Source organism: Brassica napus, chromosome C8, assembly GCF_020379485.1.
Source record: "Brassica napus cultivar Da-Ae chromosome C8, Da-Ae, whole genome shotgun sequence".
In the NCBI taxonomy this organism is placed as follows: domain Eukaryota; kingdom Viridiplantae; phylum Streptophyta; class Magnoliopsida; order Brassicales; family Brassicaceae; genus Brassica; species Brassica napus.
Window position 1 is genome coordinate 45165518 of NC_063451.1, and position 68387 is coordinate 45233904.

A 68387-nucleotide genomic window follows, 5' to 3' on the forward strand; every position below is an offset into this window, starting at 1 on the left:
CTTTACTTTAAAATTGTAAAAAGAGATTAGAATCATTAAAAAGTATAACAAAATATTAAATAAGATATAAATAACATATAAATATGAAATAAATAATATATATAACAAAGAAATATGTGATGTGGAGATTAATAATATATTTACTTAATAACCTAAATATGTAAGAAAAGATACTTTGGATAATAACTACAGAGTAACAAATTCTTTATTAATTTTGCATTTGTTTACCATCCCATACATATTCTAGATAGTACAAAAATAAATTGTAAGTTTTACTCATTTCTAATTCAATTTCTATGACGAAAAAATAATTCAATTTCTATTTATATTCTTATAACATAGAAGTTATATAGATATTAAATACAACATTATTTGAATAAACCCGGGCTACGCCCGGGCAAAGTATCTAGTTTATATAAGGTCAACTGAGGAAGCTATTCCTGAGTTTTTAATGAGATAATTTATTATTATTTTATTATCAATAATGGCATAATCCTATTCGAAATAAGGTAATTTAGCATTTATCATTGTTTTGTGTTATTTTAAGTTTTTAATGAGATGATTTATTATTATTTTAAAACATTCAAATTTACTTTGCTTTAATTTAGTAATTAATGACCAAACATTCAGAGAAGAAAATGGAAACTTTCTATTAGAAATAAGGTAATTTAGCATTTATCATTGTTTTGTGTTATTTTAAGTTTTTAATGAGATGATTTATTATTATAATAAAACATTCAAATTTACTTTGTTTTAATTTAGTAATTAATAACCAAACATTCCCAGAAGAAAATGGAAAATTTCGTAAGTTATAGGGATTCATGATTTTTTTTATAAAAAATCTCCTTATTAATGAACTAGAATGTTAATCAACCATATATTATTTAGTTTATCTATAGTAATTACTTAAAGTTAGATTTTAATAATCATGTAGATTTAAGAATACTCATATGAGATATTCAATTGACAATTGATCACACGGTCTCTGAGCTCTCCACTAACCGGAACTATTGAGTTTAAAATCTATATGTTTGATGTCAAATAACCCACATGGTGAATTTTTAGTGATTTAATTTAGAAATTATTATTATTATGTACATAACTTTTTAGAAAATATTATATGTGTTATTATGTACATATCATTTTTAACAAATATTATTGAGATATGTAAATACTATGTAATATTACTAAACTGACATTTGGAAATTAAAATTTTCAACACTACATAACATATAATTTTAAACATACCGTAAGTGATTAAAATGAAGCATATGTTAACTATTTTACTTTGGTTGTTTATAAAAACAAATAAAATACTACAAAATTCATATTTATATGTCTAAAAGTAATAAAAACGAAATACAAAAATAAATAATTTATTCAATTATAAAATATATAGCAAATAAATTTTACATTCAGTTTAAAAAAATAAAAAAATATTGTAGTCTACCAAAAACACATAACATATTAATTTATATTTAAAATTTTTAAAACTATTTATACCCGGACAATCACCTAGTAGTATATTAAATTATTTGTGAAGAATTATGGAATATATAAGAATTCCCCATCAAATAATAAACATATTTTAGAAAAGATTAATGTCTATCAAATCCATAATTCGATTATCTTTTTTAAGAGAATCCCAATCCTCCAAAACCTGCTGACTGTCGTCAAAAGGAAAACTTATATTCCCAAATAAAAAGTCGAAAATTTATCTCATAAAATAACAAAGAGAAGCTGACGAAAAATAACAAAGAAAAAGAAAAGCTTATCTACAAACATTCTAGACAAACAAAATAAGAAGAAATTCTTAGTCGAACCTAGGAATGGTCGGTCAATTTTTCCGGCCTTGGAGATTAATTTATCAAGACTCCTAATTAGGCAGATTCCATAACGATTTAGCATTACACAAACAAAAGTGGTCCCAAAAAGCTAAAAATGTTTCCTCAAGAATACTAGTTAGACAAAAAAAAAGCTAATGGCTGGAAACAAACCATGATTTCCCAATAGATCCTTAGATATAAGACTGGATTTATCAAAGACTAGACAACCTCGGTTAACTAAGCCATGACAATTTGACACCTCGTAGAGCTTCTTGGGAACAATTTTATTTCGTTGATGATGTTGCAGAAAGTCGCACTCAATGTCAGTTTCTTGAGACATGCACAATTCGCTATGAAGTATTTTGCCAACTTCATCTTACTTGATGTTTTCGGGAGTTCCTTTTGTGCGTTTGCAAAGTACCGTGTCTTTAGGTGAACAAACTCAGTACCGTGTCTTTAGGTGAAAAAAACAACTCAAGAGATAAATGGAAACACTGTGGCACTAATGGAAGATCAACCTGCTCCGTCTTTGGAAGACATTCAAATTCATGATAAGAATATAACCGAGAGAGGTTTGAGTTTTCTTTATCACAGATCTCAGTGTGATTTGAATGAGAGCATGATGAAATGAGACGAACAAGGACGACACAGTGTAGATTTGGACAGCTCTCAAGGAAGGTTGGCAACATTTCACACAAAGTGTCTTGGAAGTAAGCATGCAAGCAAGCCAAGTTAGTAAACTGAGGTAGCTGTTCCATCTTGCAGTAAACACAAATAACCTGAGCAGCGAGAAATAAAGTAATTCACTTAGAAATGTGACAAAAGAAACTATACAAGCTTAATGCTATTGAATCAACCATGTGTCATTACACCTCAACAGTCTTTGCAGAGATTGTCATGTCGCTGACTATAGATGCTGACTGTAGATACCCCGGTGAAAAATTTACCAAGCATTGTTATCTTGAACGAATCATCTGGTTCCAGTGATTCATCATATTCACATTTAGGTTAACATCACTAACCTTGGGACCAATATTGTGTATTATGAAGTTGTCAGATCGGTGATCAATGAGAGTCATGCACTTAAGTTTTGGAGCATCGATGGCCAAAGCATAATCTATACCATCATTGATACAACCTTCGCAAGGGCCGGCCTCTATTTTGAACTTTTTCAATGACTTGGAAAGCACACACACAGCTATTAGACATTCATTGGGCTCACGGACTATGTTTTAACTCTTTAAGAACATGACAATTTGATATTAAAGTTTACACAGTTGGATCACCATCGAACTTGACCATCTCAAGATGCATAATTTTGACACAAGGCAGCGGAACAGATTCAGGATGATCCAATAACATGCGGTACAGAGTTAAGTCCACCAATATCTCACATGAATACAAAGATAGAGGCATATCAACTAAGTAGTCCTGACAGTCCTCATTCGCTTTGTTAGAAATATTAAGAGGACAAACTTTACGTCTAACCACATCATCTATCAAGACTTTAAACACGGTACATCCAGCTCGTATACCTCATGGATAAACTTGAATCTATTCGAATGCAGCTCATTTTCACTTCCTATAAACATATCTACGAAACTCACAAAGTTATCCTCTGCCTCTAGGAAATCGTGGGAATCTAAATCCACTGCAGGGACTTGTAACCAAAGGTTTATCCATCATTGCGTTAAAAGGATTGTGCAAACCGATTCCTTCAGAGAGATCAGAGAGTATCTGACCCAACAATGAATCAGGTAAGTCGCTTATCAAATCGGAGCTCCTTCGATTCTTTTTGACAGAGGTTTCTTCATCCATGTCTACAATCCTGAAATTTAAAAGAATAAGCATGAAGAATACAATTTCAATTGAAGACATAAATAATAGACTTTGAAGTATTTTAAATGATTTGATGATGATTTTAATGCATTTTTCTAATTCTTTCATTTTAGATTTTAAAAGAAAAAAAAATATTTGATAGACACTAAGCTTTATCAACTTTTTGAATTTTATATAAAAATGCACAAAGAAAGAACATTTTTACTGATAAAACTAATAAAACCATAATAATTTCAATGCCATATAGACATATAATCATTTTAAGAAGTGGAATAAAATTCTACTAACAAAAAATAATAAAAAGAAAATTATTTTTATATAATACAACTATATCAGAATATAAAAAGTTTGTTTCTCTATTATAATATGAATTACAACAAATGATATACTTTGTCATTTTGTCAAAACGATAATATAAATTGATGACGAGTATTACCTTTCCAAATCTATCCTACCAATAAGTTTGATGTACATATCTAATAAAGAAATGCTGTAAAATTATTTTTAAATCCTAACTTAAACCTTACGAATTGTTTTTTTTATACTTTATAATTATTTTTTCCATTAAATTCTTTTCAAATACAATTACCATGAAATACACCAAAATTGAATAACACAAATATTTAATAGAATTCGAAATTAGTGAACTGAATAACACTAGAACATAAAGTATTTTAGAAGAATGATTTCAAATACATAATCATATATTCCATATGGAAGCGGAGCTACAAGTTTGGTTTGTAAAATCTATAGGAGTTTGTTTAAGTTGCTGACAAAAAAAAAACCTATAACACAAAAATTTTAAAGAATTTATGAAATACATAATTAAATAACATAATAATTTAATTTAAACTTCAAAATTCTCTCAAATTAAGTTAACTTATAAATTGAATATCTCATCTAAGACCATTTACAACCTTTCTATTATAGAAGGGAATTTGCTCCATTGTATGTCTATATAATAGAGTTTTTCTATTTATAGGAGAAAATATAGAAAATACTATTTTCATCCTCAAATGTAGCGGCAAAATAGTACTTTGTTTTTTTACATTTTCCACTAGAGAACTCTATTATAGAGTCATACATTGGAGCAAAACCAACTATACAATAGAGATTTCTATTTTAGAATAAAACTAGTGTTACTCATGTGCTACACACAGGTCAAAGTTATTGTGTTTTAAATTATTTTATCATAACGTTTAATCAACAAAAATTAGTATTTTAATCAAATATTGTAACATGAGGGTTGTTGCATTGAAACAAAGCGGTTAGAAACTGTAAAACAAAATTTTTGTGTTGTTTTTAAAATAAATGATGGTTATTTATCTATCTTATTCTACTCATTTGAAGATCGTCTCGGTTAACTTATGCCAAGAATAACGGGTGAAATTCTAATATCGGAGAGGTACTGGGTGTATAGATGGAAAACATGAAGCCATTAAGGTACAATTATTTTTCTGAATTAATCAAGTTTTGTTACAGAAGCATGTGATCAGTAGATAAATTATAAACATAGTATATGATCTTTTGTTTTACAGAGGAAGTAGTATGAAATCTACAGCATGTATCCATTAATTAAAACCTCTATTAACAATACATTTTATCCTCTAACAATTCAACTTATGTTTTGCTTCATTGATATCCCGAGTCACACATGTTTTGTGTTAAATGTAGTGGTAATTGTCCATAAGTTTTTGACTTTATAATGTGGTGTTATACACCATTCCTGATGATGCTTTATATTTTTTTGTAAAGAATATATTATTATGTGCAGCAATTTATATGGTTGGAATCAGATATTTGTATTTTTCATGTTTTCAAATACTCTAGTTTTCTCTACTTAAATGGAAATATAAAAAGTTAACATTTATATCAACACAGAAAAACATAGTTCAAAGAAAAAGTATAATAAGCATTTTGAAAGATAGGAAACAAAATATCACTAACCTAGTATATTTTCGTAGTTGATTAAACCTTGTCCACTCTAAAAAAATATGAAGTTTGATTTGCCTTTTTTCTAAAACATTGTGAAAATTATCATCCTCATGTGTAGTTTCCTATATTCATATAAAAAACTGAATGGATTCGTGACAATATGATTATAGTATAAGAAAAGTTTTTATTGTTACCTTAATTTTGGATATAAATTGCTGCAACTTTTTCTCTGGTGCTTACTGAAAATGAATTGATGGTTTGTTTCTTCAGATTTTCTTCGTTGTTAGCAACTTCCCCTTCTGTCATATTTGATGTTGCTTCAAGTTTGTTGATGATTCATGAAATATATTTACTGGCAAACATAGCAGAAATCCCTTGTCATCTTCTTTCAAATATGTGTTCTCCATCTATAAGAAATAGGTAACATAATTTTTAAAATATAATTGACAAAAACAGACATGAAACTTAACTTAGGAGACTTGGAGTTGCAAGAACACGTGGGATTGATTGCTCATATTTTTCCATCGCTATATAATAACAAAGAAGCACTTACTGTATCCTTTTTGATAACGTGAACTGGCTCCTGCTTTTGATAAATCAATTACAAATTACGCAATCTTTGGTGATAGATAAAGCGTAAAGAAGAAAACAGTGAGTTTTTAAATTTTATAGAGAAGAAAATAGTTGAAGAACGAAGAAGTTAACTAAAACGTGAGATGAAAATTTTGAGAAAAATCAGGAATTTAGGTAGTTAAAGATTTGGATTGCACAAAAATACAAGATGAAGAAAATACAATTTTAATTGTTTTTTTTTAAGCTTTGCCATGTGTCAAAATTTTAGTGGCCATGTGAGTTGTGCGTTAATATATAAGTTTCTTTCGCTAATGCTCAACCAGACGTGGGGATGTGTTTTGTCACTCTTGTTATAGATCTGGAAGCTGATGTTTCCTGCTGGCTTGCAACTTAGATAAGTAAGAAGAGGGGTGTAAGGTGGCGCGTGAAGCAGTCTTGCCGTGTGGGTGACTCAGCGTCACTTCTTACTCGTGTGAACTTTAGAGACTCTCCTTCGAAGGCGCCCTAGAGATAATAAGGCGGACGCGTGTTCGTCGGATGAAATTATGCGTGTGCTGTTACTTTTTGACTTCTGAAGGATCGTCTATGGTTTGGATGGAGAAGGAAAGGGTGGTGCTTCACCCACACCAGATGAAGCCTCAGCATTAGAGTAAAGACGTTCTATAGAAGAAGCTGCTCTTACGGTTCTTGTAAGTGGAGTGTGGTGAGTTTTAGTTTTCCAAGTGGTCCTCAGGAGAAGTTCAAAGACCTGGTGGCAAACACGCTTAGGACTTGGCATTCGAAGTACCGAGTGTGGCCCTTCTCCGATTTACAGATTTCCTGGCTTTGTTGTGAATGATGTCACTGCCTCGACCCGTCTTTCCAGATACAAAACCTCTGTCCCAAGCTCTCGTTTGATTCTAAGTAAAAAAAACGCGTCTCTTTCGGGTGTCGAAGCAAATGGCCAAGCCTAACAGTCCAATCATTTGTCCCATTTGCTATGCTCTAATTTGGATTTATCATTATAGGATTGTCGATTAGCTAAGGATATGTTTTCTTATCTGTTGTAGTGGTAGAATTAGAAGATGGTCTAAAAGACAATTTATTCCGGGATGAATTTGTTCTCACAGTGATGTAATATACAATGATGCTTTGATTAGATAGCGTAAGGACCATGACAAGTGTTCCTAGGTATTACTAGATTTGGGTTTTGTATGTTAACATCTATAAACAGTGATAATTTTGTATCCACATTTGGTAAATAAAAAATTGATGATTAAGTTAAAAAAGAAATTGATTTTCTCGGTGGAGAAGAAGAAGAAGAAGAAGAAGAAAAACTACAGTGATCAGATACACGTCGCTCACGTGACACTACACGTGGAGGATAAAACTGACAGTCACCGACGCGAGCGAGAGATCAACGGACGAGATCTCAGCTTATGATCACAACACTATCACCGCCAGTCACGTTAACTGTTACACCATCCATCTTCTCGAGTTATTTCAAATCTCAGTTTGTTTACACTGCGTCTCTTTCTCACTCTCTCAATCAATCAAGCAAGCAAGGAAGCAAATACGGGAGACGGGGGGAGATGGCAGGGTACAAAGTGGAAGACGACTACGATTACCTCTTCAAAGTTGTTCTTATAGGCGATTCCGGAGTAGGCAAATCCAATCTCCTCTCCAGATTCACCAAAAACGAGTTCAACCTCGAGTCTAAATCCACCATCGGAGTCGAGTTCGCCACTCGGACCTTGAAGGTTGATGATAAGGTCATCAAAGCTCAGATTTGGGACACTGCTGGTCAAGAGAGGTTCGCTTTTCTTTCGTCAAGCTAGATCTTGCTCGAGTAGTGTATTCCGCTTTGAGTTTCGATTTGCGTCATAGCTCCTTTGCATAGATCTATCTTTTTGGTAACTTGGATTGTGGAAGCTTGCTTTTGATCGCTGAGTATATGACAAAATTTGAGCTCATGAGACTACATTGGAATTGAATCTGTAGGTCTCTTTAGATGGTGATTATTCAATGTATCATTCATTCACTTGCTTCTATGCTTGAGCCTTAGGACTAGTGAATGTGTTCACCTATTCTGATTCTAGAGAGTCTGTCCGTTGACTCTTTGTACTCAATGGTTGACTGCATTTGACCACCATTGAAGGATACATTATGGATTTAGCTAATAATGTAACTGTAGATAAAATAATAGACTCTCTTCTGAGAATAAGTCTTGTTTTTGACTCATACAACAGTGATTTGCTTGAGGTGGATGATTCTTAATTGAATGGATGAACAAGAGCATGTGAACTTTTCTGGTTAATGAACTTGCTCTCTTTACTAGTAGAGTTGCATCCATTTAAACGATTGTTTTCACTGCCTTGAGCCTTCTTTGACCTAGCAATTTAGTTTATATCCCTATTTTGGCAAAAAAAAAAAAAAAAATGGAAACGGGATCAGTATGCACGTCCTTGTGTCCTTGATCTAGATTTGGGATTGGCCCGAGATTAGGATGATGAAAGTTAAAACCTTTATTATCACATTTGCTCACTTTATCACTGATTCTCGGCACCATCTTAAGACTTGGTTTGGTTCTGGTGACAGGTACCGTGCCATCACTAGTGCATACTACCGTGGAGCAGTTGGCGCACTCCTAGTATACGATACCACCCGCCGTGCAACATTTGAGAACGTAGACCGGTGGTTGAAAGAGCTCAAGAACCACACAGACCCAAACATTGTGGTGATGCTGGTTGGTAACAAATCTGACCTGCGCCATCTACTAGCTGTTCCGACAGAAGATGGTAAATCCTATGCTGAGCAGGAATCGCTGTGCTTCATGGAAACATCTGCCCTTGAAGCCACCAACGTGGAGGACGCGTTCGCAGAGGTTTTGACGCAGATTTACCGCATCACTAGCAAGAAGCAAGTCGAAGCTGGTGAAGATGCGAACGGGTCTGTCCCGAAAGGGGAGAAAATCGAAGTTAAGAACGATGTCTCTGCTCTGAAGAAACTCGGTTGCTGCTCAAATTGAAGGCTTTTTGGTTTATATATGTTGAGAGAGAGAGAGAGAGAGAGAGAGAGAGAGAGAGTTGTAATACCCGAAGGTCCATTGTTTGGTTATGTTATTGTTTTGTAATAAATATAGACATCTATATGAGTTTTACACTATACATAATTACATATGATAACAATGTTTTAACTTTATTCCAAAGTATTGTTGGTCAACCAATTTGTAACTTGAAAAATCAGCAGCAAAAGAACCAGAGCCGGGTTAAACCGGGTCGGGTTGCGTTATGTTTTGGTCGTCGGGTTAGGTCTCATTTCGTTTCCTACAGAACATAGAAGCGACAACGTTTGAAAAACAAACTCCTGAGAGAGAAGAGAGAAGAGAGAAGAGAGAAGAGAGAAGGAGATAGCGATTAGAAGGAAGAATGATAGAGGAAGGTCCACCGGCTCCGAAGGTTCTCCGTATGGTCTACTTCGTCGGCGCCGGATGTAAGTTAGATCGAAACTCTTATAGGCTTGTATTTTGATCGACTAGATCGATGATTTTGACTATGTTCGATTTTGGCAGTTTTATGTACTTTCGCGATCAACAAATGGCGTGAGATGGAGAAAAAATCAAATCTGAAAGAGCAGGAGAAGAATCAGCAAGCAAATGGAGGAGGTTTATTGCATCAAATTCCTGCAGATTCGGTTCAGAAAGCAATGAAATGATGATTTTTTTTTTCTCTTTTGTCTATTGCTATGTTCCAGATGCAAAAGATAACGCAACTCCAGTTGTATCTTTGACCTCAAAGTTTGCATTTTCTTTTATATTTTCCCTGAATTTTTGTTTTCCTCTGATGAACCTCTCTGCCTTTCCTTTAATCATCTACAACTGTGATATCCGGACGCTAAGTGAGAATCAAGTTTCGATATTGATTTTGTATACGACTTATCTACCTGTTTAGTGTTGGGATTTTTAGTTTCCGAACTTCAAAATAAAGTTTCGTCGCTTTCAGTATCGAACAAAATAGCTTTACTAATATTTGATGTTTACCAGTGGAAGTCTTAACATCTTTTAGTAACCCTCTAGACCGATAAAACTCAGTTCAGTGTCCAGTTTGGAGCTGAACGTAACAACTAATAACTGCTCAGTCCCCGTTCACGGTTCATAGTGGTTGGTTTGTAGTGAATCTCCACAAGGCAAAAAGAAGATCATGTTATTGATGTTGACACACTAATGCTGCCAATAATGTCCAACTTTCTTAATCCTTCTTTATATTTTGCGTTAGACCAACGCGTCGTTAAAAGGAAAAATAAAGAAAATTAAAAGGAAAAAGAATAAAAAACAATCAAGAGGGGTCACAAGACGAGACACGACGTAGCATCCGTTGCTAGCTAGCTTCGTTCTCTCTAAAATAAACCCTAAATTATCCGCGAGATCGATCGAATCCGATAATGGCGAATAGTAATCTACCGCGAAGAATCATCAAGGTGCGTTTCCCGATCTCTTAAAGTTGCCAGCTCATCGGAACTTATGATCTGACTTTTTCTTGTCTTCTCGGATCTGGTAGGAAACTCAACGGCTGCTTAGTGAACCGGGTAAGCTCTCATCGCTTCGTTATATCCCTGTTGATTTTGATATAGCTGCTATTATGAAATTGAATTTAGGAATATTGGTTGTGTGTGTTGGTGCAGCTCCGGGGATAAGTGCGTCTCCGTCAGAGGAGAATATGCGATATTTCAATGTTATGATTCTTGGTCCTACCCAGTCTCCTTATGAAGGTACTCAAGATTAAGTCTGCTGTGATGATATCTGCTGTGTTCATTTACCAGAACTAATTCTTGTGTATTAACGTTCATTAAAATGTTTATTAATTGGTATTTTTTTTTAAAAAAAAATTATCCTCAATTTGTAGGAGGAGTTTTCAAGTTGGAGCTCTTTTTGCCTGAAGAGTATCCTATGGCAGCTCCCAAAGTAAGTTGCTTCAACTTTTGTGAGTTTTACTCATTTTCATTTCATGTTTCTGATGTTTTGGCTGCATTCATTACATTCCATTGTAACTTTGAGTAGAATTAGTGTAACCCAACAATATTGTATGAACGCATTGTAAATGACTATCAAGTTGATTGTCTTTTACACATTATAATTTTTTTTTTGTTTTATACCGAATGCGGTTTATGAGATTGGTTACTGTGGTTCGTCATGACTACTTCAAATGCTTTTTCACTTGTAAGATTAGACAGCGTATCCAAATTTCAATATTGATATAGAGTTTGGCGGTCTTATCATTATGTAACACAGGTTAGGTTTCTCACCAAGATTTACCATCCTAACATTGACAAGGTTTGTTGCAAAATTTATACTATTTTATTTTCTCTTACTATCTTTATATATCCTTATGAAACATGTTTTGTATGCTTTCATTTATGTATATATAGCTTGGAAGAATTTGCCTTGACATATTGAAAGACAAGTGGAGTCCTGCGCTACAAATAAGAACTGTGCTCTTGAGGTATAGTTGATATTCCATAGATTTACTCTCTCTAGTCTCTAATGCATAATAATAACAGTTGTTAATATCAATTATTGAAACTTTATGGTTCTCCAATGGTGGTTTAAAAATCAAGTATTCAAGCTCTTCTAAGTGCACCAAACCCAGATGATCCACTCTCTGAGAACATAGCTAAGCATTGGAAGAGTAATGAAGCTGAAGCTGTGGAGACAGGTGATAAACATGATCTTAAAACTGTCAACAAATCTTTGTTCCTCTATAATCTGGTGAATCTCATATCGTTGTGAACATATATGCAGCTAAGGAGTGGACTCGTCTGTATGCAAGTGGCGCTTGATGGGGGGAGTGCAACAGGAGAAAGATCATTGTCATTTAAATAAGATTATATATGGTGAAACACTCTATCTCAAGGTTTTATCCAAATCCTTCTTTTCTAAAACATGGAAAAAAAAAGATTTGTACTCTCTGGATATGTATAACTACTAGGGAGGATTTAAGACTAGTTTACCCATATTTGCAAACTAACTTTCTTCAAATGTGCTTGCGCTTGCTGTGTTTAGAAATATTCTCTAATTATTAAAGCACTGCTAGATGATAAAGTTTGACAGGTTGTGAATGAAGGCCAGTTTGGTGAATGGTTAAAGTAGAGAGAAATGTTACTATTACAGATGTATGAGCAGGCTACCAAAATGAAGCAGATTATTTTGGTCAAACGTAGAAAAAGGTGTAAAAAATCGTCATGATGTGGGATGAGATTTCAATTTGTTTGTTTCTTTTAAATGGCTTTATATAAACTGGCCTCGTTAGTTGATGGACGCCTCAAGTAGTAACTGAGGCTATTGGCAAGAACCTACAATCAAAATGAGATTTTGCTCAATAAGCGGCAAAAATAAGATCTGAAAGAAAATACTCACCAGCTCAACTAACACTTGCTAAGATGGTAAACAAAGGTTAAATACGAGTCTCGCGACTTTGGAAATTGAAAAGATAAAATATGGTTCTATCATACGGATTAGAATGGTTACGATGGTCGTAACTCGTAAGTACCGAACCAATTCTACAGTAAGTGGCAAGTCATACATGTCAATAATACGGTCGGGTATAAACCGGATTTGGGTATAAAACGTAATAGTAAAGTCTTACATGAGCCCACCTCCTTTACGTTCGACCTTTCACGTCGTTTTGTGGTTCACGCGTCAGACACGTGTGGTGTCCCCACCACGTCTCACTTGCCGACTTGCCTTGGCAAACAGTAACCTTTGTAACACATTTTGTCAACCACAAGTTTTGTTCCTTAAGTTCAACTCACCTGCATTATTTAAACACACAGAGAGAAAGAAACATAGAGAACCTTAACAACGAAAATAAACACATGGCCGGAAAATTAATGACATTACAGGTTTCTCATCTGCTATGCATATCTTTAGTCATCTTCTTTGTATTCTCTGTGAATGTTGTCAGTGAGGAGGATTACCAGAGAGTGGTGCCTCCGGAAGATAAAACGACTACGGTTTGGTTCTCTACGATCAAACAATCTGGTAATGATTACTGGGCGAAACTCAAAGAGAGTTTAGGTCGTGGTCACGCCCGCTTTTTTCCTCCGAACATAGAGTAAGTAGATACTCGGTTCAAATAGTCAGTCTTAGAGATCATATAATATTATACTCCATTTGTTTCCTATTTTTCTACCGTCTACTTTTCTTCAAAAGTGTCACTAAAACATAATTTAAATTTTATTTATTTAATTATTAATAAAATAATAAAAATATATAACTTTGATTATATGCATAAAGTTAAAGTATATTGTGAAACAATGAAAATTCTCTAAAACATCATTAAAAAAATAATAAAACGGAGGAAGTGAATCGTAACTGAGAAATACGTGGTTTCTAGTCCAAGTAGCTTCTTTTTTTCAAGGCGGGTTATTTTCTTTGCATTTGTGTAGTTTTAGAGGAAAGGATGATGCATCAATGGGAGCAGGAGGAAAGATGAAAGAGGCGGTCACAAGGAGCTTCGAGCACAGTAAAGATACGGTGGAGGAAGCTGCCAGGTCAGCAGCGGAGGTGGCGTGTGATGCGACGGAAGCAGTTAAAGAAAAGGTGAAGAGGAGCTTTTCCGGCAGCGAGACGACTCAGCAGCAGTCGGATGAGCTCTAAATACGTCGTCTTTCTAGCTCATGTGTTGGTTGTTCAGTTTCGGAAGAGAATCGCAACATCTCATACTTGTTTGATTTCTACGTCGACTCGCGTGTTTTTTCTCTCGAAATACTGGAATATGTACACGTCACATGAGGGATTTCAGATCTCATATTCAAATAAGTTCTGTCCTAAACCATTGACTCACAAATATCTTCTTTTTTCTTTTGTCAACAAGAGCAAAATATCTATTAAGACCCAAAATATCCATCTATAAAAAAGTGTGAATATCATTATACAAATGAGAATTACAGTGGCCATTGATCGATGTTATTTTTCAATTATCTTGATCTTGTTGAGATGCGAAACAGCTATACAAATTAGCCTCGGGACGGATCGGGTATCCGGACAACTTTAAGGTATCCGGATCTTTATCCGGTTGATCCATAATTTTACTATCCTTATCCGGATCCGGGGTTCTCGGATATCCACTGGCGGATATCTTTCTAAAAATTGTAATATCCGGCGGATATCCGGATCCAGATTTGGATCCTTAAAATAAATAAATAAATAATATTTATATTTATATTAAAAATAATTTAAAAATAAAAAAATATATAATGTTTTTAATTATTTTGATGTATAATATTAAAAAATTTAAATAAAATTTACGTATACTATTATAAAAATGAAAATATATTAAAAAGTTAATTTTTATATATAGATATTACTATTTCTAAAATAGTTATTAATAAAACTTACTGATCCGGATATCCGGACTAAAAATCAAGATATCCGGATCCGGATCCGGCTTTGACGGATCCAACATTTTACTATCCGGATCCGGATTCGGCCCCTCCGGATATCCGGATTTTCGGATCGAATCTCAGATCGAATCCGGATCTCGGATAAAACTCTGAAGCCTAATACAAATTATATAAACAAAATAAACTTAATATAATTATCCTTTTATAATTCCTAAAAAAAAGGATTACGATAAAAGGGGAAAATGCTCTTCTTATCCTTTTATCCACAAAACCAAACCAAAACTCGTGTCTTTATCTTTTAATTACAGCTTTGTTCCCGAAAGTCAGAAACCGTTCGTCTCCCCCCCCTCTCTATCTCTCTCTAGATGGCTCGTTCCCTCTCCCTTCCACTTTCTCTCTCTAAAAACCGACTCACAGCAGCTGCAGCCTCCTTCCTCCCTTCATCGCACCTCTTATCCATCCGATCTCAATCCTCCGACCGTCGCGGCGATCTGTACGAATTCGACATCGCCGCGTCGCAATCGCCCTCGGATCCGTTAATTCAGAAGCTAGAGGACGCCGTTCACCGGATAGTCGTCCGAAGATCGGCACCCGATTGGCTCCCGTTTGTTCCCGGTGCGTCGTACTGGGTCCCTCCTCCTGGATCTGGATCTCAGACTCACGGGATCGCTCAGCTCGTCGCGAAGCTGGCTAATCCGTTAACGGACGAAGAATCTCTCTCCACCAATTCGTCTCGCGGATGGCCTTCCTCTGATTATTTCCTTAAAGGTTCGTACTTTGGGTTTTGATCGTGTTAGTGCTACATGTTAATGTTATGTTAATTAACATTTATTTAATCTTATAGGTAAAAAGGCCTAGCTTTGTGGTGGTGTAACAGGTTCATACTTTGGGTTTTGATCGTGTTAGTGCTACATGTTAAATGTTATTAACATTTATTGAAATCTTATATGTAAAAATCGTAACTTTATGGTGTAATTGGTTCATTTGTAATTTTGTGGTTATTCTCATTAACGTATTGTTTTTTTGGTCGGTTAGTTTAGGTGTGCAGCCTCTATTGATGGAGACTAAGACCGAGGCGACTTCAAATACAGAGTCTCACTCCGAGGATGAGGAAGGGTAAAGAGAATGCTACTTTGAAGAATCAACCGGCGCGTTTGGGTGGGTTGTTACTTAAACTAAAGGTCTGACCTTTTTTATTGAATGATCATGTATAAAGAGTCAGACGTCTGATGACTTTTTGGTTGGGTTTCATTAGATAGAAGAAATAATGAAGCTAGATCTATTGGATCTGTAGATTGTTATGAATATGAGCCGGGGTGATTCTGATGACGACTGAACCAAGTCAAGTGCAAAGACTCGCCATATAGACTGCTTTACTAATCCTGAAATGTAAAAAAAAAAGAATAATAGTAGTTAGTTGTAGCCATTTTACCTCTGTTTAGTGTAATCTTTTCCTTTTTTAAAAAGCTGTTGTATATATTTCTGTTTCATTGCTCTTTCAGTTATGTAACCAGTTTATGATAAACTCGAATGAATAAAAGGGGAAAAAAAATTGAGCTTTCACTTTTAAATACAATGCCAGCTAGGGAGTTTCGGTAGGGTGGATGCTGTTTTTCTTAGGTTCGTTATGACTCTTAAGGTTAGGAGATTCGTTTTAGTGATCCTTTTGCATTTGATCTTTTTTTTTTTTTTATGAAATTTTAAATTTATTGATCATCAATGAAAAGAATAGTTATTTACAAAGGACTAAAGGCTGAAAGTGAACAAGAACTCTATGATCTATGTATGTGTTCTGTACCACTCTTGCATAACTTTCTTCATGCGTTATTTCTCCTAATATCTGGTAGCTAAAAGCCGATTATGTATATTTTTATCAATAATCTTCGTCAATTGGTGGTGGTGTCTAGGTTTCTTGAGATGCCTTCTATCATTCTTTTCTCTCCATATCATATATATTGTAGCTTGAAACACTAACCTCAATAGAATGTAGTCAAGATAGCTGAAACTATGTGTTGTAAAGTGTTCAAGCGTACTTACCCAATCATGATCAGGAGGTCTTCCCAGTAGCGTGCCCACAACTTCAGTCCAGAGAGTGTAGGTATATAGACAAGCAAAAAACAGATGGTCCCTTGCCTCGTTTGGTTCTCCACAAAACAGACATCCTTGCACCAGTCCCCAAATTCTCATACGGTCACCTGTTGACAATCTATTGTTTACTGCCAGCCATGTGATTAAAGCAAACCGGGGGACTCCAAGATAAACTTGTTTTGTAAAACAAGGTGAAGATACACACGCAGGCTTTTAAATTGTTTGGTTTATATTACAGTTTATCTGGTGTTTATTTTTTATTTTTAGATATTTCATTTCTATAAATACATAAAAGAACTGTACATATACGTTATACAGTTTCCTCGAAACTCAGCCAGCAGAAACATACAACTCACGGCAAGAATCAGAAACATCAAAGTCCCCACACCATTTCTCAAAAACCAATCTAAACTCAGAACAGTCTCTACCATATCTTGACGAGAGATCACTTTAAACTTAGTATTAAGATCCAACTCAATAGTGGCGGAGCCAAAAAATTATTTTATTGGAATCAGTTATTATATATTTTATATAAATTATATTAAATAATAAAATATATATAATAATTAGGATAATTATATACTATATACTAAAGCTTTAAACCTGTAGACAATCAAAAGCTAAAAACCAAATTAAAACTGCATATTTAAATGCATATTTTATATAAATTTGATAAAAATTAAATTTTTTGATAATACATTTTATTTTAAAAAAAATAAAAAATTACAGGTCAATAGTATGTGTTTATTGAATTATAAAATAGTTAAAGTATTTACTAAATGAACAATCGTATGATATATGAGTTTTAAAGCTGGTTTATGTGGTAAGATATTAAATGTAATACAGTTTTACAAACAGTAATATATATCCACAACACAAATACATAGTTTTCCACTTTTTGTTCTATAATGACTTTTTAGTCGAGCATTAACTAGATAAAGTAAAAGAAAAAATATTAAACAAAATAAAAAGTAAATAAAAATGTGCAAGAGAGCGTGAGTAAAAATTGGGTGGGTTCATAAATGAAAATTTACTGGGTGCATTCATTATTTTGTAAGGTATATATAAAAGGATTTTATGATTTTAGGGGTCTCAGCTGACCCACTCTTGTGTGAGTGGATCCGCCCCTGCAACTCAAACTCCCTCCTCAACGCAGTCCCACACAATCTTCTTCAACCTATCCTTATCTCTCTCCTCGCACAAACCAGAGATAATAGTCCTATAAGTCCTTTCATTTTGTACAAGAGAGAACAAGCTTCATCCATCCTTCTCCCACGCACAAGCCCCTTAACTGCTACTGTATACGACACAACATCTAACGGATGTTTCTCCACGACGGATCTGTTAAACAAACGAATCGCTGCACTAATACTCACCGATCTCCACAAGACTATCAATCAACACAGTATGAAAACGAGCATCGAGGCGTACGTTCTTCATCTTTATGATTTTGTCATACATGTTTAGTGCATCGCGAGGTGCCTTTCCTCGACAATTAAAGAGCGGCGAGAAAGGCGGTTTATGTATAACAATCCAAAGCTAAATATTTGTTAGACATGTCGCGAACACGGCTGTGGCGTTACAAACCTTGCAGAGATAGTTTATGAGCGAGTTTCCTATCCATCTCCAAACTAGTACCTATGGTGATACCGAGATCCAAGTCTCTACACAAACATAGACAAGAGAGTATTGAAGCAAAAGTTATGGATATCCGGAAGACCAGATGGTTACGGATCAGATCGGATTGAATCGAATCGGAAAATTGATTATTCGAACAAAACGGATCGGATCACAAACTCTTCCAAAATTCCAGATATACGCTCTGTGCCATCCACAATCAAAAGTGATAGGGTGGTACCAATAAAACTTAAGTCAAAGATTTAGTTTGACTTTTGAGTTTAGTTTCTAAAAGTATGTTTGACCACATAAACCTTACCATAAAACTCTGGATTATGGTTGACCACTACAATCAAATATATACTTATGTTTTGCCAAGAAATCTTCTGTTTAGGTAGCTACTTTGTAAGCATTATCCTTTATGTACAATGATACGATCATTCTTAGTAACACAAACTGTACTTACGTGGATTGATTGTAATGTTCAACTATGCTTATAGAAACTAAACTTCCATGTTTGACTAGTTCATTTTGTATTCAATATTTAGCCGAATCCACAAATACATGCATTACTATTTTTGTTTATAAAAAAAGTTAAAAAGAAAGAATGTTTTCCATTCAAAGGCTATAAATACTCAAACATGTTTGACATCTTTATCATTACAAAAAATAATCTTAGATCCACAACATGAATCATTTGATAGCTTTTGTGTTTATTAGTGCTATGTTCTTTGGGTTGAACGAAGCTTGCAAGAAAAAACATTGTAATGGTTGAAAATCAACTAGTTTCTTCTCGTAGTAATTTGTTTATCGATTGTTATAACAAGGGGAAATTTATATCTAATCTGTTAAGTTTCGATGCAAGTCCGTTTATCATTTCTTTCGCCGACTATAGATGGCCAAAAGAAACACGATGGTCTTGCACTATTAGTCATGGAGAGAGAAATAAGTTTTATTATGATCTTCAAGTATATCATGCAAATTATCAGCGATGTGGTCAGTTACGTTCATGGATTGCCAAAGATGATGGAATTTGGTTTACAAGAAGATATGAGGATCCAGCAGGGTTTGTTTTACCTTGGAGAATAATTGCATAGCTTTCTGTTTCCATTTGATCAAAAAAAAAAAAAAAAAACTTTCTGCTTTCCTTTGTTCTTACAAGTGTTATTGGTTTTATTATTTTAAAATCTATATTTAAATCTAGTGCTATTAGTTATGTAATTTTAAAATAGATTTTGAAATCAAGTGTTATTCAGTAATAAAGATTTGTTTAAGGATTTGATTTTAAATTATATTTCAATAGATTTGTAAGTGCTTTTAAGATTAAAGTACAAAGAAACAAATACAAAGATGAACCTTGTTATTTTGGTTGGATTTGTATTATTGGGTTTTCTCAAATTCTACAAACAACACATTATATTTTCTGTTCACGAGAACAGACATGGACCAAACGACCTACAACTACAACCTCGTTAAAACACATTAGCTTGGTTCTTTCCCATTCTACTTCCCCATCACATCATAAAATATCATCGAAGCTGTAATTTGCATCCTACTCAGTGGCGGATGTAGATGGACAAAGGGTGGGGCAGTTGCCCACCATGGTTTTTAAAATTTCAGTGTATTTTTTCAAATTTTTGACAAATGCCTCTGTTGACATTGTTGATAAATTATATGTATGCCCCGGATCGAAGTAACTTCTAGATCCGCCACTGATCCTACTCAGTGAACTCTCAATGGGAATGGAGTCATATGTATCAGAACACATCAACATATACCTTGTCACTCTCAATGTGAGTATCTCTTCTACTGTAATATAACCAAGGAGAGAAAAGAAAACTGAAATTGCCTTGAGAAATAGCATCTTGTCATGTCCCGTTGCTGCAACACTCAAAACGGATTCAGCAGCTCCAACAGTATTATCTAAGCGTGCAACGATGTTACTGGCTGTGTCTTGTGATATTTGCCAATCTAATGGATCCACAGGTACCCTTCACACAAATTAAACTTTGCATTGCACATAATGTCAAAGCGGTGATCATCAATCAATAAACATTCGTGCTTCTGAATATAGAAAGCGGATACATTCACAGAAACAAAAAGCTTTTATCTTCATATCCTAATTCGTTGTGATGAACAAGAAAATCACCTTAGCTTTTCAGTGATAACAATTGGTCAAATAAGACAATAAGGAACTGCGTATTAGAAACGGTTCTAATGGTAGAAGCACCTTGGCCTGCTGGTTAAGGTTTAAATGTTTTTACACCCAGATTTAGGGTCCGAATCCCAGACTTTATAATTTATTGCAGATTATTGGAAGTTCCATGGTAATACAGGCAGAGCCGTTCGTTGTGGTCGTTTGCTGCGGAGAGAGCATGTACATGAACGATGTCCTACATGCAGAACCGTTTGTCGAGGTAAGTGTTTCGGAGAGAACTTCGTCGTGGAATCCTTATCTGTGGAGCTGTTCATCATTATCACATATATTGCAGGTAGTTGATCATCGTATGTAAAAAAATTAGAGATTATATGATGATGTAATGTATTACCCATTGTTACAAAAAAAAAGAAACTGTTCCAATCATGGCTTAAGCATATAAGGCAATTATCAATGATGTGATTGACCACTTTCGGGATATATCAAAACTAGGGCTCTGCAAATTATCTATAAATTTTGATTTGATTCGTTATCGATTCGAACCGAAAAAATTCGGAAATCTGTAACTCTACAAAGTAAAGCAAATAATAATTTACAATGTCCGTAAAAATGAAGCAAATCACAAATACTAATATTCCTAGAAACAGATATCCAATCAGATCCATTATTTTTATTTATTAGTTTTTATAGTAGTTAGTATAATTTTAAAAGGTAAATATTTTTTTTTATTTTGTAGTCAAATATTATTATTTTACATGATTTCAGATTTTTATTTAATTTGCTTTTAAAATTTTTATTTGTACAATCTGATATCCAATTAAAAATCTAAAATTTTCTGGATATCCGGAAGACGGAATATTCGGATGGTTACGGATCGTATCGAACCGGAAAATTGATTATTCAAACGAAATGGATCAGATCACAAAAGAATCTCTAAAAATCCGGATATCCACTTCGTGTCCACCCCTAATAAAAATCCACCCCTAATAAAAAGTGATAGGATGAGACCAATAAAACTTAAGTCAAAGATTTAGTTTGACTTTTGAGTTTAGTTTTTAAAAGTATGGTTGACCACTACCATTACAGTCAGACCAAATAAATAAACATTACCATAAAACTGGATTATGGTTGACCACTACAATCAAATATATACTTATGTTCTGCCAAGAAATCTTCTGTTTAGGTAGCTACTTTGTAAGCATTATCCTTTATGTATAATGATACTATCATTCTTAGTAACACAAACTGTACTTATCTTGATTGATTGTAATGGTCAACTATGCTTATAGAAACTAAACTTCCATGTTTGACTAGTTCATTTTGTATTCAATATTTAGCCAAATCCACAAATACATGCATTACTAATTTTTTTTTTATAAAAAAAAGTTAAAAAGAAAGAATGTTTTTCATTCAAAGGCTATAAATACTCAAACGTGTTTGACATCTTTATCATTACAAAAATATTTTTAGATCAACAACATGAATCGTTTGATAGCTTTTGTGTTTATTACTGCTATGTTCTTTGGGTTGAACGAAGCTTGCAAGCAAAACATTGTAATGATTGATAATCAACTAGATTCTTCTCGTGATAATTTGTTGATCGATTGTAGTGATAACAAGGGGAAATTTATGTCTAATCTGTTAAGTTTCCATGCAAGTCAGTTTATTATTTCTTTCAAGGACTATAAATGGCCAGAAGAAACACGATGGGATTGCACTATTAGCCATGGAGAGAATAATAAGTTTTATTATGATCTTCAAGTATATCATGCAAATTTTCCGCGATGTGGCCAGTTACGTTCGTGGATTGCCAAAGATGATGGAATTTGGTTTACAAGAAGATATGAGTATCCAGCAGGGTTTGTTTTACCTTGGAAAACACGTGCTTAGTTTTCTGCTTTTCTTTCTTCTTACAATAACTACAAACCAAATCAGTTATTGGTTTTATGACTTTAAAATCTATATTTAAATCTAGTGTTATTGGTTATGTAATTTTAAAATAAATTTTGAAATCAAGTGTTATTCAATAATAAAGAATTGTTTAAAGATTTAGTTTGAAACTATATTTCAATGAATTTGTAAGTGCTTACAAAGAAACAAATACAAAGATGAACCTTGTTATTTTGGTTGGATTTGTATTATTGGTTTTTCTCAAATTCTATAAACAACACATTATTTTTTCTGTTCACGAGAACATACATGGACCAAACCACCTACAACTACAACCTAGTTAAAACACATTAGCTATTTAGCTTGGTTCTTTCCCATTCTACTTCCCCATCACTTCATCAAATATCATCGAAGTTGTAATTTGCATCCTGCTTAGTGAACTCTCAATGGGAGTGGAGTCATATGTATCAGAACACATCAACATATACCTTGTCATACAAGCTGTACGTAAAATTACATTACAAAACCTGCAACACAAAATGCCACAGATCGACAAAAGATTTAGAGGCAAGACCACAATAGACTCACAGATCTGCCTCTAAACCCTTCTCTGAGCCAAAACGAAAGCATAAGCCACCGCAGTCCCATAGAGAAGAGGGTGAACTCCCAACAAAAGGAGACCACAATAGACTCACAGATCTGCCTCTAAACCCTTCTCTGAGCCAAAACGAAAGCATAAGCCACCGCAGTCCCATAGAGAAGAGGGTGAACTCCCAACAAAAGGAGATCGGTGGAAGAAAAATGAAAAGATAATGAGAGGAACAAAAGAGGTACAACGCCCAGGACTCGGAGAGTCACCGGCCGAGTCACCGGACGTTGGCCGAAACACAATCTAGTGACGGCGGAAGTTTTGGAAGAAAAGAGAGAAGAGAGAAAAAGTCTAATTCATGTTGCTTTGTTAAGTGTTTGATTTTTTTCCAGAATCCTAGTTGTGTTTTCCGGCGAAGAATCCTGCGATCCTCCTTGCTCGATATCAGTGCTTTCATTTTTATTGAAATTTGAAGTGAGCCCATCAACAACTCTCTGCATTGCAAAATTCAAACCACACAAATAAAGTACAGAAAAGAGAATAAACATGTTCAAATAGCAATCACTAAGGAATTCATGGTTTATGTGTGCATTTGACAACTATCCTTGTCAAAGTCATCTCCACCAAAAGTCATCTACTAGTTCATTTTGTATACAAGATTTAGCCAAATCCACAAATATATGCATTACTATTATTTTTTTTTTTAAGTTAAAAAGAAAGAATTTGTCAATTGCTTTCTAAGCACACGTCCCTCTTCACATCTATAAATCTGTTGAAGAAACCGTATTTATCAAAATCTGTGGAGCCATTAAACTCCAAATCCAATCCAAGAACAGATTGCCAAAGATCTCTCCATCTGCGACATAACAGGCTAGCCTTGATCACATCCTTCGTGGGAAGATTGAGAAGTATCTCACAAAGCAAATAATCTGGTAACTGGTTGATCATATCTTCTTTTTCTTCTATGATTCTATCAACACCAAACAGGTTTCTTCTCTAACGCCATATCTATAGAATTTTTGAAGCCGTGTGATTTTACCAAAGAATTGGAAACGCAAACGTCAAGGCTCAAGTAAAACAATTGAGAAAGAGTGTTGAACAAGGAAACCAATTCTAGCTAGGGTTTCTGAGTCTTGAGCAATATCGATTCATGTGAATGCCGCTATTTATAAAAGGTCAACTAAGGAAGCTAGTCCTGATCGTGAAGACGTTGGGAAACAATAATGGCATAATCCTATTAAAAAAAAACACAATGGACAGGATTCTACAGATGTTAGTCAAATGTCATAAACAAATTTAGTTTTATATTCTTTTGCTACTCAGGCGATATCAAAGAGAAGTATCTCTTCTACTGTAATATAATAACCAAGGAGACAAAAGAAAACTGAACTTGCCTTGAGAAATAGCCTCTTGTCATGTCCGGTAGCTGCAACACGCAAAACGGATTCAGCAGCACCAACAGTATTAGCTAAGCGTGCAACGATGTTACCAGGTACCCTTCAAAATAAACATTCACAGAAACAAAAAGCTTCATTTTCGTATCCTAATTTGTTGTGATGAACAAAAAAAAACAATAACAAAATCAAACAACAAAGAATCCTTATTAGGCATTGCAATAAGGAAGAAACTTCAACATTCACACGATTATGATAAAACCATAGGACAACAAAAGGCACACTGAATCTAACAGATCAGAGACAGAAGACAAACAAATTGGAGAATCTTACGAGACATTGAGTTGACGAAAGAGAAGACCGAGAATGGCGAGGGAGGACAAGAGAACGATGAGGACATCGGAGAAGAGGGAGAAGTTTCAGTTGGCGCAATTGTGAGATAATGATCCAACTTGATGATAAAGAGAAGAGTGGCAAACACTTTGACTCATCTAGAAGGTCTTATTAAAGGAAAGTCTTTAAAGAGCACGTGAGAGGCATGTGCTATGACTAAGAGCAAGAGTCTTCTGGTTTTCTATTGGGCGAGAGAGTAAGAGACGACGTCATCGTCTTCTTCACCTGAGCTCCAAGCTTCAAGGCTAGAGAGATCAAGAGAGAAGAAATACAGAGAGGTTGTATATATATCACGAGCTGGGTTTGGTGACTGATCTTGAATCAGTTAATTATGGAATCGTCAGTAAGAGTTCTACGATGGAGAGTCTGCTCAGTGTTGACAGTTGTAGGTTCTGGAAAGAGGAAACAGAATCAACAATGAACATATTCATCATCACGACGTCAAAGAAGACGCACAGTATGTGTCACTGTTACGGAGACGTCGCAAGCTGTGGAAGAAGAATATATCAGCTGGGTTCATGTGTTGATATCACAGGTCTTGAAGGAAGACATGTCTCGATGGTGATGATTTCAAGAAGATGAAATCATGGAGCAGTAAGTTAATCTCTCTCTACTCTCGGTGATGAAGCAACATTGTTACTGCGAGTATGGTCGTTCAAGATTGGAGGCTTCAAGATTGCTCAAGACTAAAGCAAGAGCAGTGGAGCAATGAGGTTTTGTTCGTGTCTCGATGACTCAATGCTTAGAGTTTGGTTTCTGATTGAGAAGGGAAAGAGGCTGAGATCTTTCAACTCAGGGTTACACAATCAGAATGGATCAAGCAAGTGTAAGGCTCAAATCAAGTTTAGCTGCACTCACAAGGTACATCGTGTGATGTATTCCGTTGATGTTCCGGCACTCATGGTCTGTGTTTCTCAAGGAATTGAAAGCTGGTTTGGAACACAAGAGAGCATACTGGTTTTGCACAAGGAGATAGCCAAAGTTGTTTTCTTTGGTTAAATTCTTGGTGTGAAAGGATTATGTGCCACTGGTGTTCAAGTGTTTGCTGAGGGAATAAGCTGGAGGTAACACACTTAGATCGAAGGACTAGGGGACGCCTTAGGAGGTTTGACTTACAGTGTGTTGGTGGAAGCTTATATATCAGTTTGGTTTTTTCAGAATTCAGAGAAGTAGATGGTGTATTGAGGTTGGAACAAAATCAGAAAAACAGGTTATGAGAGCAGGGAAATAACTTTGAAGGCTTTCAAGTTATGGTTTGGATTTGAGTGAAGGTTGTGTGTTTGATTAGTCTCAGAAGTAAAGATCAGAGCTCAAGAATCTGAGAAGTCTACAGGTCGTGGTGAACATGGTCAAGTGGTTGATCATGATATCTGTGGAGGTACAGATGGTTGGATCAAGATGAAAGACAAGTGTCTTAGAGTGCTTTCTGAAGTAGCAGATGGTGAGTCTAAGGCGTGGTGATCCAGGGAGTGCTGCAAGGAAGCTCAAGGTCTGCACAGGTCTAAAGGAGTGCTGCAAGGAAGCTGCTGTAGTCGAATAAATCTGAGAAAAGATTCATGTCTCTGGGAAGAACGTGTATGTTCTCTAACGATGGATGGACAGAGACTGAGACAAAATCATATTGGAGTTCTCAGTGGGAGCAAGAACAACTTGTGGAGCAGTGTTCTTTTCAGAGAAAATTTCTCAGAAGAGAGTCAAGTGAATGTAACACTCAAAGTCAGTTCAGTTGAGTGGCGCAAGGAAGCAAAAGGAAGCCTCTGGTGGATCTTCTGCTTTATCAGAGAATTGTTGCAGTGGCTGCAATTATATAGCAACATGCCATGGTTAAAGATTGAGGCAGTGACGATTAACTCTGAAAGGTGGAGCTATGTTTGACGTACATATGAACTTTGAAGGATTGACGCTTCAGGTGGAGTTTCTGCAAGTAAATGAACTTCAGAGCTACTTTTAGTGGAAGTTTGGTCGCAGGTGGAGTAATGAACTCAGACGGAACCCAATTCCTCAACAGAAATGGTCATACACTAGCGTCCCGCTTATCAGTAATCCTATCGCCTTTCCCATTTCCCATTTCCCATTTCCCATTTCCCCCATCTCTGAATCTTATTCGTTCCGACATCGTTCGTTAGTTAGTTTTCATATAATATAAAGAGATTATTGGCCAGATATACCTTAGTGTACGCAAAATTAGGGAACTATCCGAAAGCAAAAAAAACCCGTGATCCCTGTAGCAACTTGTGTATGACTTGCCCAAAATGCCCCTAGAGCAAAGACACGTACGCTAAAAAAGTGAGGAGAGATAGATTTGGTTTGATTTTTTTTATAGTACATTCGTAGACTTCTATGTAGATGTAGGTCTGTAGACTGCAGCTGTCCAATAATTATTTAATAATGTACTATTTATCATCTTTCACACTTTTTCCTCCATGTTCGTTTTTTTTTTTTCTTATCCTCAACTTTTCAACAACTGGTCTATTATCCATTAATCTCTGTGTACTAACAATATTTTTTTAAAATAATCAACTTTTTTATTCTAGTATTTTCACAATGATTTCATGATGAATCCTATAATAATGTTGAAATAAATACTTCGATTTCATCATGCCATGCCTACCTTCAACGCACATATTCAGTAGCACTCAGGTCAAAGTAAGCAGAAAAGACGATCAATTTTATTTTGAAAATTTAACAGAGCTTAAGATTCCGCCGAACATCTTGTGAATCATCATATTTAACATATGATAAAAACAAAGTTAACTGTTATAATATCTTGGACGTGTAATATAACATATTATCTGTTAAGTTATAAAATATTATCGTTAACATTATTCACATGTATCACATGTAAAATATATAATTAGTACACGATACTATACTTACTTGGTAGGCACTAATTTATTAGTGCAGACCGAAACAAGCATAAAAAAAGTTAATGATTGTAACAAAAGCGTTTATTGTTACCTCAAAGGTAGTAATACTACTTGTTAGCAGGTAACGATGGGATGTTATATATATGATGAGTTGTTAATGGGTTTCTTACTGATTAGATTTATTATTACTAGTTTACACATGCTTAAAGATCATTTTAGATGTGCAATCATTGTTATATTAAGAAGTATTACTTATAAAGTAATCATTGTTAACTACTATGAATTGACCTTACCTGGTTACTGAATAAATTAATGTCTAACAAGTAAGGATACTAATGTCTACTATATTAGAGACAATATTGATTTCAAGATTAAAGAAAGATGAAACATAACGATCGTAGTTAATACTTTTAACATTGTAGCAGTTAACAATAGAATGTTAGATATATGGTATGTTGTTAATGTGATAATAATATAATTGACACCAACACTACTATCAAGTATCTTACACGTATCATTAATGCAACATTAGTATATAAATGTAATTATGTACATTGGTATGATATACATACGAAACAAATGTGGTAATTGTCCACAAGATGTGGGTAGCAACAGTCTCTCCAACGACTTGCTAGTTCACAAGATGCACGAAGAATCTAACGATGTCTAACAAGAGAGACTTTCTGTTGTGATCATAAGTCCGGCAGAGCTGCAAAAATAATATATAACACAATGATTAGAGGTAACAAATTATGTTAACTAAAACTATCACATGTTATTTGTTGATGTTAAAGTTTATATAAATTTTCATACCCAAACTTTTATATGTTAACAATAACCTCGTATGTAACATATAACATACTACTTATCAACTAATGATAATTATTATTTAACATCTCACTAACATTTTAGAAAGCATCAACAAGTTCTATAACAACTAACCAAACATGTATCAACTAATTGAACTATTTATAACATTTTACCTACCAATAATATTTAGCGGGAACCTACTACTCAGCCTCGTCCTCTACTTCATCATACCAGACTAGTGTGTAGTATCCTCATTCATAGATATCAACATCAGTCTTCAAAAACACACACAACTGATCAGCGAGGTAATAACCAGTATGATATGAAACATCTACTAGTATTATTGGACGTTACTTTCCGAGATAGCGTTCAATTGTTAACCTTAGACTCTACTATAGTAACACTAAAGATAATTTAACATGGTATCTGAAATGATTATATATCAGTTATCAGTAACGTCTATTACATATCTTACACGGAACTTTCTGAGATTACGTCCAGTTTGATAATTATTCCTATTGCAGATATTTCGATAGGATAATGAAAAAGATTATTATTGACACCTACTGATTCCTTTGGAAGTTACGTTTAACATTACTAACCTTAGCTTCTTCTTGTTCTTCTTCTTCTTCTTCTTCTTCTTCTTCTTTTTCTTGGGAATCATTTCACCCAAATCTCGTACTTCTTCTTCACTCTAAGCATGCGGACAACAACGAACTGGCAAAAATTCTCGGAGGATAAATGGTTCTCGGCTTGTAATATGATCGTCTCAAACGTTGTGTACCGCAAAAAATCTACCTCTTCCAGATCTAGAGCGTCGATTATGGGTACAATTCTCTTTGGTTTGTGGTAGGTATTAATCTTTTCGTCGACAACTCTTCCCCGTAAACAAACAAGGGAGCACTCCAGCAACTGCAAATTTCCCATTACGCCAACTAATAACCTATTTGGATCTCTAGAACGAAAAAAATTTTCGTTATAGTTTAGGGATAAAAAGGAAAGAGAGTGTGACTTTTCACAAACATAATAAATCTCCGACGTCTTTTCAGATAAAGGTATTGTACATAACATGACGTGTAATAGGGGAGCTATGATCTTAGTTTGACACATAGTATAATAGTATACGATAGTGGAGCTGTAGGTCTATAGGGGTTTTTTCGTATTAAAAAAAGTCTAACAGTTGATGGGGTATTCTCCTAATTTTAACATATTCTGTGTATACACGGCCTAATTTCTCTAATATAAAACGATGAAACAGCGACGAGTTTCGGTTTGCCGGTCTGACTTCGGTTCACATTTGGTTTGACGGCTAAGATTAATTATGAATCAAATGTGCATTCGGTTAAGCTAAAGAAGGCCCCACTCGAATTAAAGTTAAACCGGTTACCTATTGAACCGTTTGATAAAACTTGGGCTTATATTGGGCGGGATGAGCAACACGACTCATGAAAGTCCGGATAGCAAGCTATATTAATGAATTCTTTTTACTTTAAAATAAAATTAATATCATGTGATCCGATATGGCCACATATCAGATATTTAAACCAATAATAACAAATATTACACTTGAAATTAGCAAAAAAAAATATGAAAAAGGTATGAGTTGCAAAAAGAGGATACGAGGTGCTTTACATATGACTTGGATTTGGATGAACACACCTTCGGTAGTAACTAATGTGGGACAAAAATGACTTACATAAATATTATATTTTATATCAGTTTTACAATATTTTTATTTATTAGTTATTATAGTACTTATTATAATTTTAAAAATTAAATATTTTTTTTATTTTGTAATCAAATATTATTATTTAACATTATTTCAGATTTTTATTTAATTTGCTTTTTTAATTTTATTTGTACAATATGATATCCGGTTAAAAATCTAAAATTTTCTAGATATCCGGAAGACCGAATATTCGGATGGTTACAGATCGTATCGAATCGAATAATTGATTATTCGAATGAAAAGGATCGGATCACAAATACCTCTAAAAATCCGGATATCCGCTCCGTATCCACCTCTGATAAAAAGTGATAGGATTGGATCAATAAAACTTAAGTCAAAGATTTAGTTTGATTTTTGAGTTTAGTTTCTAAAAGTGTGGTTTTACAGTCAGACCAAATAAATAAACATTACCATAAAGCTCTCGATTATGGTTGACCACTACAATCAAATATATATACTTATGTTCTGCCAAGAAATCTTCTGTTTAGGTAGCTACTTTGTAAGCATTATCATTCATGTATACTGAGACTGTAACTGGTGACAACTAAAAGAAATATGTGGAATGATATAAATTATTATTTCTGTAATTTAATGGAATGGAATCAGCATTCCACTTATTCCAATACATTTTTGATTTGGAATGATATTTCAAATGATACTTAATTTTTGAAATATGTGGAATGATATGAATTATTATTTCTGAAATTTAATAGAATGAAATCAACATTCTACTTATTCCAATACGTTTTTTATTTGGAATGATATTTCAAATGATACTTAATTTTTGAAATATGTGGAATGATATGAATTATTATTTCTGAAATTTAATAGAATGAAATCAACATTCAACTTATTCCAATACGTTTTTGATTTGGAATGATATTTCAAATGATACTTAATTTTTTTTCTGAAATGGTATGGAATATTATTGAATGAAATGGAATACACATTCCATTTTTTAATCATAACTGGTGAATGTTTTTTGGAATGCACATGAATTAATCATTTAAGAAGTTTGCATTCGAGTTGCAGTCTGATACTATCATTCTTAGTAACACAAACTGTACTTGTCTGGATAGATTGTCATGGTCAACTATACTTATAATAAAACTCCCATGTTTTAATAGTATTGATTTTGTATTCAAGATTTAGCCAAATCCAGAAATACATGCATTGCTAATTTGTTTTTATAAAAAAGGTTAAAAAGAAAGAATGTTTTCCATTCAAAGGTTATAAATACTCAAACATGTTTGACATCTTTATCATTACAAAAAATAATCTTAGATCCACAACATGAATCGTTTGATAGCTTTTGTGTTTATTAGTGCTATGTTCTTTGGGTTGAATGAAGCTTGCAAGAAAAACATTGTAATGATTGCTAATCAACTATATTCTTCTCGTGGCAATTTGTTGATCGAATGTAGTGATAACAAGGGGAAATTTTTATCTAATCTGTTAAGCTTCGATGCAAGTCCGTTTATCATTTCTTTCAGCGACTATAGATGGCCAAAAGAAACACGATGGGATTGCACTATTAGTCATGGAGAGAATAATAAGTTTTATTATGATCTTCAAGTATATCATGCAAATTATCAGCGATGTGGTCAGTTACGTTCATGGATTGCCAAAGATGATGGAATTTGGTTTACAGAAAGATATGAAGATCCAGCAGGGTTTGTTTTACCTTGGAAAACACGTGCCTAGCTTTCTGCTTTACTCTGTTCTTACAATAACTACAAACATTAAATAAAAGAAATCGATTTTGCTTTAAGTTTGTTGAATAAAAAAATATGAAATAAAATTATCTCATTTCTATAATACATAAAAGAATTACATTGCCTATTGTCACTACAAAAAAAACAATTGAATTGCATCACTTAATTTGTATCACAAAAATAAATGATATCATTTTAAATTACTTATTTGTAAATGATGTTAATTTTAATTAATTTTACATCGGTTCAGTAAACTGATGTAATCTTTATTAGTTTATATCATTTAGACAAAGGTGATTTTATTTTATAAATTTATATCAGTTAAATAATTGATGCATTTATTATTTTAGTTAACATCACTTATGAAGATGATACACAATTTAGATCAATAAAAACTGATGCTAATAAAAATTATATAACCGTATTTTTGTTTAATATCAGTTTAATAAAAGTGATGGTATGTTATCTGAATTTACATCAGTTAAAACGGTTACATAATATTTACTTAATTTAAATCAATATAAGCCGAAATTTCAAAGAACCCACCCAATATTAGGAAAAGAAGTTACGATTCTTTTGATTTTGTCTTTGTTTTGTTTTGTATCTTTAACTTAGTGGATCTTATTTATAACTGTTTTGCTAAAAAGAAGTTTTTCTTTTGATCTTCTTCTTCTTCTTTTACAAACCCTCATTCATCTCCCACTGTAACAAGTCATACGTGTTTTCTTGTGTTCATATCCCTCTACTTCTTATAAGTCAAAAACTAAATGACCCATTAAGACAAAAAGTTATTTCTCAATTTCACAGCCTCATGTCTTCTATATATGGAAAAGCAAATGATGACACTTTACAATTCTGAAACTATGTGCTTCTCACATTCGACTCCTGTCCACACCGTCTACTACCCCCACCACTCCATTGTACTAATACATGTATTTCTTCTTTCTCCATTTACAATTTAAATCGTAACATTTTTATTTAGTAGTGATTCTTACTAGATCTTCTGATATACTCTTTTTCTTTTCAGGAGCAGTTATCAATTTAAGAACACCATCAACAGAAGAACATACAGTGAAGGAGAAGAAAAATATTGACGGAAGAATTCTCAAGTGAAGATTTTAACTTTTTTTACCAATTTTCTTTTGCTGAATTCATCATCTTCATGTTTTTGGAGGCTTTCTATATCTTTTTTTTTTTCATATTGTATCTTCATTGGAATGAAGAAAAAGAAATAATTAATGAAAAGTCTTTTAATCTATTTATTTATTTATTGACATAAATGTAGTAGAATTCTAAGTTTCAATAATGATCATAAATTTCTTTTCATGGAAGTAAAAAAAACGAATCGACCGTTCGACTATTTTTTAAAATTGAAGACAACGATGAAAAAAAGAAGAACATATATATGTTCTCTAATATATAACCATATTGAATTGAAAATACTAAAATGATAGATAAAACTAATTAAAAAAATATTAATATTTTAAATTAATAATTGTAAACGATATAATTATTAAAATCACTTTCAGAAATATTAAATTTATTTCAGTTATTATTAAATGATATCAATATCTAAATCAATTATTTTAAGTGATGTTAATATTAACATCAGTTTGAAGAATTGATTTAACTGTTAAAATCATTTTTTATAACTGATTTATCTTGTCATCACTTATAATAATTGATGAAAATATTTTTTATATTTACATCAGTTACTAAAAAAATGATGTATATTATTTGCATCACCACTTTCAGAATCACTTATTTAAATGATGTAAAATTCTTTTACATCATTTATAAGTAGGGATTTTTGCCAAAACTAACCAACAACTTGATTTTAACCCCAAACTTATACCCAAACTTGAATCAAATGCAAAACTAACCTAAAAACCTAGTGAAATTACAGCTCAGCCCCTTGTGACCAAACAAAAAAACAGAAGCCATTTTTACGAATATAGCCCTAGTAAATCGTCTGAGTCGTCTGAGATGTTGGAAGTCGTCTGGACGACTGAAATGTAAGTCGTCTGGTACCGGTTTATTTTAAAAATAATTTATAAATCTTGTAAAAAAATATTTTGATGCGTGAAAAATAAAAATCAAGTAATTATAAACAGTTTTAAGTGATATAAATTAAGATATGATAAAATTGATTTGTTTTGAAGAAAGATGAGTGGAAGTAGTGAATCATGAAATACTTTGGTTTAGGAGTTTGGCAAACATATGTTGTAGTATTATATGTATTGTTAGGGTTAGATTTTGGAAAACTAAAATGTTTTTTTCAAAAATTAGTTTTCACCTATATGTGTTTATTTATGTGTATAGTAAACACTTTTCAAGTTTGATTTGATTTTATGAAGTCTTTAATTAGATAATTAAGTTTAGGGGTTATGTTTAGGGTGTGGACGACTTATATTTCAGTCGTCTGTTGAATAATTTACTCGGACGACGTATATTTTAGTCGTCTGTTGAATAATTTACTCGGACGACTTACATTTCAGTCGTCTGGTGAAGAAATTAAAACAGATGACTTACATGTAAGTCGTCCAAATATTCCCGCCTAAAATTTTTTTAAAAAATTATTTTTCCGCTTAAATAATTTAAACCAGACGACTTACTTGTAAGTCGTCTGGAAAGTCTTCTATTTTAGTTTCCCGCTAAAAATATTTAATTTCCCGCTAAAAATATTAAACTCTTCTGGACGACTTACATGTAAGTCGTCTGTTTTAATTTCTTCACCAGACGACTGAAATGTAAGTCATCCAGGAAGTCGTCTGAGTAAAAAATATTTAATCTAATTGGATTTTTTGTCTCCCTATATAAAGAAAAATTTACACATTCTCTCTCCTCCTCTCAAATGGCTGCAACAAAAATGTAATGTTCATCATTCTAAAATTCTCCAACCTCTCTCTAATCTCTTTGACTTGAAAACACCAAACTTTATATGAATTTTCAGTTTTGTCTCATGTATTTCTTACTAATCTATCTCTTTTACAGGTTTTTAATCAAATGGTACTCATCTTCCATTAATTTAAAGGTAAATCTATTAATTTTAGATATGTATTTTTGTGTGTTCTATAAATGTAGATTTATCTAATCTTCCACTTATTTTCTCTATTTTTAAGTCATTTGAACGTTTTTGGATATGCAGGTTTTTCAGATCTGGATTTGATATGCAGGTTTTTCAGATCTGGAAGACTTCTTGGACGACTTACCTGTTAGTCGTCTGGAAGTCGTCTGGACTTCTTGGAAGTCTTCTGACAAAGTCGTCTGGACTTCCAGGAAGTCGTCTGGACTTCCAGGAAGTCGTCTGGACTTCCAGGAAGTCATCTGGACTTCAGGGAAGTCGTCTGGACTTCAGGGAAGTCGTCTGAACTTCATGGAAGTCTTCTGACGAAGTCTCCCTTTCATAATAGATCTGAGCGTTTTGGTAAGTTCTTATGTCTGATTTTTCTTCATTTGGGAACTTCTTGTTGTATAAAGTTCTTACTTTTTTCCCAAACTAAAACTCTCCAAACCCACTCTAATCTCTTTGACTTGAAAACACCAAACTTTATATGAATTTTCCAGTTTTGTCTCATGTCTTTCTTACTAATCTATCTTTTTTGCAGGTTTTTAATTAGATGGTACTCATCTTCCACTAATTTAAAGGTAGATCTATTATTTTTAGATATGTATTTTTGTGTGTTCTGTAAAGGTAGATTTATCTAATCTTTCACTCATTTTTTCTGTTTTTAAGCCATTTGAACGTTTTTGGATATGCAGGTTTTTCAGATCTGGATTTAATATGCAGGTTTTTCAGATCTGGAAGACTTCTGGGACGACTTACCTGTTAGTCGTCTGGAAGTCGTCTGGAAGTCGTCTGGACTTCTTGGAAGTCTTCTGACAAAGTCGTCTGGACTTCCTGTAAAGTCGTCTGGACTTCCTGTAAAGTCGTCTGGACTTCCTGTAAAGTAGTCTGGACTTCCTGTAAAGTCGTCTGGAAGTCGTCTGAACTTCCTAAAAGTCTTCTGACAAAGTCGTCTGAACTTCTTGGAAGTCGTCTGGACTTCTTAGAAGTCGTCTGGACTTCTTAGAAGTCGTCTGGACTTCTTAAAACTCGTGTGGTCTTGTCAACTCAAGTGGAATCCAAGCTTGTCTTTGTAGAGGAATGATCTATAATAGTTTTGTTTGTGGTCTGTTTTGTGAATTGCATGTCTACTCTTTTAGTTGTGAATTTTTTGTAAAATCAGTAATAATGTTTTCCAAAATGTATTAAATGTGCTAACAATGTGTTTACACATTTACAAATCAATGAAATAATAGACTTCAGTAGCCTTTTTCTTATCTTTGGATCTCTCATATGCAATAATAAACTCCAATGACCTTTTTCTCATCTTAATAAACAAGAATGTTGGTAGCTTTATATTGATACAACATTTTAAGAAGTATTTTAACCCTTCTTCCAACTCATAACAATAGTCATCATTATTTTCTATAACAATAATACTTAAGAGATGGAAACAAACAATAGTAACTAGTCAAAGCATATCATATTTTATTATAATTTTGAGTTGAAAAACTTAGTCAAATTTAGTAAAACTAAGGGAGAGAACATATTTTGTAAATATGAGTTTTACATATCTTGAAGTTACTTATCACTCTTAAAAATACAAGTTATTCAAAAACTAACGTAGAAGACTTAAAAACTAGCGGAGAAGACGCGGACGACTTCAATCTAAGTTGTCCAGACGACTAAACTATACGTCGTCTGGTCAACACAGAGGTTATTTTTGCAATTGACTTTGAAATCTGTTATTTCGGACGACTGAAAAATAAGTCGTCTACTATTGTTTGGCTAAAAAAAAAACTCCAAAAAAGCTAGACGACTTACATTTCAGTCGTCATAGGTTAGTTTTGCATTTGACTGGATAATTTCAGAAGTTTGACTTTTCTGGACGACTTACATTTCAGTCGTCTAGTGAAAATTAAAATAATAATATTTTTTTAAAAGTAGACGACTTACAGTTAAGTCGTCATAGGTTAGTTTTGCAATTGAAAAAAAAACTTCAAGATTTAATTATATACAGACGACTTATAATTCAGTCGTCCACGAGACGACTGAAATGTAAGTCGTCCAGGATTTACGAGGTTTGACCAGAATCTCAGAAAAAAATCCTGGACGACTTACAAGTAAGTCGTCTCGTGGACGACTGAAGTATAAGTCGTCTGTGTATAATTAAATTTTGAAGTTTTTTTTTTCAATTGCAAAACTAACCTATGACGACTTAACTGTAAGTCGTCTACTTTTAAAAAAATATTATTATTTTAATTTTCGCCAGACGACTGAAATGTAAGTCGTCTGGGGAAGTCAAACTTCTGAAATTATTCAGTCAAATGCAAAACTAACCTATGAGGACTGAAATGTAAGTCGTCTAGGTTCTTTGGAAATTTTTTTGAAACCAAACAAAAACAGACGACTTAACTTTCAGTCGTCTCAGGTTACAGATTTCAAAGTCAATTGCAAAAATAACCTCTGCGTTGACCAGACGACTTCAAGGTAAGTTGTCTACAGCCAGACGACTTCCCAAGTAAGTCGTCTGACGAACAGATCTGGAAAAAAACTCGATGTCATACCTTAAATTGGTGAGATAAGTTCCTTAGCATACATAAGGCTTCTCCAAGCACACAGAATCACAAACGAAAGTAACCCACCCAGAATTGTTAGCTTCTATGACTCTATGAACCATAAAAATTTTAGAATCAAAATCTTGGGTTTTTTTAGCTCATTGTGGAGAGAAAGTGAGAGATATGTTGTGTTTAGTTCACAAGAATGGAAAAAGAAGAAGGGTAAATCGATTTTGGGAGCATTAAGAGCTTCAAATTGGTTATTCATGGTGGTTGTGGTATTGATGACAATCGCAATCTTGTAATTACTTGAAGATGATGAGGGTGAGAGAGTAAAAATGTCATTTTCGAAAAAAAAAAAAAAAAAAAATTGATGGCATTTTCGTAAATTATATGAACTTGTAGGGTGAATAGGGCAAAACTAATTTTCAAAAAAAAGGAAGTTAGTTTTGTGTTTGACTTTAAGTTATAGGTCAATTCTGCAAAAAGCCCTTATAAGTAATGCAAAAATAGACACTAAATGATGTTAAACCACTCTTTTTTTGTAGTGTGTACACATACATTATACAATTCTCTCATAACTCAGTAGAAACATATAACACATTACAACAAGGCCGGCGAAAAATCGATTAGGGCTTTTGGATAAAAAATAATAATATGGCCTTTAGTAAATTATATATTTTTTAAATTAGTTTAAATTAAAATTTAATATAATTATTTAAGCTATTTTATTATTATGTATGGAAATTTACAAAATAAATTTAGTTTTTAAAATATTTTAAACCAAATTTAGTTAAAAATATTTATATATATTTTTAATTACAAAATTCAAATGAATCTATACTAACAAAATAGACCTTTTGAAACTCTATGGAGTGTCATCCGTAAAAAAAACTTCTCCCAAAAATGTCACATGACGTTATTACTAAAAAAAACAAAAAAATATACAATATAATAAAAAATAAATAACAAGTAAATATATAATAGAGGAAATATATATATTACATTAAACATCTATTATAATATTATCATTTGATATCAAAAATAAAAATTAAAAAAAGTAAATATATAACATAAAAAAAATAAACAAAAAGTAAATATAAAATTAAGAAATGAACAAACTAAATTATACAACACAACACGATCAAACAATCAAGAAGAATCAAATTGAGTGCACTCTCAAATGTTAGTCATACATAATAATAGAGAAAACACCCGTAACCCCGTCATAAATTATAAAGTTTAGCGACTAAAAACATTGAAAAGGTATATAAATCTAATAACAAAACATATGCATCGACTACACAAACAAGAACATTCAAGTTGAGTACATTCTCAAATATCAGTTATATGTAATTTTTAAAAACCATTTGCGCAGGCGTGCGGGTTAAACACATTACTTTTTTATATATCTATATTATTAAACTATATATAAACTATTAATTTTATATACAAAGATGACACCCATACGGATGCGCAGGTCCGATTCTAGTCATACATTAATTTTACTTTTAATTCTAGTATCTATTAAATCATTTTTTTTTCTTGAACCAATAAAAATATTTAGTTTTATTGAAACAAGTAGTTCTAAACAATAAAAATATCACAACAGGAAAATAAAATTAATTGAAAAATACACCTTAAGCATTAATAGAATTTATAAGAACAATAATTCAGTGTTTAATTATGTTAAATATATAAATCAACACCATATAAATTTTATGTCATAATATATATATATATATATATGTATCACTATTATTTGCCTTGCCCTCTAATAATTAAAAAAAATATTTTATAATTATAGTTTTTAAGAAACGATAAATACGCATTATATATATATTTAAAAATAATATAATAGATTAAATTAAACTAAAACTTATATAAGATAACTCGGGCATAGTCCGAAAAAACCACTAGTTGTATTAAAAAATTGACCCTTGGGCTCAGGGGAGGTCGCACTATTCGCCATGCTACCTAAGACGCCCCTGATCACAAGGATCATAAACATAGATGTTCATGGGGAAAAGTGTGTGGTTTACACAAACAACACCTAGATATGCTTTTATAATGTGGTTGGCTATTTAAGATCGTCTCACTACATAGAACCGAATAACTAGTTGGAACCCTATTATCAGCACAAAAGTGTTCTATGCCTATCCATTATGGAAACTTGGAATCACTTGTTTTTCTCTTGTCAGTACTCTGCTCAGGTGTGGAGTTCGCTAATGAGTGGTCTGCTCAAAGATGACTATAGCACGGACTGGAATGTCACTACAACGCTCATCAAAGACCCCAATTACAATCAAGACAAACTCTTCATCATTCGATATGTTTTCCAAGCATATCCATTACCAAACTGCATTTGTTTGAGATCCATGAACTTGAGACTAGGCAAAGAAACTGACTGCAGAGGTGTAGGCAAGGTTGCACGATAGAGTTTCAAAGAGACCAACTTCTCACACGATGTATAAATGGTTGGAGGTATCTTCTTTTTGGGTCAACATAACCAACATCTAAATGTTGAATTTTCTGCTTACTAGCAGTGTCTATTGTTGTCTCGTTATAAGTATTGTCCTCATATCTAACATACCGTAGCTTAATTCTTTGTAAGCACACTTCACTGTTCTCATCTATAAACCTGTTGAAGAAACTGTATTTATCAAAATCTGTGGAGCCATTAAACTCCAAATCCAATCCACGGATAGATTGCCAAAGTTCTCTCCTATTTTTTTTGAACAACATACTTTATTAACTTTTAAAGGTAGAGTTTAGTACAAAAGATGAGTAGCAGTACACAGAGCTGATTTTGCTAGTAAGTCAGCTGCTGAGTTCTGTTCTCTCGGGAAGAAAAAAAAACGAAATCAAAGGAGGCAGATAGAAACTCGATATTCGTTAAAACTCCAAAAAGCTCCATCGAATAGGTCTTCGAGTTGATGGCTCTGATGAGCCCTTTGGAGTCGGATCTGATCCAGACTTTAGAGATGAAATAAGAGTGAGCTGCGAGCAGTGTCATCTTCAAGGCAATGGCTTCCACGAGGAGGGGTGAGGAGATGAAATCGCAGCTTGATGATCCTTGTATTTGTTGGCCAACGCGATCACAGTGAATAATCCATCCCAAACCAGCTGTAAGTGAGTCTCCCGTCCACGCTCTATCGGAGTTGCAGGGAGTAAACTCTTGTGGGAGATGTGTAGGCGGTCGACAGAGAGGCAGTATATGGCAGAGTGGTTTGCTTGATTCCTGAGCCACTAACCATTCTCTAGCTCCGCTGATAGCGTTCATCATAGTAGTACTAGCAGAGATAGGACGGTTCTCAAATAACAGATTGTTCCTTGCAGTCAAGATGTTCCAGCATATCCAAGAGAAGATATCGGAAATGATACCCATTGGCGGGAGACCAACTAGAGAAGACGCCATCATGAGAGCTTGCAGCGGAGTTGATGTGCTGGTGAAATCCGGGAGAGTAGATATGGGGGCTCGTGTCCACACCTGCTGTGCATACGGACATTCCAGGAAGAGGTGTGTCTCTGACTCTGTTTCTTCACAATGAGGACAAGTTTCGAAAGAAGATAACCCTCTAGCTTGGAAGTTTTCTCCCAGGGGAAGATCACCACGTCCGGTTTTCCATAAAAAAAGCTTGAGCTTTTGGGACGTATTGATGGACCAGACGTACTTGTTCCAGTTAAAGGAGTGACGGAAGGACCTCTGTCTCAACCATCACATAATATCCAGATTTAACACTATAAATCCCTGAAGTCGATCGGTACCAGCAGTAAGCATCATCAGCTCCCATTGTACTTGGATGAATCAGATAAATCTGATCTGCGAGTGTCGGTAGCACAGCTTCCACTCTCTGTTTGTTCCACATGGCTGAGCCACGTTGAAGTAGGTCCGAAACAACGAGGTCGCGATCCACTTCCTTCGGGGGTTCATACGCCAAGGTATGCGCTGAGGTGGATATCCATGAGTCTGTCCAAACATTTGTAGTCAGGCCATTTCCTATCGTCTTTCCCAAATGCTTCAGTAATAGATCTCATCCTTTTAAAACTCCACGCCATCCATGTGAGCATGAAGAGGCGCACTTCCGATCATGGCAATACTTACCCAATAGGGTACGTGCAAGCAAGCTGCTTGGTTTGGTGAGGATCCTCCATGAGAGCTTTGCCAACATTGCTATGTTGAAAGGCATGGATGTCTCTAAACCCGAGTCCACCCTCTCCTTTTAGTTTAGCAAGAACATCCCAAGCCACCCAACACATTTTCTTGGTGGTTGGGTTCGAGTCCCACCAGAGTCTAGTAAAAGCGGACTGAATTCGATCACAGAGACCAACAGGCAAAAGAAAGCACAACATGGATATGTAGGAACTGCCGAGAGAGCCGCCTTCAGCATCGTGAGTTTTCCGGCTGACTAAAGGAACCTAGTTGAATAGGCTGATGAACGCAGTTTGATCCTATCAACAATTGACGTAAAGAGATCTCGTTTCTTGCGAGTAAAGAGCTCCGGAAGACCAAGATACTTTCCCATACCTCCTTCATTAGCTATACCAAGGGATTGTTTTAACACTTATTCGTGTAGCCTGTGGTGTTCTCGCTGAGAAGGAGATAGAAGATTTATCCGAATTGATAAGCTGCCCCGAAGCCACTTCATAGTCATGGAGAGTGGCCAGTAAAGAAGAGCAGCTTTTAGTGCTTGCTTTGAGGAAAAACATAGTTTCATCGGCAAATAGGAGATGATTTAACCAAAGGGAATTGCCTAGCCACCTTGATCCCTATGAGATCTCTGCTCGCATGTGCTTGGGTGCAAAGACCCGACAGCACTTCTCCGCAAAGAATGAAGATATGTGGCGATAATGGGTCTCCTTGTCTGATGCCTCTATGAGGTATAACACTTCGCAGAGCTGAGTCGTTGACCAAGAATGAGTATGAGACTGTTGAAACTCACTGCATAATCCATTTTGTCCATACCGGGTCGAAACCAAGTCGCTCAAAAACTAGACGGATGAAGCTCCACTCAAGACGATCATAAGCCTTACTCATATCGGTCTTCACCGCCATATAACAATGCTTTCAGCCTCCGACTCTTTCAGATAGTGTAAGACCTCATATGTGATGAGAACATTATCTGAGATGGCTCGTCCTGGTAAAAAGGTGGATTGACTTTCTGAAATGATTTCTCCCAGCACGGACGCAACCGAAGCGATAGGAGCTTCGAGATGATTTTATAATAAACACTGCACAATGCGATCGGTCTGAAGTCTGAGACAACCTTTGCAGCAAGGGTCTTCGGGATTAACCGTGTGTGTGTGGTTTTGATGCTATCTGGCATAATCCCCTAGCGAAAAAACCCTGAATCTTTGTGACTATTGTCGCACCTACGGCTGTCCAGTTAGACTGGAAGAAACATGCTGAAAAGCCATTCGGACCTGGAGCTTTGTCCGGGTGAATTGCAAAAACATCCTTTTTAACCTCTTCGGCTGAAGGCAATGCCGTGAGAGTTTCATTTGTTTCTGGTGATATACACGGCTTTAGGGCCTTTGAGACTATAGCTGACCCATCTGATCCGTTGGAGGTGAAGATAGCATGAAGTATCTTGCGATTTCAGAGACAATATGATGTTCTTCAAAGAGAGGTAAACCTTCCGAGTCTTCCAGCACACTGAGTTTATTTCTGGCTCTACGTCCCTTTGCAACAGCATGGAAAAACCCAGTGTTTTAGTCGCCTAAGGTCAGCCAAAGAAGGCGGCTTTCAGCAGGTCTGAGGTTATCTTGGCTATCACTGCATCTTCGACCACTGTGGAAGACATAGCTCTATCTAATTCGTCCTTAAGTGATACAATTGCCTTATGACTATTAGCGAAATGTTTCTTGCTCCAAGAGACAATTGCTCTTCGACAGCGGGTTAGACGTTTTGAGACAGATTCTGATCTAGCTGCGTGCCAAGTAGCATCTATGATCCCTTTGACCTCATCATTGTCCTTTAAACGTCTATCATAACTGAAGGTTCTTCCCGACTTCTTCTTTTTAGCGTCAAAGGAGCAGTGTATCGGACGGTGATCCGAACCCTCGAACTTTAGGTAGTGACATCTTCCTTGGGGGAAAGTGTCATACCAGTCGCTGTTGACGAGGGTTCTGTCGAGGCGGCAGTGAACCCGATGCTTGCCACGGGTACCTCTCCAGGAAAGGTAAGTTACCAGTGTGTTGTAAGTCGAATAGATCATTCTTACCCAAAAATTCTCGAAAAGCTGAGAAGGAGCTCTCTGGTCTAGCCGGACCCCCTGATTTCTCCGTGTTATCAATGATCTCATTAAAATCGCCAGTCAAGAGCCAGGGACCCGATCTGCCAGAAGCCAGAGTCGAGATTTGATACCATACTAGAGAGCGACGTGGGACTTCAGGTGCGCCGTAAACAAATGTAGCGTTGACTGTGCTCCATCTGCGACATAACAGGCTAGCCTTGATCACATCCTTCGTGGGAAGATTAAGAAGTATCTCACAAAGCAAACAATCTGGTAACTGGCTGATCCTATCTTCTTTTTTTTTCTTCTATGATTCTATCAGCACCAACAGGTTTCTTCTCTAACGTCATCTCTATAGAATTTTTGAAGCCGTGTCATTTCACCAAAGAGTTGGAAACGCAAACGTCAAGGCTCGAGTAAAACAATTGAGAAAGATTGTTGAACAAGCAACACCAATTCGAGCTAGGGTTTCTGAGTCTTGATCACCTATTCATGTGAAGACGTTGGGAAACAATAATGGCATAATCCTATTAGAAATAAGGTGATTTAGCATTTATCATTTCATTGTTTATGTGTGATTTTAAATTTTTAATGAGATGATTAATACTTTGTTTTAATTTGTTAATTAATGACCCAATATTTCAATACTTTTATGATGTTTGATCAATTATAAATATATGCTAGGAGAGCCAAAGGAGAAAACAATTTTAGACAGATTATGATTGTGAGAGTCAAATGTTAAGAACTCTGTAGCTGATTCTTCTCATTCTGAAGTCTCTCTGTTAGTTCGATTCAGTACAGAGTTTCCGGTAGATTGAGAGTTCTGACAAGCCATGTAGAGACAGAACAAACATAGTCCTGTTTCAGACAGAAAGAAAGTATTAGTCAGAAACAGGTTCTGCAGATTCTTTTACATCCATTATTCTTTTACATACATTTCAAAATGAATGTCAAAAGCATTGCTTCTTTTCCATCGTCTTTATCAATTGCCATAATGTATAGTCTTAACACTTGGGAAAGAGTATATGCTTACCCGCATAAGCAATGGTCATACCGGATATGATCCGTCCCAGAGCTGCCAGGAAATATAGAGAGATCACGACCTGAAAGTAAGAAACATCCCAATGGAACAACAATAAAGTTTAGAAGTTTGTCAATACGTAGAACCATGTCTGATAATCGCGTTAAAAAAAAGGGACAGGATTCTACAGAATGTTAGTCAAATGACATAAACATCAGTAAATGGCATTCAAAGTATCTCTTCTACTGTAATATAATAACCAAGGAGATGGAAAAAAAAAACTGAACTTGCCTTAAGAAATAGCCTCTTGTCATGTCCCGTAGCTGCAACACGCAAAACGGATTCAGCAGCACCAACAGTATTAGCTAAGCGTGCAACGATGTTACTAGCTGTGTCTTGTGATATTTGCCACTCTAATGGATCCACAGGTACCCTTCAAAATAAACATTCACAGAAACAAAAAGCTTCATTTTCATATCCTAATTCGTGTGATGAACAAAAAAAATCAATATCAAACAACAAAGAATCCTTATTAGGCATTGCAACAAGGAAGAAAATTCAACATTCACACGATTATGATAAAACCATAGGACAACAAAAGGCAGACTGAATCTAACAGATCAGAGACAGAAGACAAACAAATTGGAGAATCTTACGAGACATTGAGTTGACGAAAGAGAAGACCGAGAATGGCGAGGGAGGACAAGAGAACGATGAGGACATCGGAGAAGAGGGAGAGAAGAGTCGCGTTTCGATTAGCGCAATGGTGATACACTAGCGTCCCGCTTATCAGTAATCCTATCGCCTTTCCCATTTCCCCCATCTCTGAATCTTATTGGTTCCGACATCGTTCGTTAGTTTTCATTTAAAACGATGACAGCGACGAGTTCCGGTTTGCCGGTCTGACTTCGGTTCACATTTGGTTTGATTCTTCGTAAGAAATAAAATTAATATCACGTGATCCGATATGGCCACATACCAGATGTTAAACTAATAATAGCAAATATTACACTTGAAATTAGCCAAAAAAACAAAAAAAAGGTATGAGTTGCAAAGAGGATACGAGGTGCTTTACATATGACTTGGATTCGGAAGAACACACCTTCGGTAGTAACTAATGTGGGACAAAAAATAACCCGAGACCCTAGAGACACCGGAAGCCGCTACCGGTTCAACAAACCGGAGAGAAACGAGAGCGCTGAGAGATCCTCCAAACACACGCTGAAGCACATCGAAACAAAGGATTCAGGGAGGAAACACTCCAAAATCGCCACACGCGCCGCTACCACTGCAAGCGAAGAAGACCGGAAAAGAAGCGAAAAAATTGGATCTCCAGGGCCACCGGCAACCACTAACATGCTGAGATCCACCGCGGTCAGATCCTTTATCAGATTCGTCGAGAAATTCCAGAGCTTTGAGCATATTGGAAAGGGAGGACAAGAGAATCCAGCGAAGCAAAAATAAAAGAGGAAGAGAAAGATTCCGACGTCGGCGGCAACTGACGCCGGAAGAAAGAGAAAATAAACTTTTGGTTTCTAGAGAGAGGTGAGAGAGGTTTTTGTAACTTCTCTCTATTAAAGCGAAATTAAGAAACTATCTTTCGAGATTTGATTGTCGCGGAAAGGCGTTATAAAATCTTATAGACTTTTGAATCCCAGACTATGTAATTTATTTCAGATTATTGGATGCAAAGCTTATTGGAAGTTCCATAGTACTGCAGGCAGAACTGTTCGTTGTGGTCGTTTGCTGTGGAGAGAGCATGTCCATGAGGATGTCGTACATGCAGAACCGTTTGTCGATCGAAGTGTTTCGGGGAAAGCTTCATCGTGGAATCCTTATCCGTGGAGTTGTTCATCAATATCACATATGTTGCAAGTAGTTGATCATCGTATGTAACCGACTTAGAGATTATATGATGATGTAATGTGTTACCCAATGTTAAATAAAATAGTTCTAATCATGTCGTAAGCATATAATGCAATTATCAATGACGTGATTGACCACGTTCGGGATATATCAAAACTAGGGCTCGGCAAAATATATGTAAATTTTGTTTCGATTTGTTATCGATTCGAATCGAAAAAATTCAGAAGTATGTAACTCTACGAAGTGAAGCAAATACTAATTTACAATATACGTAAAAATGAATCAAATCACAAATATTAATATTCCTAGGAACAAATATCTGATTCGATCCGTTATATGCATATATCTAAAACCAATTATATATAACTTATATAAATAATATATCATATAAATAATATATTTATATAAGTTTTACAATAATTTTATTTATTAGTTATTATAATTTTAAAATGTAAATAATTTTTTTATTTTGTAATAAATTATTATTATTTTACATTATTTCTGATTTTCATTTATTTTTTTAATTTTATTTGTAAAATCGGATATCCGGTTAAAAATCTAAAATTTTCTCGATTTTCAGAAAATCGAACAATCAGATGATTACGGATTGTATCGAACCAGATCCCCTATATCTTAATTGAGGAACATTTGAAAAGATGTAACCTTAATTTTGTAATAATAAAAAAAAAACACTTTGCTTATGTGTCAATCAATTCGGTAGTTAATTAATCCTACGTGTCAGTCCCACATTGAAATTGAAAAACATGTTGGTCCAATTCGATTTTTATATCTCATTAGAAACATTTAATACCAACTATATGATATCATATGATATTAACTAAAGCAAGGTGATACCTACAGAATTATCTAATGTGATTATGATATATATAGTAATTAATGATTTTAAATAATGAATATTTGTTAATAATCTGTATGTTTTCTATCATTTTTGTTTAATTCTTTACTATTAAAATAAATTACACAATTACATTAATCATATATTAAGAATTAGATTTTTTTGTATATGTTGTATTTTGAATTTTTCAAAGCGAGTATAAATGACTAAAACTGTTAAAAGTCTCACATAAACTTTTGTGATCAATGTTTAATTTTTTTTTTATAATAAGATACAATGATAATAAAATGATATGAATAAATAATTTTATTTTAATAGGTGTTTATATTAATATATATATATATATATACTTCATATCGTTTAAATTTAATTATATATCATATACGATAGATAAGATTGATTTTTTTTGTTTATTCTAAAATGATTGCGAATAAAAAAAAGCAGTCATATACGATAGACTCCGAGGGTGTCTTGCTTGTGTTGTGTTTTAGTCTTCAGTCCTAGGTTGGTCTGGGTTGTTGGATTGGAGATCAAGTTTAGTAATCACTTTGTGGATTGCTTCTCTAGGGTCGAAACTGTTTTCAGGTGTGCAGTTGCAGGTTATAGCTGGCTCTGATGTGGGTTTTTAATTCTTCCATTGATCCTGGTCAAGCGCCCTTCAGGCGTCCTTTGGTGGTTTTCGAGCTTGTATATCAGTTTATGCTTCGGGGGGGGGGGGGGGGGGGGGGGGGGGGGGGAAGGAGGTTTAGAGGTGTAAGCAGGCTGGAGTTTTTTTGGGTTGGCAACTTGTTTAGAAGGAGCTTTTGCTTGGTTGGAATTGATCTGATGTGGTCTCTTTGATGTTTGTTCTTTCTGGGGCTTTCGGTTTCTGCTTCGTGTAGTCACTGGTTTGGTCTCGTCGTTCAGTCTATGTGGTATTTTTAGGTCTTCATGTGATGAAGTGTCGAAGCGAGGAAGCTGTGCAGTTCCTTGCTATGCATCCTACGGGTTCTCTGGACTTCTTGGTAAGGGGTTGTGGAGCTTATGCTCAATCGCGACGGTCTTGGAGTAGTCAATCGCCAATCGTGCATGTGTCTCATCGTTGGTTGCTCGGGTTGATGGCTTGTTCTCTGGTGGCTTCTCTTGCTTGAAGAAGTGGTAAGTGTGTTGTTTGCTTGTGGTTCCTTGGGGAACGGTAGTGGAGATTTCAGCTCAACTCTAATAATAAAGACCAGTTGCTTTCCTACTCAATCCTGCTTCTGGTTTCGACCAACTTCATCTTGTTTGAAGTTATGCTTGTGCTCCAGCAGGCGTTTAGCCTCTTTTTCTTTCTTTTGTCTCTTGAGTTTGTAGATATGTTTTAGTTTAAGCGTTTGGCTCCGGGTGGTAACTTGTACACGCCGGTTTGTGGCTCCAGAAAGGGATTATACCTTTGTTGGCTATGTTGTAAGAACTGTTGAAAATCTATCATTAATCTATCAGATGACAAAAAAAATGGTTGACCACTACAATCAAATATATATTTATGTTCTTCCAAGAAATCTTCTGTTTAGGTAGCTACTCTGTAAGCATTATCCTTTATGTATAATGATACTATCATTCTTAGTAACACAAACTGTACTTACCTAGATTGATTGCTATTGTCAACTATGCTTATAGAAACTGTACTTATCTGGATTGATTGTAATGGTCAACTATGTTTATAGAAACTAAACTCCCATGTTTGACTAGTTCATTTTGTATTCGAGATTTAGCCAAATCCACAAATAAATGCATTACTATTTTTTCAAAAGTTAAATAGAAAGAATGTTTTTTCATTCAAAGGCTATAAATACCCAAACATGTTTAACATCTTTATCATTGCAAAAAAAAATATCTTAGATCCACAACATGAATCGTTTGATAGTTTTTGTGTTTATTAGTGCTATGTGCTTTGGGTTGAACGAAGCTTGCATGAAAAACATTGTAGAGATTGCTAATCAATTAACTGCTTTGAATGATACTTTGTTGGTCTATTGTAGTGATAACAAGGGCACATTTAAATCTAATATGTTAGGTTTCGGTAAACCTCCGTTTATCATTTCTTTCAACGACTATAGATGGCCAAAAAAAACAAGATGGTCTTGCACTATTAGTCATGGAGATAACTATCAGTTATATTATGATATTGAAGTATATCATGCAAATTATCAGCGATGTGGTCAGTTACGTTCATGGATTGCCAAAGATGATGGAATTTGGTTTAGAAGAAGCTATCATGCTCCACCAGGGCTTGTTTTATCTTGGAAAACGCGTGCGCGTGGCTAGCGTTCTGCTTTAGTTTGTTCTTACAATAACTATAAAAAGTAAATAAAAGAAATCGATTTTGGTTTTAAGTTTGTTGAATAAACTTTTTTAATATTAATTAAAAATTATGAAACAAGATATCCCATTTATATAATACATAAAAGAATTACATTGTTATTGTACACATACATTTTACAATTGTCTCATAACTCAGTAGAAACATAACATTCATCGCAACAACGCCGGCTCAAAATCAATTAGGACTTTTGGGTTAAAAAATAATACAATAATATGGCCTATTGGCACATTTTTATATTTAAATTAGTTTAAATTAAAATTAAATATAATTATTTCAGCTATTTTATTATTGTGTATGAAATTTTCCAAAATAAATTTAGTTTTTTTATATAAAACCAAATTTATTTTTAATTACAAAATTCAAATGAATTGTATTTTAAAAAATGGGAAAATTGACCCTTGGGGCCGGGGGAGGTCGCACTCTTGGCCATGCTACCTAAGCCGCCCCTCCATCGCAAGGATCATAAACATAGATGTTCATGGGGAAAAGTGTGTGGTTTACAAAAACAACACCTAGATATGCTTTTATAGTGTGGTTGGCTATTCAAGATCGTCTCACTACATAGAACCGAATAACTAGTTGGAACTCTACTATCAGCAAAAAATGTGTTCTATGCCTATCCATTATGGAAACTTGTGAATCACTTGTTTTTCTCTTGTCAGTACTCTGCTCAGGTGTGGAATTCGCTAATGAGAGGTTTGTTCAAAGATGACTATAGCACGGACTGGAATGTCACTACAACGCTCATCGAAGACACCGCTTACAATCAAGACAAACTCTTCATCACTCGATATGTTTTCCTAGCAAATGTTCATAGTATTTGGCGAAAAAAGAACTGTCGTTGTCATTGGACTTGGGGCTGAGCCATATAACCGATCAGAACAGAAAAGTAGCTTGACAAATCGATAAGGAACAGATTTATCTACAGTCAGGTTACATGGAAACAGAGCTTACGTACAGAGCCTCATGGTTCGGTTTGGTTCTAGAACAAATAGTTAGGACATTATTTCACTAAGATTTTTCTTGTTCTTTTTTGAGATTTCACAATCAAAAACATCTACAAAAAAAAATGAACCAGATGTAACACAGTCTTTTGATTGAATACAATTTCACATTCATTCAAAAAAACATGGATATTTTCCCTCCATTTCTCTCAGTCTCTGCCATGTGTATAAAAAAAAATACACCTCTCGTGGGGTGTATCGTGTCTGTTCCAGCTGTTGACAAAGATTGTCTTGTGATTGAGATAATAGAACAAGTCTGGAAATTGAGAGATACAGAAGGAAGAGTGAACATCCCACGAATATTTGTCAGTCATAAAAAGAGCAGAGGTCACATAATAAAAAAGTTACGGGAATAACACAAGAGAGATCCAACAACAGTAGTTGTTTAACAAGGCCAGATTTATCAATAAGCAGAGAGAGAGAAGGAAGAGGTAGATTTAACCAGGTCCGACTTTAGGGATATCGTAGTGCTCACTCATGTTAGCCAGATACTGATTGAAATCCTCAATCCTGTTACGGTGAGACTTGTTCGCTTCCTTGGCTAGTTTCTGCACATCCAGTTTCTGCTTCTGCTCTATGTACCTTCTTTCTGCTGGCGTTAACAGATCATCATCATCATCATCAGGTTGCACTTTTCCATCCTCCTTTTCACTCCTACCCTCCTCCTCTTCTTCTTCTTCCATCAATTTACCCAATGTTTCTGCGTTTTCTCCTATAACCCAAGCCGACAAATCAGTCAACACCACATCGAATTTCTTCTTTCCATTGGTTATAAAATATTAGGAAATGAAAAGAATTCGTCATGTGTTACCTTCTATGAGTTCATGTTCAGTAATCTTAAGAGCTTGTTCTTCGTGTTTCTTCTGTTTCTTCTTCTTCTTCTTTACTCCACCTGCTTTCACATCTAAGGCCTTCCCTTTTAGCTTTAGCTTCCCACCAATAACATTGTCGTATGCCGACATCTGAACAAACACAAGTAGCACATAACAAAAAATTTAGAGCTGTAAAACCAAAGAGGAAGTAATGTAGTACTCAAGGCAAAGACTTTGAGAGTGGCACACAATAGTCTGAAACTTACAAAATACAGTTACAACTTAAAACTAACCATTAGAAAAGATAATCAAAGATTATTAACGAGGTTACTGAGATTATAAACCCTGATTTGATTCCCCTTTGAATCAATCAGACATCGCAGACGTAAGCATCCAACAAAATTAAAGCGAGCCATTACGTAACGCACAGTAGATCTACAGTGTATACCCTAACAATCAGCACAGAGTCCATAGCTACGAAGCATAAAGAGAAACCCTAATCGAATCAATCACCTGAAATCGAAAGCGGAGCTTGCAAGGAGACCGAGAAAGAACGAAGAGAATAATTATTATTTTTCTTTTCTTCTAAAAAGGATTAATCGAAAGAGGAGCTACCTACTTGCAGGTCAGTGTGTTCATTAACGGCCCATTATCTACAAAACGATGACGTATCATTGTTCTCCTACGCTCGCTTTTTAAAGGCAATAAAATAATAAGGGCCTGTTTAAGAAGCCCATTCACTAACGGCCCATTATCGAATAAACGGGGTCGTTTCATCCTTCTTCTACGCTCGCTTTTTAAAGGCGAAAAAGTAATAAGGGCTTTCAAATTGATTAAAAATTCAATTTCTTCCTCTGTAACATCGGAAACTTCAATTCCCGTCGCCGGAAACTCTCGACTTCGCCTTCCGTGTCGAGGAGGAGAAAAATGACGAGTAAAGTCTCCTCAAGCGCTGAGCTCCTGACCCGGTGGAGGAGAATCGAGGAAGACGAAGAGGAGAACGACGATTCTGATCCCTCCACAGTACGCCGTCTTAACCAGCGCAAAGAACAATGGTTTACTTCCTTCTCTATCTCCCCTCTCACTTCTTTTGTTAAAATTGAGTGCGAATCCGAGCCCAAGCTGATGTTATCTACAGGTTTACAGATGCATTCACCATGCTGATCTCCTTGCCGAGAGACACTCATATCTGGTGCGGGTGTAGCGACGTGATGGGACCTCTTATCGAGACGTTCTACAATTTCTTCAGAGACGATAGAGAGGACTCGCCTCTTAAGGCTCTGTGGAAGAGAATCTCTGGGGAGATGCGGACTTGTGCTCAGTGTATCTCTCAGCACCATCAGACTCAAGAGATGTATGAGAAAGAGTACGAGTGCGCTTCCGTTGGTCCGTTGCTCGTTGTGCTGCGTAAGCTCGATGAGCAGAGAGTGACTATGCACTTGCAAGAGATTAACTCGATTATAGAAAAAGGAGCGTATGATCCTGATCATCATCATGCAGAAGTTGTTAGTGTAATGTACGAGGTAGTGTCTGAGATTCTGTGATTGTTATTTCAATGATGAACGATTTTGTGTTGATTCCGGGGGGGGGGGGGGGGTTTTCAGGTTTTGATGTTTCCCTTCTTCTTTGACGACATGTCCTTATGCACTGAGTTTGAGAAGTTCATTGAGTCGATCGACAACATTCATGAGCTGGCATTTGCTGAGAATCAAGAATTTCCGGTATAGTCTTATCCCGTGGAGAGCTTCTTGTGTTTCCTGCTTAACTAAAATCTCTCTGACTTGGTATATTCTCTCATTTCATCATTTTAGGGTGTGTATGCACTTCTTTTTCTCAATAGAAGGGTGCGTGTCATTGGTTATCGCTTGGCGAGGGCCATGGGGAAGTTGAGGTCTTTTTCTCCCTTTTTACTATATTAACTATTCTCATGACTGTATTTATTGCTTATGAAACTTTGATTGCTATAATGTATGTGATATTATTTGCTTCCTTGGCAGGTCAGCAACTCAATTGGAACGCCTTCAGCCATTGCTCAAGAAATTCATTGGAATTCTGGAGATGGAGGGACTGCCTTCTTCATCTCAGGATCCAAGGCCGAGGATTAATCTAGACCGCTCATCCATATGGCTTGGGATGACATCACTGTAAGACTTAATGACTAAATCTCATTTTGTAGTTTTTGTCTTATCTTGTTTTTGCTGATTCCTGAATGTCTTCTGTTTCTTAAAGGCTTGAGTTCTTAGAAGGCCCTGCTTTTGAAGAGGGGATATTAGAGCCTTATCCCATTTTTGTTGACACAGTGTTAAACCATATAAGCGGCGATTCACCTGAATTTTCGCTGGCTGTTAATTGCCTGAAAGAGCTATTTAAGACACTTGGTACGGTAACTATTTTTGTTTTGCGAAGTGCTCAGTGTATCTTGAAACTTTATATTATGTTTAGATGATACATTCTCACATTCTCAAAGGTTGTAAGCTTTGGCTTAGGGCTACCTTGTCCCCAAGTGTGATGCGTAACACATTGTTGGGTCAGTGTTTCCATACAAGAGCCGAGAAAATCCACAAAGCCATTTTTGATCTTTTCCAGCCACTATTACAGGCAAGCTTGAATTAGTTTCTCTTAAATATATGATTTATCTAAAGAGATTTCACGATTTCACGTGTTTTGTGCTCTTCGTTTTAATTTTACTTATCTTTTCATATTATGCATTATGTTCAGTCCCTTGAGGCTTTGCGAGATGGTGAGCATGAAAAGCAACGTAGACACTTTCTCTACTTTCTCCTTCATCAGGTCCCAGTTAGCAGTAACTTCAGTGTTTTAGCGAGAAGAATTGGCCACAAGGTAGTTCTAGTCTTTCTTACTAACACATATTTGTTGCATTTTTTTTTTCTTGGAGTGAAACTCTTTGATCCCTTTATCTATCTTCACCAAACTTTTTTTTTTCTTTCAGATTGCTCTTCTTATTGTACTCAGAGGTTACAAGATGAACCCTCCTTGCCCTCCCTTTGAGTGTGCACACATGTGGTTAGTGTAACTGGTCCTATCTTCTCTTTTGCAGCTGTTTGTTGTGTCTGGTACTCGAGAGAATCGGCTTTAAATTCCATCCTTGGTTTTGAATATCTGTAAAATACTTTTCACATGAGCTTGAAGGATATTTAGCATGAAGATTCTTGTTTCATCACATATATGTTGTAGTTGTGATTGTTTCTTTCTCCTCACAATTTCCCGTTCGCTTATGACCTATTTTATTTTTGTATGTAAGATGAAAAAACACGTTTTCTCATAGACAATTGATTTGACAGGGGACCGTCTCTTGTGTCATCGTTTAACGATTCTGCACTGCATATTTCATTGCGTCAACCTGCTATTGATCTTGTCCAAACTATCCTGGTATCTGATGCTACGGCCCTACTAGCTTCGCTGCTACGTAATAATACAGGCAACTATATGGGCAATGAGGTGAAATATGACGACGATGACAGTAATCTTCCCTTTCCCCATGCTGTCGAAGATGTAAGTGATCGTCCCTGGAGTGACTTTACCCAGCAGAGCAAAGTTACTCTTGGGGAGTGCAAAGAGTGGATGTGCATTCCAATGCTCTGGATTACTACTCTTACAAATACAAATCTTCTGAACCTTCCAGTATCGCTATCCCAAGCAGTATTTTGGTCTCGGTCACGTTTTTGTTTGGTGGAATCTGAAAAGACTGATGACATGACAGTTGATATGGAAACCTGGCTTTCATCTTCCGCTGTTGAAATCAAAGGCACGCTTGGATGGAAGGTAGCAACAGGTTCTGATGACGGGGGGCCAGGAAAGGAGTCCAAAAACTCTGTGGCAGTGTCAAAGATGTGCCCTACGTTAATACGAACACTGAAGAGGTACTTTTTCATTTCACTATTGTGGTAGGAAAGCCACTAAGTCTCTTACGATTTGTTATAGTGAGGCTTTTGGGTTTTGATTTTGTAGATTGACCACTTGTTTTCTGGTCCAAATGGGTGAAGAGTATCGAAAACAATGGACCTGGGTACCAGGGATGAGCGAAACTTTCATCCTTTCTCTTTCAGATCCAGATGATGTACGTAACGAACCTGAAATGATTGCTGGGTACCATCTCACGAGATGATTGCTTTATGTTTAAAACTCTCTGGTTCAAATGCGTGTAATGTTGAGCAATGTTGCTAGTGTTGTTTTTGTTGACAGAATATACGGCAGTTTGGAAAGTCTATGCTGGAACACGTTTCAAATACCAGAGGCCTGTCTTGTGGGCTGAAGTTTCTCTGCTCTCAAAGTTCACACCTCGTACATGTTTTTTCTGGAGCTACACATGTTTTACAGCAGGTAGGCAGCAGCTACATTCTACTCAAGATATAGAACGATACACATACAATGAGTCCTTTAACTTTTGTCTCATGAATGCAAGTTCAGTAATAATTTGCATTTTTCTGCTCTGTACGTGATGATGTTCTTAATGTTAGTCTTTGCTTAGGCTACAACATGTCCACCCTTTGCCACTATTGCTTATATCAGTTTTTGCTGATTTTGGCAGGTCCATTTGAGCTCTGTTCTACAAAGATTTCAGATCCTGCATCATTTTTTCTTTCTATTATTCAAGCTGCTGAAGGAAGAGGATGTGGTCATTATTACTGTGAAGAGTTCTGGAGGGGGATTTTTGAGGCAGCCGGACTTCAGTGCTCCTCCTGTGATTGAGAGCAGAAATTCCTCCACTGCTACCCCGGAATTACTGAAGTTTCTCTACTCGCTGGCAGAAGTTGCCTGGGGCGCAGTAAGGAAGTGCTTAGCTGAGGGAAAGGCTTTCATCCATCAAAGTCTTTGCCAGGTATTAGATAGTGAGCCTTTGTTATACATCTATTGCTTATGCTTTATTCTACTGTCCTCTTGGGTTGTCTATCTTTGAGCTGTTTGTGATTCAAATTAGTCGAGTATGGCTTTTTGCTTACGTTCCAATTTATCTTACTTGGCAGATGACATGTGTACGTTTGCTTGAGATAACTCCTGTCGTTCTGGGAAAGCTTAGACTAAGCCGTGAAGCTATTGGAGGAGCTTTGAAAGATGCATCTGATCTTAAATGGCTTCCTGATCTCATTGATTGGGGAAGGTCACAACTTAAAGTTGTTGTTACGTATTGGAGACGAGCATTAGCGGCTTTGCTAGATATCTTACAAGGATCAAAGAGTAACACTTGTTCCTCAGCAGTCCAGGCTATCAGACGTGTGTTGTCTGCTGGTAAGTGGTTTTCGTGCTTGCCCATGGTTACTAATTGGCAATTTTGAATTATATTTCTCTGATTATAGAATTCATCATGCTTTTCCTCTTTTTAATTCAGATGATCTTGACATCGAGCAATTAGCAGACCAAATCTCCCGCCTTGTTCCCAAGGCAAATGAGTGTCTTAAACCTGTTGATGCTGTTGGCAGAGCACCAGATAATGTGATGGATCTAACAGAGGATGTGACTGAGAAGGAATCATTGAAGAATTTACCTAGTTTGCATAAGTCTCATCAACTTGATATCAATAAAACTCTTCCACCTATCAGAAGCATCTCACGGGTCCCATCTCTGAAGAAGGGTACTTCTAGTATTGATACTTCAAAGAGTTCGGCGGCAGTTGTCTCAGAGAAAGATGTTTCAGTAAGATCCAGCAATATTGTTAGGGACCTTCCCACCACAAGCGCTGAACCAAGCAAGGTTGGTAGTATGAGTAAGGATGCAGAAAACAGACAGACTGTGGGAGGTCCTCTTTCACTTGTAAACAAAGCCAACTTAAAGAACGCTGCTGATGAATTCATCTCTCGTGGAACTTCGAAAGAGGCCCAGAAATCTGCGATTTCCAACACCAAAGGCATGGATTTGAGAAAAGTAGTTATTGAGCCGGAGGTTGATCCACTGGATTTGGCACTTAAATCTCTGAAACCACAGCCATTACCCCTAACAAAACCAGGACCTATTGTTCCCAAACGACAAGTTATTCAACTTTGTGCACCTGTAAATAAGAAAGCTGAGCGTTGGCAGAGGCAAGCAGCTGGATTTAAAAGATTCAGGCCACCAAAGCTTGAAGATTGGTTTAGAAAGATTTTGCAAATGGACTACTATGCAATAGTGGGACTGGCGTCAACAAATAAAGATGAGAATCAGAATGTCGGAAAGTTCAGGGAAGTTCCAGTGCGTTTTAGCTCACCTGAGCAATATGTACAGATTTTCCAGCCCTTGGTTCTCGAAGAGTTTAAAGCACAGTTGCAAAGTTCCTTCCAGGAGATATCGTCATTGGAGGAGATTTATTACGGTGATCTGTCTGTTTTGTCGATTGAAAGGGTTGATGACTTCCACTTTGTTCGTTTTATTAAAGACGAAAGTGATGGACCCAACTCGAAAAGTTTCTCTGAGAATGATTTGATTTTGTTCACAAAAGAGCATCCAGAAAACAGTAATGTTGGTGGTAATATGATTGGAAAGGTATGTGGTATTTCTAATACTTGAACTTAGTAAATTTCTCACATATAATCATGATCTTTATTGGCCTTGCTTGTTTCTTAGGTGGAAGGGCGGGAATGGGATGAGAAAAAACGGTCGAGTATTTTGAATGTGCGCTTGTATCTTCAGAATGCGTCTTCACGATTAAATCAAGCTAGAAGGAATCTTTTGGAACGTAGCCAATGGCATGCATGTCGGATTTTAAACATTACATCCCAAATCCGAGAGTTTCAAGCGTTGTCATCCATTAAGGATATCCCCGTTCTTCCTGTGATCTTGAGCCCTTTGGGTGACTCGAACTATGACTCTGAAACTAAAAGATCAGATCTGCGTTCATTACCACATTCTTTACAACAAATACTCAAATCATCTTTCAATGAGAGTCAACTTCAGGCTATTAGCGTTTCCATTGGCTCATCCAATCTGACAAAAGAGTTTGACATTTCACTTATTCAGGGTCCTCCAGGTTAGTCGTTTTCTTTCTTTGTCAGTATTAACCAATTATTTTGATACTATGCTAGTCTTTGATCTTTGATGAATAATTTTTTTGCTTGATAGGAACTGGCAAGACTCGCACTATTGTTGCCATTATTAGTGGTTTGCTTGCTTCCGTTTCACGTAAAACTGGAAATTCTGAGCAAGATCATAGTTCTTCTACAACTTCTAGGCAGAGAATGAATCCGAATGTGGCTATGGCAAGGGTATGGCAAGATGCAGCTCTGGCTAAACAGCTAGATGATGATGGGGAGTCAAAGAAAAAGATGGGAGAAAAGATTGGTAAGGGAAGGGTATTGATCTGCGCTCAGTCAAATGCTGCAGTTGATGAATTAGTTTCGCGAATATCTAGTTTAGGCGTTTATGGCATGGATGGGAAGATGTTTAAACCGTATCTTGTGAGGGTTGGTAATGCAAAAACTGTTCATCCAAATTCACTGCCCTTCTTTCTGGATACACTGGTTGATCAGCGCTTAGCAGAGGAGAGAATGCGGATAAACAAAGCTAAGAGTAATAAGGCTGAAGATTCTTCTGCCTTACTGCGCTGTAGTTTAGAAAAGGTCGTTGATCAGATCACCCGTTTTGAAGCTAAGCGTGCAAACTTAAACCAGGAAAGTTTGGACGCCAAAGAAAAGCTAGGGAGTAAAAACCTCGATATAGATGATGATGGCAAGCCAATGTCTGATGCAGAGCTAGGAATAAGATTGCGGAGGCTATATGAGCAAAAGAGGAAAATTTACAAAGATCTTGGTGCTGTTCAGGCTCAAGAGAGAAAAGCTAACAATGAAATTAGAGCATTGAAGCATAAGTTGAGGAAGTCCATTCTTAAAGATGCTCAAATAGTTGTTACGACTTTAAGTGGTTGTGGAGGAGACTTGTACAATGTGTGTGCTGAATCTTCATCAGCCCATAAATTTGGCAGTCCATCTGAAGATAATTTGTTTGATGCTGTAGTGATTGACGAAGCAGCTCAGGTGAAGACACTACACGCTGGATTGTTTTGCATAGGTGTTCGTGTCACAACTCATTACTAATTTGTTTTTGTTTTACAGGCTCTGGAGCCAGCTACCTTGATTCCTCTACAGCTCTTAAAGTCAAGAGGGACTAAATGCATAATGGTGAGAATCGTTCACTTGTGTTACAAAACGTTCCATAAATTTGCAGTTTTTATCTAATAACGTTTTCGGTGATTAAAGGTTGGAGATCCAAAGCAGCTTCCAGCAACTGTTCTCTCCAACATTGCTAGTAAATACTTGTATGAATGCAGCATGTTTGAACGCTTACAAAGGGCTGGTTATCCTATCCTAATGCTTACCCAACAGGTATACATCACCTGATTTTCTTGGCTCGTAGTTTCAGTTTTGGAACTTCTCCTTTCACATTATTTAATCTTATGTTTACATGATGTAATATTGAATTTGGAACTTGGGCTTACACTTTCTCTGCTAAAAAACAGTATAGGATGCATCCAGATATTTGTAGATTCCCGTCTATGCATTTCTACGACAATAAGCTACTGAATGGTGTCGACATGTCAAGCAAATCAGCTCCGTTTCACAAGAGCCCTTATCTTCGACCATATGTTTTTTATGATATTGTTGACGGCCAAGAGCATCGAAGTGGGGACTCTAGCTCCGTGTGCAATGAACAAGAAGCTGAAGCTGCTGTTCAACTGCTTAGATTTTTCAAAAGGAGGTCTATAACTATCTTAAGCTCTCTGTTCACACACGTTTTAGAAACATATTGAGTATTATTTTCTTCACTGGCTGTCTCGTTGCTTACAGATACCCCTCTGAATTTGTCGCTGGAAGGATTGGCATCATTACTCCCTACAAACGTCAGCTTGCGGTTTTGCGTTCTCGTTTCTCAAGTGCATTTGGATCTCAAGTAGCAGCAGATATGGAACTGAATACTGTGGATGGCTTTCAAGGGAGAGAGGTCGACATATTGGTGTTATCCACTGTAAGAGCTACTCATTCTGCTTCCGATGGGAACAGTCAAAGTCGGATTGGTTTCGTTGCAGATGTTAGACGTATGAATGTTGCTCTCACAAGAGCCAGACTCTCCCTTTGGGTTTTTGGTAACACGCGAACCTTGCAAAGAGACCATAACTGGGGTGCTCTTGTGAAAGATGCAAAAGAAAGAGAAGCCATCATACCGGTTAAGAGACCATACAACATGTTTGGCGAGAAAGCCACGGAACAAAAACAGTTTGAGAATCTTTCAAAGAATTTTCCTGAGCCTGAGAAACAGCATCAGCATTCTCGCCGTAAAGAACATAGAGCAGAGACATCCTCTGATAGAAAAATGAGGAAACCTGATGGAGATGTTGTGCCTCTCTTATCGAAAGGATCAGAGAGCAAGCAGAGCAGACGAAAAGCCAAAGAAGAAGCTTCTTCTCAAAGGGAAAAACTAGCTACAGGCAGTGAGGAAGTAACATCCGAAGTGAATCCTAGGCGGAACCAAGAGAAGAAAGAAAAAATGAAAGGTATAGAGAAAAGCAGTGATCCAGAGGATACAGATGTAACTAGTTCGAAGAAGGAAGATCCAAATGCGAGGAAAAAATCTAAGAAGGCTTCATCAAAGCTTGACAGTAACAAGAGGGAAAAATCCACAGATGAGTCTGAACAGAGAGACCGACAAGCAAACAAAAGCAATGCTCCTTCTAATCAAGGAGGTGGTGAAGATTTAGTATCTAAGCGGAAAAAAGAGCGTGAAGCTGTTGAGGCCATTCTAAAATCGTCTCTGATTCCTTCACATAAGCCTAAACCTCCAAAGCGACCACTGTCCCCAAGTTCAACTGCAAGCAGTCACACAAGACCGTCTAAAGCTATCAAAGGTAACAGATTTCATTACATACCTAATCTTGAGTGATGTTTTGCCTCAAATGCTGAAACCTTTGAGTTCACTCTTATTTGCAGAATCCACCAAGAACAACAGTAAACAAAGATAACAAAATGATTTCACAATTGTTATTTCAGGCAATCATGAAACTAATTGCTAACTAATGTTTTTGGGTCACTACTTGAACATTCTCTAGCATCATCATAGTCTCGAGTATAAGATCAAAAAGTAGCACTCGGGATTTTTTTTTGGCTCACCTATAATGAAATAGCCTATGCTTTACAATATTTTTTATCTCCAGTTTCAAAATTTTGGATGTAAAGTTGCCTGTTAAGAATTTTTTTGGTTCTATGTATGCTTGCCATCTATTAGTTTTACATTTGCTTTGTTCCTTGCAAGGAATTTAGAGGAAAATTATTTGGGAACTGTATAAAAATTGAAGTCACTGATACTCAATTACGCTAATACAACACTGGAAGTAACTAACAAGGAACAAAATCAACACAATCAGCTTTTTTTCTTTTTCCTGAATGTATATATACATTGTTCTTGGCTTTCTTTCAACAAGATTCAGACATAACTTCATACGTAACTAGTGTGTCATATCTTACCAGACTCCTCTGTTCTCAATACTATGAGTTTGATATAGAAGATCCTGGATTTGATATAGAAGGAGCACTTCTACCTTCCTGCAACTACCCCACAACAATAAATCAAACATCATACAGATATATAACCAAATGTTATTCAGTGTACAAATTAAATACAAAATCTTACCGATGTATAGGAGACTTGGCTAGCATGTGTCATCCGTCCATGTCCAGCAAAAAAAACACTCTCAAGACTCTCTTCACCCATCTCTCTAAGTCTATTAAGCTCAGGCATCACTTCTTTACCAAGATCAGGCCTATCTTTCCTTCTCAACTCAGCACATTGTAGCGATAACTTAGCAAGAGACAAAGCTTCCTCTAGTGGCCAGTCTGGTACTTCAGGATCAAGCATATCTTTAAACTTCCCTTCTTCTATTGCTTGTTCCACATAATAAGCCAAACCCATCGGCTGTTTAGCAGTCAAAAGCTGCAGAAGCATGATTCCTAGTGAATAAACATCAGACTTCACACCTAACATTCCTGTTTGTTGATACTCAGGGTCGATGTAACAGAACGTTCCTGCAGCTGATGTCACTCGGTAGTGTGTCACGTTCTCTGCTACGGCTGGGACGAGTCTTGCAAGCCCGACGTCGCTGATCTTGCTGACGTAGTTTTGGTCTAGGAGGACGTTTCCTGGTTTCAAGTCTCTGTGGACAATTGGTTCTGGTTTTGTCTGGTGTAAGAAGAGGAGACCTGTGGCTATCTCAGCAGCGATTCTGAAACGTAGCTGCCACGAAATGGGAGGCGTGTTTCCGCGTCTGAATAAACGGTCATCTAAGCTTCCTCTGGCCATGTATTCGTAGACGAGGATGCCATATTCTGGACATGCTCCTAAGAGAAGCACCATGTTTGGATGCCTTATGCAACTTAGTACTTCAACCTGTGTGTCAAAACACACAAATTTCAAACAACACTTCCTTGTATCACAGTTATCTATAAGGAAGATGAAAGTTGTCCGCCTAGACATTCCGAGTATTGGTTCGGGTCGGATATTTTGGGTAACGGGTTGTTTGGGTAAGGTGCTAAAAGGATCTATATAAGAACATGCAAATTTCCAGTTCGGATCGGTTGCCGAAGGTTCGGATAGTAAAATTTAGGAATCGTCTAATACCTGGAATAAATTGTGTTTCGCTTTGATTTCGGTTTCAATTCGATTATTTTGGGTAATTTGGATAAAATGTCAAGTATTATCAGATAAAATATAGAGTAGTTAGGATGATTTTAGACAAAAATCTTGAAAAAGTAAATTATTTTGGGTCGGATAATTCAGGTAGTTCAGATATTTTTTGATAATTTAGTTTTTTCAAATACTTTGAGATACTGTTAATATATTTTAAATTATATATATATATAATAAATATTTTATATATTTGGGTATCCGTTCGGTTCTCACTTAAGTTATTTCTGATATAGAAATATAGAAATTGTTTGGGTATTTGACTGTTTTGGTCGGTTCTAGTTTCAGTTATTTCGGTTTGGTTCCGGTTTTTTTGCCAAGGCCTAGTCTTGCATCTGAAAGCTATATCTTTACCTCTTTGTGAAACTGTGATCTTCCTTGAGCAGCGTCAGGACGTAAAACCTTAACAGCAACACTTGTGTGATCAAGATGACCTCTAAACACAGGCCCATACCCTCCTTCTCCTACTTTTCTTGATTCTGCAAAATTATCAGTTCCTTCTTCGATTTCATGAACAGTGTATTTTCTGTATCGAACGATGCTCTGTCCAGAGGAAGAATCACTTTCTTTCAACACCTTCATCTCTGCGTTTAGTCTTCTCTTTGCTTCTGCTTCGGCAAGCCTGTTCGCAGCTTCAGCAGCTTCCATGGCAGTTTTAACCTTTGCTCTCTCATTTGCCACCATTGACATTGCTGTCTCCTCTGTCATCTTGAGTTCTTCCATTCGTCTTTCTTCTTCTGACCTCAGATTTTTCAGCTCTGTCGCCTGAAACAGAAGTTTAAGCACACTTCAGTTTGGTTTTAATGAATCAAATCACTTGAGATACACACAAGGATGTATATAATATTAAGTTACAAAAAAAAAGGATGTATATAATATTGGGGAAATCTCATCAATAGCACATTTTTAATTTTGTCACAAAATAGCATTCAAAATGAAAATCTCTAAAATAGCATTTATTAAACCAATACAACACTAAATTTATCATACATCCTAAACACTAATCTCACCCTCACTTTTAAATACTAAACCCTAAATTCTAATCATTAAACCCAAATTTTTTTTTTAAAAACTTTTATTAAGTTATTTTGGTGATTTTCCTTTTTTTGTGTGCTATTTTTTAATAAATGTTTTGAATTAATGCTATCTAAGGGTTCTTCTAATCTTCTCTATAATATAATACCTCTTGCCTTGCGGTTAAAGCTTCTTTACAAGCTGAGCTATACATATCCATGGTTTGTTTTAGCTCTAAACGCAGTCTCCTCATTTGAGCTTCAACATCATCCTGAAGACAGAACAAATACTTCCATGGAATGTAACAAAAAAAAAACTATATCGAATCTGAATGTGATCATAACTCATACCAAGCTCTGAGATGAGTAAGAGCAAGAAGTTCTTCCACTATCCTCAGAAACCGTAGAAGAGTTATTCAGAAAACCCAAATCAGTAAACTTGATTCCTAATCTATGTGACCCTATGCTCTGCTCTGAGCTAGTTGACATTCTTGATGTTCTTGCTGAGTCTGGTAAATCGTATGTAAAAGAACACCTGTCTGCACTACTCGGCGTCCCCGAGCTGATAAAGGAGTTTTCTGATCCTTGATGTGAAGCACTTATGAATGAATACTCGGACTCTGAATCTGAGAAGTCCCCAATTAGTTTCATATGTCCTTGTGTCGGTTTCGTAAACCTTGGTTTACACAAAATCAATACCAAGAAACTGTTAAGTAATCGAAGCTTTATAGAATTATGTAAGTAATGTAACATAACATACCTTGTATCAACTGATCTTCGTGGCCTAGGAGATACCGGTGTGTTGACTGTTGTTAAGAAGAAAGATGAACAAGTAAAAAAAAAAAGAATGTATGTTGAGTTACTTGAAAGCAATGTTCTACAAATCGGTTTAGGCGAGGCTTAACCAGCAAATCGGTCATATGTGAAACGATTTGTTAATCAGGATCTAGACGGCGTCTAATCACCCGTCTAGACACCTAATAGCGAGATTTTGAACATTGCTTGAAATGCAAGCAAGCAACATGCATAATGGAAGAGTAGAACTCTCTTACCTATTTTAGGTTTATTCTCAAAGTCAAAGTCGCTGAGAACTGATGGATGGTAAGGAGCAGGACGTGAGGAGCTTCGTAAGGAAGAGACTTTGCCTTTGGAAATGACGTAAACATTGCAGAAATCTGGAGCTGCCTTTGAAACACTCGTTGGTAAATCCGTTTTGAATCTTCTGTTGAAAGAAGAAAACAATTACTATTTTTGGTTATATTCTTCTGCACGCTATTAATCACACTATAAACCCTAATGATTTTTTTTTTTTTTTGTATTACCTCATTAAGCTACTTCTTGAAGGAGCACCAAGTACTAAATTCTCGATCGCAGATATTGTAACATATTCCACGATGGCTTTGACTTTGTCTACGTCTTCAAGCAATACATCCAGACATTGGATCTGCAGATATATATATACATTTTTAAATAAATAAAAAGCTTACAAGTTTGGTCGATTTTAACAAGCTCTAGATTTCAATTATTATTACTTCTTTACGGCTGCAGTAACAATGAAAAGATACAAAGAGATCTTTTGTTTGCTTATCCATGTGCTGCATATGCATTGTTCCCTCTTCAATGTCTGCAAGTAAAAAACCCTAAACTCACTCACAAGAATCATTGAGCAAAAGCATTCCTTAATGTGGATATAATAAACTAACCGGAAGAGGATTGAGATTTGGGAGCGACATGAATAAGAGCAAGAGTTTGGCCACGAGAAGTAAGATTCTCCAATGTCCATTTGAGAGCAATTTTGCTAGTTTTGTCATTGTCTATTGCAACAGCCACTGAACCACTTTTTTTTCCTTTACTTGTCGCATCTGTTTTCGGTAGCCACATTCTTGTCTCTCCCTTCTTCTTCTTTCTTTTTTTCTCCCATTCAAAGAAAATATAACAGAGATGTAGAGATTTCTCTTTTTTTCCTTATATTTGGAAGAAACTAAAAAAAAAAAAAAGTAGATAATGTAATGGGTTGAAAAACCATTCTATTTTACTATTTCTAATCTGATGGATGTTATATCTTTGGATGAAAACCTAATTTTGGAGTTAAACCACAAACCACATAACTTAAGCACTGGTTTTAAGAAAGCTATTAGATTTTTTTTATTGAATTTGTGGAAACTAAGCTTAAGGCATAAATTTAACATAGACATAGACATAGACATACGACCTCTCTTTTTTAACCTTCAAAATGAATGTTACAAGAGAACCCAGTTATAAATACATAACTAATAAAAAAAATTACATCATGGTCTGAAACTTTTGTCGCAGGTCTTTGGTTTTTTTTTTTTTTTTGAATATCAAATCCAACGTTGAAGCAAATGTGGAAGTGTGAAAACGGAGTATTCTTAGTATGGAAAGTCTTCATGTGATCCAGGTGGTTTTATAAAATAGAAGTAGAACAAAAAAAAAAGTGGAAGACCAAATAATCTGATTTATATATTCTTGAACAGTAATACGAGTTATGAGCCAATTAACAAGCCACGTACACTCTCACTTTTCCTCTTTATTTTTCTATTTGATTTCTTTCTTCACTTTGCATGGTAATCTGTCACTTCTGCTAAACCAAAATCTATTTGAACTGAAGATATGAAAAATGTTATTAATACAGAGCATCAAAAATGTTAGAGACGTATCCATAGGACACTCCCTTCATCTTACTTGCCTATAAAGTTAAGAAACTACTTATACATAGTCAGAGGATCGTTGCCAAGGCGTTTTATAGGCGCTACGAAAAGAAGAGCAAGTCACAGTGACTTGAAGAGTTTCTCAGCCTAAGTGCCACTTATGTAGAAGAATCTTCGTAGATGCTCTCAACTTAGGCTCTGGTCAGGCCGCAATTATATTTCAGACTCTATAGCTTCATTGGTTTGTGATCCATTTGATTATATACACTCTATTATTTCTGCTGCTTACCATAACTTGCTTCGAGTGGAGCTCAGAGACACACCAGCTTCTTCTTCTATCTTCTTAACCTTCGGAAAGAAGATCAGTTTTCCACTTCTACTTAGATCCTAAATGAAAATAAGTATATCTACAAGTTAATCAACTGGAGGTCCCAGCGACTTCTGCAGCTCTCTGTCTCATCATCTCCATAACTGCTGCTCTGCGCCGTGATTCTGATTGCTGCGTTAACCTTCTCAAATGTTCCTTTAGGTCCCTGAGTAGAGATATACACACAATGATCAATACAAAGAAATCAATTCCAAAAATGTTAGAAAGGGACAGAAGCTGAGGAGATTACCCGCATCGAGGTACATTGCAATTTGATTCCTTACAGGCCCTAGCATGAATCTGCAAGAGATACCACATTTTCTTGCAAAGAACACAACCACCTGCAGCACGTATTGTGCAACGGATACCATGTCGGAACAGCCCCTTCACTTTGCGGCAGTTAGGATACTGACAATACATAGCACGGCATAGCGCCGCATGCACCAAAAGATCAAGCATTTTCCTAAGCTGCAAATTATTAAAACAATGAAAACGTTAGTAATCAAAACCAGACGAAGCCTAGAGCAAAGAGAAGATGATGCAATACCTGCAAGACTCGCAATTGCCTAGCTTCTTTATTCTGAGCATCTTGATCAGCTAGTGAAGGATGATTCGTCAGCTTGTGAGGATGATTAACACCGCCTTCTTTACTGTAACAAGCATTGCACACGTCGTAGTCCGGGCAAACCTCACATCGCCAGCCTTGGCCACTTTCGATATCGAGGTGGCATGCGTTACATGTTGTGACAAAGGCAGGAGCGGTTGGATTGTGGAGGTGATAAAGCACCATCATGGAAGAATGTTTTGCCCGCCTCAGTGTATCATACTGATAATGGTTTCCTTGGCAAAGACTCAGGAACGCTTGCCTCGTATCGAAAAACTCGCTTTCAAGTATCTCATCTTTATCCATGGTGTCTGCTGGAATATCGGTGATCGCAACCTACAAAATAAATATATAAAAAAAACTGTCTCGTAAGATAAAAATAAAAACAGAGAAACAAGTAACGTGTATTACAAGCCAAAGCCAACTTACAGGATGCAGTGTATGTTGATCCTTCTGATTAACAGGATGCCTTTCTCTGTCCTCTCGTTTCTGTTCAGCCTTATAGCACCTGAACGGTAGAATAACATATCA

At 35.7% G+C, this 68387-nt stretch overlaps 10 protein-coding genes, 1 long non-coding RNA gene and 1 pseudogene across 37 annotated transcripts in view; 7 read left to right on the forward strand and 5 right to left on the reverse strand.

Annotated features, from left to right (window-relative positions):
* Positions 1-2063: 2063 nt before the first annotated feature.
* Positions 2064-5354, reverse strand: LOC106413566 (annotated as a pseudogene).
* A 2291-nt stretch (positions 5355-7645) lies between these two features.
* On the forward strand, positions 7646-9353 carry LOC106416150 (ras-related protein RABA1b-like). The gene is made up of 2 exons (XM_013856986.2): positions 7646-7965; positions 8751-9353. The coding sequence occupies exons 1-2, from the start codon at positions 7745-7747 to the stop codon at positions 9178-9180; spliced, it is 651 nt and encodes a 216-aa protein (XP_013712440.1). The 5' UTR covers positions 7646-7744; the 3' UTR covers positions 9181-9353.
* Positions 9354-9360: 7 nt separating this feature from the next.
* BNAC08G38120D lies at positions 9361-9978 on the forward strand. The gene is made up of 2 exons (XM_013856987.3): positions 9361-9644; positions 9724-9978. The coding sequence occupies exons 1-2, from the start codon at positions 9581-9583 to the stop codon at positions 9864-9866; spliced, it is 207 nt and encodes a 68-aa protein (XP_013712441.1). The 5' UTR covers positions 9361-9580; the 3' UTR covers positions 9867-9978.
* Positions 9979-10391: 413 nt separating this feature from the next.
* LOC106416250 (ubiquitin-conjugating enzyme E2 36) lies at positions 10392-12186 on the forward strand. 2 transcript variants are annotated; one of them, XM_048765196.1, is made up of 8 exons: positions 10392-10628; positions 10709-10736; positions 10833-10919; positions 11054-11112; positions 11440-11481; positions 11577-11650; positions 11766-11863; positions 11950-12186. In XM_048765196.1, the coding sequence occupies exons 1-8, from the start codon at positions 10593-10595 to the stop codon at positions 11985-11987; spliced, it is 462 nt and encodes a 153-aa protein (XP_048621153.1). In that variant the 5' UTR covers positions 10392-10592; the 3' UTR covers positions 11988-12186. The 2 variants fall into 2 exon arrangements, with proteins under 2 accessions (XP_048621153.1, XP_048621152.1); XM_048765195.1 differs by having other exon boundaries at positions 10438-10628; positions 10709-10919.
* A 777-nt stretch (positions 12187-12963) lies between these two features.
* LOC106416249 lies at positions 12964-13981 on the forward strand. Its single transcript, XM_048765197.1, has 2 exons — positions 12964-13261; positions 13596-13981. Exons 1-2 carry the CDS (start codon positions 13023-13025, stop codon positions 13804-13806), a joined length of 450 nt encoding a protein of 149 aa, XP_048621154.1. The 5' UTR covers positions 12964-13022; the 3' UTR covers positions 13807-13981.
* An 830-nt stretch (positions 13982-14811) lies between these two features.
* BNAC08G38150D lies at positions 14812-16115 on the forward strand. 23 transcript variants are annotated; one of them, XR_007327226.1, is made up of 4 exons: positions 14812-15320; positions 15397-15501; positions 15588-15733; positions 15808-16115. XR_007327226.1 is itself a non-coding variant. In XM_048765199.1 (3 exons), exons 1-2 carry the CDS (start codon positions 14918-14920, stop codon positions 15408-15410), a joined length of 417 nt encoding a protein of 138 aa, XP_048621156.1. In that variant the 5' UTR covers positions 14812-14917; the 3' UTR covers positions 15411-15453; positions 15588-16115. The 23 variants fall into 23 exon arrangements, 7 of the variants coding, with proteins under 7 accessions (XP_048621156.1, XP_013712544.1, XP_048621157.1 ...); XR_007327228.1 differs by having other exon boundaries at positions 15588-15710; XR_007327224.1 differs by having other exon boundaries at positions 15593-15710.
* A 28131-nt stretch (positions 16116-44246) lies between these two features.
* LOC106411890 (reticulon-like protein B22) lies at positions 44247-46308 on the reverse strand. Of its 3 annotated transcripts, none has more exons than XM_013852745.3 (5): positions 45766-46299; positions 45320-45593; positions 44955-45096; positions 44676-44745; positions 44247-44500 (listed from the first exon to the last, which is right to left on the reverse strand). In XM_013852745.3, exons 2-5 carry the CDS (start codon positions 45484-45486, stop codon positions 44406-44408), a joined length of 474 nt encoding a protein of 157 aa, XP_013708199.1. In that variant the 5' UTR covers positions 45487-45593; positions 45766-46299; the 3' UTR covers positions 44247-44405. The 3 variants fall into 3 exon arrangements, with proteins under 3 accessions (XP_013708199.1, XP_022563826.1, XP_013708198.1); XM_022708105.2 differs by having other exon boundaries at positions 45320-45653; positions 45766-46298; XM_013852744.2 differs by having other exon boundaries at positions 45320-46308.
* On the forward strand, positions 46061-46623 carry LOC125591282. Its single transcript, XR_007327237.1, has 2 exons — positions 46061-46208; positions 46341-46623. It is a non-coding gene; the product is annotated as an uncharacterized LOC125591282 (long non-coding RNA).
* Positions 46624-51024: 4401 nt separating this feature from the next.
* Positions 51025-52196, reverse strand: LOC106411582 (protein FAM32A). Its single transcript, XM_013852371.3, has 3 exons — positions 52059-52196; positions 51545-51695; positions 51025-51445 (listed from the first exon to the last, which is right to left on the reverse strand). Exons 2-3 carry the CDS (start codon positions 51693-51695, stop codon positions 51171-51173), a joined length of 426 nt encoding a protein of 141 aa, XP_013707825.1. The 5' UTR covers positions 52059-52196; the 3' UTR covers positions 51025-51170.
* Positions 52197-52345: 149 nt separating this feature from the next.
* Positions 52346-61725, forward strand: LOC106415536 (helicase SEN1). 2 transcript variants are annotated; one of them, XM_048765202.1, is made up of 22 exons: positions 52346-52600; positions 52684-53068; positions 53150-53266; positions 53357-53436; positions 53543-53689; positions 53775-53923; positions 54013-54143; positions 54264-54386; positions 54496-54569; positions 54848-55426; positions 55515-55623; positions 55749-55886; positions 56095-56385; positions 56531-56792; positions 56893-58019; positions 58101-58503; positions 58596-59506; positions 59585-59650; positions 59729-59854; positions 59989-60227; positions 60317-61371; positions 61454-61725. In XM_048765202.1, the coding sequence occupies exons 1-22, from the start codon at positions 52473-52475 to the stop codon at positions 61483-61485; spliced, it is 6672 nt and encodes a 2223-aa protein (XP_048621159.1). In that variant the 5' UTR covers positions 52346-52472; the 3' UTR covers positions 61486-61725. The 2 variants fall into 2 exon arrangements, with proteins under 2 accessions (XP_048621159.1, XP_048621160.1); XM_048765203.1 differs by lacking the exons at positions 52346-52600; positions 52684-53068; positions 53150-53266; positions 53357-53436; positions 53543-53689 and having other exon boundaries at positions 54032-54143.
* Positions 61726-61924: 199 nt separating this feature from the next.
* LOC106413569 (U-box domain-containing protein 52-like) lies at positions 61925-66265 on the reverse strand. The gene is made up of 10 exons (XM_013854320.3): positions 65920-66265; positions 65749-65840; positions 65539-65660; positions 65269-65438; positions 64977-65022; positions 64568-64892; positions 64387-64488; positions 63558-63968; positions 62154-62906; positions 61925-62065 (listed from the first exon to the last, which is right to left on the reverse strand). The coding sequence occupies exons 1-10, from the start codon at positions 66095-66097 to the stop codon at positions 62009-62011; spliced, it is 2256 nt and encodes a 751-aa protein (XP_013709774.2). The 5' UTR covers positions 66098-66265; the 3' UTR covers positions 61925-62008.
* A 554-nt stretch (positions 66266-66819) lies between these two features.
* The window catches only part of LOC106413570 (histone acetyltransferase HAC12), a 7668-nt gene continuing 6100 nt past the window's right edge, over positions 66820-68387 (reverse strand). Inside the window, exons 14-17 of the mRNA XM_022708169.2 lie at positions 68286-68364; positions 67800-68192; positions 67503-67720; positions 66820-67418 (exon numbers count right to left, since the gene is read on the reverse strand). Coding sequence (XP_022563890.1) covers positions 67304-67418; positions 67503-67720; positions 67800-68192; positions 68286-68364 — 805 coding nt within the window. The 3' untranslated portion in view covers positions 66820-67303. The remainder of the gene's footprint in view (positions 67419-67502; positions 67721-67799; positions 68193-68285; positions 68365-68387) is intronic.

Coding starts and splice junctions, on each gene's coding strand:
- LOC106416150 (XM_013856986.2), top strand. CDS start 7,745: ATGGCAGGGTACAAAGTGGAAGACGACTACGATTACCTCTTCAAAGTT. Junction 7,966..8,750: donor GACACTGCTGGTCAAGAGAG/GTTCGCTTTTCT, acceptor TTCTGGTGACAG/GTACCGTGCCATCACTAGTG.
- BNAC08G38120D (XM_013856987.3), top strand. CDS start 9,581: ATGATAGAGGAAGGTCCACCGGCTCCGAAGGTTCTCCGTATGGTCTAC. Junction 9,645..9,723: donor CTACTTCGTCGGCGCCGGAT/GTAAGTTAGATC, acceptor CGATTTTGGCAG/TTTTATGTACTTTCGCGATC.
- LOC106416250 (XM_048765195.1), top strand. CDS start 10,593: ATGGCGAATAGTAATCTACCGCGAAGAATCATCAAG. Junction 10,920..11,053: donor TACCCAGTCTCCTTATGAAG/GTACTCAAGATT, acceptor CTCAATTTGTAG/GAGGAGTTTTCAAGTTGGAG. Junction 11,651..11,765: donor ATAAGAACTGTGCTCTTGAG/GTATAGTTGATA, acceptor TTAAAAATCAAG/TATTCAAGCTCTTCTAAGTG.
- LOC106416249 (XM_048765197.1), top strand. CDS start 13,023: ATGGCCGGAAAATTAATGACATTACAGGTTTCTCATCTGCTATGCATA. Junction 13,262..13,595: donor TTTTTTCCTCCGAACATAGA/GTAAGTAGATAC, acceptor GCATTTGTGTAG/TTTTAGAGGAAAGGATGATG.
- BNAC08G38150D (XM_013857088.3), top strand. CDS start 14,918: ATGGCTCGTTCCCTCTCCCTTCCACTTTCTCTCTCTAAAAACCGACTC. Junction 15,321..15,592: donor CTCTGATTATTTCCTTAAAG/GTTCGTACTTTG, acceptor CGGTTAGTTTAG/GTGTGCAGCCTCTATTGATG.
- LOC106411890 (XM_013852744.2), bottom strand. CDS start 45,486: ATGGGGGAAATGGGAAAGGCGATAGGATTACTGATAAGCGGGACGCTA. Junction 45,097..45,319: donor TTTCGTCAACTCAATGTCTC/GTAAGATTCTCC, acceptor TTTATTTTGAAG/GGTACCTGTGGATCCATTAG. Junction 44,746..44,954: donor ACAAGAGGCTATTTCTTAAG/GCAAGTTCAGTT, acceptor TCTTACTTTCAG/GTCGTGATCTCTCTATATTT.
- LOC106411582 (XM_013852371.3), bottom strand. CDS start 51,695: ATGTCGGCATACGACAATGTTATTGGTGGGAAGCTAAAGCTAAAAGGG. Junction 51,446..51,544: donor TGAACATGAACTCATAGAAG/GTAACACATGAC, acceptor CTTGGGTTATAG/GAGAAAACGCAGAAACATTG.
- LOC106415536 (XM_048765202.1), top strand. CDS start 52,473: ATGACGAGTAAAGTCTCCTCAAGCGCTGAGCTCCTGACCCGGTGGAGG. Junction 53,267..53,356: donor CTGAGAATCAAGAATTTCCG/GTATAGTCTTAT, acceptor TCATCATTTTAG/GGTGTGTATGCACTTCTTTT. Junction 59,507..59,584: donor TGATTGACGAAGCAGCTCAG/GTGAAGACACTA, acceptor TTTGTTTTACAG/GCTCTGGAGCCAGCTACCTT.
- LOC106413569 (XM_013854320.3), bottom strand. CDS start 66,097: ATGTGGCTACCGAAAACAGATGCGACAAGTAAAGGAAAAAAAAGTGGT. Junction 63,969..64,386: donor CTTTAACCGCAAGGCAAGAG/GTATTATATTAT, acceptor CTTCTGTTTCAG/GCGACAGAGCTGAAAAATCT. Junction 62,066..62,153: donor GCCAAGTCTCCTATACATCG/GTAAGATTTTGT, acceptor GGGTAGTTGCAG/GAAGGTAGAAGTGCTCCTTC.